This window comes from Mercenaria mercenaria, chromosome 15 (assembly GCF_021730395.1).
Source record: "Mercenaria mercenaria strain notata chromosome 15, MADL_Memer_1, whole genome shotgun sequence".
Classification (NCBI taxonomy): Eukaryota; Metazoa; Mollusca; class Bivalvia; order Venerida; family Veneridae; genus Mercenaria; species Mercenaria mercenaria.
In genome coordinates, this window is record NC_069375.1 from 59,821,062 (window position 1) to 59,882,009 (window position 60,948).

The window sequence follows — 60,948 nt, forward strand, 5'->3', positions numbered from 1 at the left end:
GTAAAAATATACATATATCTTAAAGAGATTATCCGTTTTTGGGGAATATCACTATATACTTTTTATTCATTCGTTCTTTCTAACAGTACTACAGCGCTCTGAAGTCGCATAATATATCCGCTCTTCTATGAATATTGATAATAATGAAAAAATAGCGTTTATCGTATATTTGTTTATAAAAATATGAACAAAAAATGAAAGCAAAGCACTTTCCTTAATAGATATAATTGTATTTGATAAATGATGTTTGCTTTAGCTGTTTCTATTCCTTAGATTTCCTGAAGAGTGGGCGAGAACTTCAGCAAACAGATTTCGTGATCCGCACAGCTTCCAGCACGCCTTTGCCTTTTATCATTTTTTGTTGAGACCTCGACGAAATGAGTGTGGCGGAGAAAGGACACACCCAATGTAAACAATAAGTTATCAAGTATACTGAATATGAGCTCCTGTTTGTAAGCTCTGAAGACTTGTATAAAATTATCTTTATCCATATTGATGTGTGCAATGGGTTGATTAAGATGAGAATTTGGAAATTATTGCTCGTCAGTGTCACTGAAATAATCTGCTTTGTCATACGTTTACTAGCTTAAGGTATGATATTAAAAATCCTAAAAGAATATTCTTAAGATGCCTAGGGTCCAACCAAGTAACATGTCAGCGAGTTGGATGTAACTGAGCCTGTCTATGAAAGGAATGAAATGTGCAACACACTCCACGACAAATAGCACCTACGTAAGCAGGAATCATACATCATTATATTATTTAGATACTAAGATACTATGAATTTATTTAAGAACGCCATGAAAACATATATACAAAATTTGTATCCTGTTAAACTACGTAATATCTATTTCTTTGTCGCAGTGCCACGACATACAAGGGATATGAGGATTACACATATAGTGCCACTGGGAATTCAACAAAATTGGAAAAGGCTTTAACAAGTCTTTTACGTAAAAGGCACAAGTAAGTAAATATGTAGTTATCCGAGCCTCATAGAAAATGTTACATCAATTTACGTACTAAATGAAATATGCAGAGGATGAAAGTGTCTCTGACAGTTCTTTATCAACATTTGAAAGTTTGTAAAGTTACACATAGTTTTCGAAAATACATGTTTTTGGTATCATTTTAAAGCGTGATGAATGCACAACAACAGAGTAAGGCAAATACTGTATATTGATTTGCCCATTGTCCGTCTGTCTATCGGTCGGTCTGAAGTCAGTCGGGTACTAGTTAATGCTTTGGCCTAAAGTTGTTAAACTTTATTGGATGATTTCCTGCGGTTAGCAATAACAACTTACTTTGAGGGGTTAGTTGGTAAAATGTAGGCACTTTGAACTGCTTTTGTCTACCATTGTCAAACTGCATAGGATAATTACAACAGTGTTTGTGTTTATAAACGGTCATATCAGAATGTTACTGATCTATTATGTGACATTCACAATTTTGTATTTCTTACAGGAAGTTTGCATGTATAAATGATCACATGGGTTTCCAAAATGACGATGAGGTGGCTCGCAATAGGAAAGTCATATTTGAATTCTTTGAGGACTATTTTCCAGAGCCTTCAAGTTTTGAGGTTTTATGAAATTCATACCAGTGTGTACTATGATGTATATACAAATGTTTTATTAATAAGTGTCTCGTCAATTAGTTATATTTTTGTTGTTTTGTTTTGTTGTTGTTTTTGTATCTGTTGGGTTTAACGTCGCAAAGACACAGTTATAGGTCATATGGCGACTTTCAACCTTTGATGTTGGAGGAAGATTTAAGGTGCCCCTCGATGTATTATTTCATCATGGTTGGGCATCTGGGTAGAACCACCGACCTTCCGTAAGCCAGCTGGATGGCTTCATCATAGGAAACCTTCAACGCTCTGAGTGAGGCTCGAATCTGCATCGGCTCGGGGCAAGTGATTTAAAGCCAGAGACCTTAACCGTTCGGCCACGGAGGCCCTCAAATGAGTTATATGGTATTTTAAGTGTTATCTGTTATTTAATGATAATTCGCTTGTTGTAATAGTTTTGAATTATTACTGCGCGCCCTTTTATAGATATGTATGTAAATCACCAGAATGTAAGTGAATGGACAGGTCCTGTACTTTAGTTACTGCAACAACTGATCTATGTGAGGACAAAGAAGACAAAGAGAAAGACGGGAGTTTTGGAAATGGACTACTAAGCATTATATATGTTTTCAGAATAAACGTCAGTCCCTTAAAACACGAACTTATCTATTACAGATCTCCTAAATACCTTTATTTTGCATTCCATTCCAATATACTTCATTACACAAATGTGTCATGAATTATCACGGATTTATTACTGTAGCTATCTGCCCTTTTATGCAACATAAGAATGAGGTTTTTCAATTTGTTTAAAAATAGGAATATAGTTCTTTTTTTTTTCGAGGGTAATCTTTGAAAAAGAAGGAAAGTGGGTAAATAAATCTAACATGTTCTTTGCAAATAATTATAGATTATTCTGCAACATATAGACCTAAATTAGATATAGTGTAATTAGAATATGAACTTTATATGTTTTTATATTAATTCTAATTAATATAAATATTCCAGGATAAAAAATATGTCTAATTATATATTCATATTAATATTCAAAGAAAATATGTTGATTGCCAAAAGCCTTCTTGGATAACTGCGCGTGTAAGTGAATTATACCATCAGAGCACTTAGCCCGGAGGTCCTTATTCAGTTTGAGATAGGTACAGAACAGTGTTTTAAATGATTGAAAGTCTTAAGGAAATTATCTACTCCAACAAAACAAAAGGTCTGAATGCAACATGCTAATTTGTACTAGAATAGCATGTTTTAATACCAAATATTTTAGTATTTTCAAATATATAAACATGCTCGACGACAGTAACAGTCATACAAAGTATTGGTTGTTTGTCTGACTAGTTACACAACTCGTATGTAACGTGTGAAGTTATGTTTTAGTTTGATTCTAATATGTTTTTTATAGAAAAAAAGTAGATGAGATAGGGAAGAGCTGTTTTTGCGCATAAATGACACATTTTTTATACACGTAGTCAAACAGTTAACTAAACCCCTAAGAAACGTTTTAACTACTCAAAAAGTACTTACAATAGAAAGTTGAAATAAATGACAGAATTTATTATATGTAGAAAAACCTTAGGGGCAACTAGAAATTACTGACATGGCCCATCAGTTCGAAATTCCTAAAGTACGGATTTATCAACTCAACCCTGCTTAAAAGCAAGTTCTTAGAACTATAAATTTACATATCAGATAGTTTCAATAGTTTTCATGTGGATGCGATAATATTTCAATTATCGCATTTTTCACTTGTAATTTGATTACTTGTTGTTCTTTGGTTTTGTATTCATGCTGATTTGGCCCGTGGTAACCGTTAAGTGATATTTTCATTTGCTACATAAATACTTGTTTGAGAAGAATTATTATGATTCGAATTAGCATTACAGAGTCGGTCCGAGCCATTTGCTTGTTCCAAGCAGGATTTTCAATTCGCAGGGTATGACATAGCCGCTAACTTATTGTTATTGAAGACAACGACGGGCACACCTAGTATCAATTTATATACCCAGTGAGACGCTAACTATTGGAAAAGTACGGGTACATAACTCAGTATATTTTATGTTTACCTAGTATGTTATGTATTTTGTATGTTAAATGAAAATTTTGCAATTTGTTAATAATAAGAATGGAGTACCCTCAGTGAAATATTCAACTTTTTATCATACATGACTTTTTCAGATATTAAAAATCTCCTAGGGGTCTAGTTAGGTGGGTAACAAAGTAAAGCAGATTGACGTGACGTCGTAATAACCGTGTTTAAATCATGTTAAGCACGAGAGGCAACACGTCCCGCAGAATATTTTTTAGGTTGATGCATCCGTATAAATTAATAATTCAGATTATTGTCCCGCCTTTTTAACATGAAGCATGGTTACTTACAGAGGTTTTATTCTAGAGGCGAGTTGTGAAGGATTTCTAGTTGCTTAATGAATATTTGTGTGTAATTATGTTAAAAAAGTTTTTCAAACTTATTCACTTAATCAAAGTCTAATGCTATCGTATTGAGTATTCAATAACGCATCTTTCGCAAAAAATGTTATTTATATGATTATTGTAAATGCATGAACTGATTATTTACTATAATTCATACACATTAAGTCCTATTAATCCTATAGGTTAATGCTTTTTGACACAATTTCTTTTTATTTCAAGACACCAATGGTTGACATAGGCTTTAATATCTCATATATTTTGAAAGAAAGACAAAATCAAAAGGTCTCCACCTCTACTGTGTTAGCAATTGTAAAGGTGTTTGGAACAAAGGCTTACCTTGCATTTTCCTAGTCAATTTCATCTGAAAATAACAGAGAAGATATTGTTGTAACAGGATGGTATGTTCCTGTAAACATGCCTGTAAACAGTAAACCTAGGTACGGGTCACTTTCTTCTTCTTTTTATCACGAGAATGGTGGCATTTCGTCACGTCCAGCAGCACGTCGGAGAAGATTTAAAGGAGCCACAGGTTATTTGTTCGGTGTTTTACAGTGCGTGTGTCCCATTCAGGCCTCCAATAAGGACTCTGTGTCAAAATTTTTGATTTTTGAGGTCGATGACGAGTGTACTTACAATGCTAGTTACTACATAGATGTGGAAGGTGTTCAAAAACATAAAATATATGGGATAGCTATTATATGCGAAAATCATGTATGGAACAGTAGATGTTGGTTATTAAATAGAATGGTTTGAAGCTCAGCGGCTGCTAGGTATAAATAAGATTTTCTGTTATATGCATCTTGACTTGAACAAAGAAGCTAAGAAAGTCGTGAAGTATTACCAGAAACAGAAATTTGCGATTTTCCGGAAAACGGTAAGTAAAAATGCATTGTTTTTTGTCATGATTATTATTATTATTATTATCATTATTATTCCTACTATTATTTTTTTTAAACAATAAGAGCACTGAAATCAAGATAAGATTTGTTCCAATCTATTTCTATTTGGAAGACATGACAGGCTACAATCTTGCTGTTATCTTCTTTAAAAATGACAACCAGTACTACAAACAAAAGGATAAAAAAATGTGTCAATGCGAGTTATTAGCAGTTAGTCTAATTGTAATGTACGGACTCAATTTATTAATTAGAAAACTACTATCAAATTCTTCATTACATAATCCAGACTGGCATTAATCTGCTTTATACAGATACGTACCCTTTTAATCTTTGGATTGGATATCTGTAAGCATAATTGTTCTTTCGAAAATATATCTGGTGTAATTTGATTAAAACCGTTTAAAAGTCATGAACTGAAAAGCAGATTTTAGATTTCCACTCGTGACTCTATCATTTTTTTACTGAATATATTGCATGTTCAGTCGTTGAAAGATATAACGATCACACTGAAACAAACAAATACTTTTACATCTCGTACTGGTAATTTTAGATTGGAAACAGACAGAATTATTTAAGAACGTCCTTTTACTTTTATTGCATTATTTACTATGTCAGAATGTTTAACAGGACTATAGCCAAACAATAAATTCCCTTACCGGGAGAGTAAATTGTCATATTTGACGCCATTGGAGCCACAGTTTATTTTTACATTGAAACTTGCATAATCTCCAAACCACCTACAAGTCAGATTCCATGAGAACATTTCTTGTATGATACATGTATAGAATGTTAACAAAGAATCTACCTTGCGAATGACGGATAAACAGAATGAAAGACAGATACGTATTATTTTCTATCAATGTCTAAGGGTTAAAAGAAATACCCTCATGTACTTTCAAGCTTTTAACAGAATCAACCGTTTTTGACTTCAGAAAGACAGACAAGTTGACGAGCAGACGGACGAACTGAGAAAATGAGATGATAATGTTCTGCACATTTACTTTTATGTATTTAACCAACGTTATCGTTGAGTCAGCTATTTTGTCATATGTTTGGTTTATTTGTTGTCAACCCAATCACATTTCTTTCTTTGACTTGCATATTCCCCATATTGCCGATCTGTCCATGTAGCACCTTTCATGCAAACAAATCACTTGAATTTTAAGTTAACGTATGTTCCCACTATACCACTTTCTGTCATATTTTTGATATTGTTACCAAAATAACTGTACGTTTAGGCAGATTATCAAAAATAAAGCATATTCATCATATTGCCATCTGTTCCAGGTTTCATGAAAAAAAATCTTGCACTTCAGAACTTATCACATGCTCCCACTCTGTTTAACTGACAGACTAACAGAAGGGCGGACAGACGGAGAACGGGGTAAACTATTATTTTCGCTCTTGTGAAACAATAATAGGGGACAAATAAAATAGTTCTAGTGTACACAGTATCAGGCAACAGCAGATTTTCAAAACATCAATCAGGTTGAGATACACAATTTAAGACGTCACTATTATGATGTATTTGACAAATGTTTTACCAGAGTGAAAGATGAAATGGTAAAAATTGGTCAGAAAGTAATTCTAAAACACCAGCTTAGTTTTTCTTGCAATATTGCAATCTCATCCTCGGTTTGAAATGTGGTGAGCAAACATAGAAACTCAACTCCGGATAAGGCTTCTGTATCCACGATTCAATAGCGCGATAGCTTCATCTTGTCTGCATATTTATATGAATGATAAATTAGTAATACTATATGAGCCGCGCCATGAGAAAACCAACATAGTGCGTTAGCAAACAGCATGGATCCTGACCATACTGGGCGGATGCACAGGCTGGTCTGGATCCATGCTGGTCGCAAATGACTTTTCTCATGGATCTATCTAGAGTCGTGGTAAGTGCACAAGGCTAATTATTAAGTCGATTAATAACTATCAAGTTACGATTTGACTTTTCAAAAAGAATTGTTAGTCGCTCTTAGTCTTTTTTAGTAACATTTTCATATTTCCAGAAGACTTGCCAAAGACTTCTCCGATCCGATTCAATGCTAAAAACTGAATAATTACATTTATGTGGAAACAGCCTTATAGCAGACTCATTTTACTGAGTATTGGGGTTATTGAATAGAGAAACAATTTGTAATCAGTTTATAACAACAGTATATCAGATTGTCATGAAATATCTACAGAATTTGGTGTTTTCGTGTATATTAAAAAATCATTCTTGAAGATATATGGGAAAACGTTTTTTGATATAAATCATTATAAATTTGATAGGTGAGTTATCTTTGACCATGTAAGGCAATTAATATTCAATCAGTTTAGTATATCAATTAAACATATGATACTGAAGTCCTGATCAAAATGATATCATTCAAAACAGACATGATCAATTTCATAGGAAAGATTTTTACGTGAAAATTGTTTTGGTTAATACTTACATTAATCTTGCACGGTCAAGAACCATGCTGAATCCGTGAATACCCATGTAGCTGAGAGAAAAATATAGTAAACTGATTTAATTTAAATGACCACATGGGTTTCTTCAAACGACGACGAGGAGGCTCACTATAGGAAGGTCATGTTTAAGTTCTTTGAAGAAAACTTCCTCAAGTTCCGAAGTGTGATGAAATTGACATAAATATCAACTGTGATTAACTTTGTTTACTGTATACAAAGAAGATGAATACCTTTGTACATACCGTTGACTTCGGCTACCTAACATTTTTACAGGCAAAACATGCAGCTTCAATATGGGAGCTATCATATTTTAGAATTGATATTTTTTCTTCATAATATATATACTATATTGTCTCATCTGTCTAAACAACCAATTAAAAAAGAAAGAAAGAAATGCGTAACTTCATATCTGCACAGTTTACAAGCTCTCAAACTTTAAAAACTTACAATGTTAAACAAAATCTTAACTGCATGTCTGAAAATGTTATCTATTTAATCACATGCAAAAAGTGTAAGTTACAATATGTGGGCCAAACACATCAGAAATGTTCACAAAGTATGAACAGCCATAAATTTGTTATCAGACATTTTCCTGATACTCCTACAAATGTATCTGAACATTTCAATTCTGAAAATCACTCTTTTAGTGATTTTTCTTTCATGCCAATCGACATGATAAAAAATGACTGGTTTAGACTCTTGAAAGAGACTCGTTGGATTCATACATTGAATACAGCCTGGCCTTATTTCATGAATGCTAAAATATTATTTTAGTCTTTCATTTTTTTCACACAGATTCTTCCTAATGTATTTTTGCATATTAGTTAGTTTTCCTTGCCTGTATTAATATTATTTTTGACCATGTAAGGCAATTAATATTCAATCAGTTTAGTATATCAATTAAACATATGATACTGAAGTCCTGATCAAAATGATATCATTCAAAACAGACATGATCAATTTCATAGGAAAGATTTTTACGTGAAAATTGTTTTGGTTAATACTTACATTAATCTTGCACGGTCAAGAACCATGCTGAATCCGTGAATACCCATGTAGCTGAGAGAAAAATATAGTAAACTGATTTAATTTAAATGACCACATGGGTTTCTTCAAACGACGACGAGGAGGCTCACTATAGGAAGGTCATGTTTAAGTTCTTTGAAGAAAACTTCCTCAAGTTCCGAAGTGTGATGAAATTGACATTGTACATACCGTTGACTTCGGCTACCTAACATTTTTACAGGCAAAACATGCAGCTTCAATATGGGAGCTATCATATTTTAGAATTGATATTTTTTCTTCATAATATATATACTATATTGTCTCATCTGTCTAAACAACCAATTAAAAAAGAAAGAAAGAAATGCGTAACTTCATATCTGCACAGTTTACAAGCTCTCAAACTTTAAAAACTTACAATGTTAAACAAAATCTTAACTGCATGTCTGAAAATGTTATCTATTTAATCACATGCAAAAAGTGTAAGTTACAATATGTGGGCCAAACACATCAGAAATGTTCACAAAGTATGAACAGCCATAAATTTGTTATCAGACATTTTCCTGATACTCCTACAAATGTATCTGAACATTTCAATTCTGAAAATCACTCTGTTAGTGATTTTTCTTTCATGCCAATCGACATGATAAAAAATGACTGGTTTAGACTCTTGAAAGAGACTCGTTGGATTCATACATTGAATACAGCCTGGCCTTATTTCATGAATGCTAAAATATTATTTTAGTCTTTCATTTTTTTCACACAGATTCTTCCTAATGTATTTTTGCATATTAGTTAGTTTTCCTTGCCTGTATTAATATTATTTTTGACCATGTAAGGCAATTAATATTCAATCAGTTTAGTATATCAATTAAACATATGATACTGAAGTCCTGATCAAAATGATATCATTCAAAACAGACATGATCAATTTCATAGGAAAGATTTTTACGTGAAAATTGTTTTGGTTAATACTTATATTTTAGTTAGTTTTCCTTGCCTGTATTAATATTATTTTTGCTTTCCAATTTTTGCAGGGAATAAGTATCTATTTTTGATCCTATACTATATGTGAATATTACGCCAAAATGGGTAACGTCTTTTGAAGTCGTCATTGACGTCGTACTTTCCTGTGACGTCATATTGTTTTGTTATTATACTCTGATGAAGTCCAATGGACGAAACATGTTAGTTTTGAAGTAAAAAGTATATTTCTGGAGTTAGTTCTTCGCTTTATCTATTTCTAACTTCATATATGCAATTTATTATTCATCTATCTAATTTAACGGAAAAAATATTATAAAGAATGTGTCTAAAAATATCGTAATAAAAAGAAGCATATTAAGTTCTTTTCGCAAAATTTTGCACACACTTTCATAGTTACTATGTAAATGCATATTCACACATGTGCAAAATACCACTCGCGCCTAAACAATTAATGGAAACTGGATGACATGATTGCCCATCCTGTCAGTCAGAGGATCAAAGTGCGATACCGCCTTTGGCGGAACGTTACGCGTTGTTTTTCATCGTACTATAATCAGAATGAGAGTCTCATAATTAGTACATTATTGACTCAAATAGCTTCGGGCAATATCTCTATATTGCAAATATCGGGGTAAAAATTTGAAATTGTAGAAAAACATTTAGATACGTTCAGGGCCGTTAAAATTAAATTATTCTAATGAGATGACCGCGCTATGTATCAATTATTTTAACTATTTTTGTAATTAAACTCGTAGTGTGAGTGCTCTCTTAACATGTATTTGTGAAAAACAATGTAATATCTGAAAGAAAGAAAAAGAATGCGATGAGTCATGTCAAACGGACCAATTATATTTTGACTGTTCATATTATCATATTATTGGGACCCTCGTTCTCGTGTAAGGATATCTTTTATAACATATCACCTGTTTTAAGTTGTCGCTTCAGAGTTTATGCTATTGACTGGTCTTAAGTCCAACAGTATATTTTCCTGAAGTCGTAACTTAAATACTGTTTGCATTTTAAGCATTTTTATGTTTATTAAATAAATCAAAGGCAAAAATATGATAATGTGTGAGCAAAAGTCATGTGCTTATCAACAATTAGGTTAAGTTTGGCGATTATAGATGAAATACATTCCGCATTATAAGCAGTTTAAATTTCGAACGGACGCACTCACAGACAAACAGCCGGACGGGCAACGAAAAAAGAATAGGCTTCCGCTTTTGGCAGAGGATAAAAAGAAAATGATTTGAGAACGTCCTAAACTGAGTAAAGATTCTTGTGCAATTTACTTCCCTCCTTCATAATTTCAACTTCCATTGAAATGTATAGAGAAAAACTAAGTACAAAAGGGAGATAATTTTAAATGCATTCAACCTAGTTACTGGTTACACCGTCAGAGATGTTCTAAGTACTATGGACAAGAAAACACTTGCTACATAAATGGAAATAATCTGAAAAGCATTCAACATAGATTTCAGCTTCATGTACGATGCATTCCATCTCAGCAATATCTATGTACATTTGAGGTTTCAATGAAATGTCGGCTATACCACTACGATTTCACCTTAGACATGGAAACTCATATGTGCCGGACGGTAAAATAGACAGACAGACAAAGTGATAAAAATCTTTAAAATCCCAACATGAGATATCAAAATCATCTTTATTGGTACAATAAACTATAATAATTGAGCCGTGCCATGGGAAAACCAACATAGTGGCTTTGTGACCAGCATGGATCCAGACCAGCCTGCGCTTTCGCGCAGTCTGGTCAGGATCCATGCTGTTCGCTAACAGTTTCTCTGATTGCAATAGGCTTTGAAAGGGAACAGCATGGATCCTGACCAGACTGCGCGGATGCGCAGGCTGGTCTGGTTCCATGCTGGTCGCAAACCCACTATGTTGGTTTTCTCATGGTGCAGCTCATATCATATCAGAACAGAACATGTAAAATAAAACAAGATCAACTATACTTATACCGTTTAAATACGTCATGTGATAAAAATCGATGTATTATCTATCCTAAAAACACAAAACATTCAAATGTGAACTCATTAATTAGTTTTAAAACAATAATATCATTTTCGTAATATCTGTCATTCGGTGTATTTTGCTGCAACAATGAAACCATTTGTAGAATCCATTCGATAGCTATTTATTTGTTTTAGTTCCGACTTCTTAGCTCAGTAGCGTGAGCGAGGCGTATGTTCTCCGTGACGACTTGATCATTGTCCTCCATCTCTGATTCATGTAGAGAAGTTGGCAGTTATTTATGGAGAACCAGTTAAGTTGATTGCCCGTCGTTGCAGAACTGAAACACTGTTGAACAAGAAATATCATTAAAAATGATGGTCGGCGAATTGTAATAAGGAAAGAAGTTTATAAATTGTTTATCTAACATTCATCTTTCATCTAACATTTTTCAGATTGCAAAACTAAACACCGCACTTTAACAATTTAAATGGTTCTCTTTTAATTTTTCGCAAAGGTTTCGTAGTGTTGCAATTTTGTTTCGTTTATCCTTAGACGAATAATTACAGCAGTAGTTTGATGAAGATTCATGAAGCGGTTCATGAGAAGAGGTCATTAAACGTGTCTATATTTTTAGCTAAATTGGTCTCTATCCCCTTTATAACAAAATAGCAGGAGACTTTACGATATTGTTACACATCGAGTTTGATAAAAATCCATTACATTTTCGTGGTTAATGCGAAGAAAGGCATATCTACTTTTAGCTATAGTGGTCCCTAATAGGGCCCAAGTCCCTATATAAATAAATTTGGAAGAGGACCTTATAATGATGCTCCAGACCAAGTATGACAAAGATCCACCAAGCTGTTCATGAGACGCTGTATAAAGGCATTTCTAGAGCTAAAACAAATTTGTCCCAGCTGAACAAAGTTGGCTGCGGGCCTAATAAAGATGCTACAAATCAAGTTTGATTAGAATACATGAGAAGAAATCAATTAAAGGATTTTTTTATTTATTATTTTTATTTATTTCTAAAATAGGCCAACTGATCCCGCTTTAACAAATGCATATTCGCTATTCATGAATCTTTGGACAATGACGTCACACCTATAAAAAAGTGAAGGTCAAGCAAAACATACAATTGTAATTATTTCAATATTTCTGTTTCATAAGCAAAGTTTGACCGTAATCATATCACATAGATAAACTGTATGCAGCGTACCTTCATTTCAGTGTAATGAGATTCAGTCATTATATAGCATACAATGTATATATAATGAAACAGATTTCAACTGAGTTCAATATTTGCATACCATACTAAAGAAAAATATTCATATATAATAAATCAGTTAAATAATTTATAACAAATATATCAAAGCAAACAAGTACTCATTTTAATATGCAATCTGAATAAGTCACAAAAGCAAGAAACCTTTTCATATACAGACGACAATTGTAACAAGGAAAATCTTTTAAAAAGCACTTCTCTACATAAAAGACTCTTATCACACCCTTATTCATGTGATACGCAGACCGTATTCAGCTCTTTCTTTAATTTGATATATGTTGGTATTTGAACAGGTTTTTATCATATTTAACTTACTTATCATTTTGAGATATATCAATATTCTTGCTAAATATACTGAGCCAAAGTTAGCTTTAAAACTGTGAACAGCGTCGTTTAGGATGAACGCTTTGTCTACATTTCACTCAGCGTAGCACAATCAACAGAGTGAAAGAAATTGACACTCTCGTCCAATCAGGCAGAGTGTTGCATAAATCTTCCATTTTGATAAATTATCTATAATTCGTTATCAAGTAGTTTGATTTGCAGTTTGAAGTCACGTGGCATAGGTAACGAAAACGAATTTAGACGGCGTCACCGAAAAAAGCGTTAAGCCCAAAAGAAACCAACAAACAAACATGTTTTAAGTGAAAACTGACAATATACTGATTAATATACCATCTCCAATTTTCGATTTTTTATGTGTCAATCTGAAAAAAAAATTAAGGTCAAATCGGTCTATCAATAAAGCATACGATCTTTTCTTTTTATAAATGAATTTCCTTCGGTTTCAAAACACATTGTAAAAGCATGGTTCAATAGAATTTTGCATTGTAAAAAAAAAGATTTGTTTCAAGCGTGCAGAATTGCAATGACATATCAGTACTTAGTATGTATACAGACAATAAATAGGTAATGACGCGGGAAAATGGTAGAAAATAATGGTTTCAAATATATAGTTCGCACTGTTTGTTTGGCTGATTTTTTTTTTTTTTTTTTTGCATTTAACATTTACCCTAATTTTCTTTCGATTTGTATACTGCATTGACAATATTCCTCAAGATAACGTAAGTCACAAACATTCAAAATGGGTACTGGATTGTGTTTTGCTCAGTGTGCGCTGAAACCACTGGAAGTTCCTCTATTTCATAAAGAGCAAAATTCAGAGCTATTTATTGTGCTGTTACCTCAGTAAACTTGGTATCAGTTCGACGTCATATATAACATGTATTCGCCTCGTCTGTAGTAGTAGCTTCGTACATTAATTGTAAACAAATTTTAATGTAAACAAGATTACCTTTGTAAAATAGCTAATATGTGGACCGTTGTTGACTCAACTTCATGAAAATACCTACTTTAACCTGTTTTTAACTTTAAGGGAGTTCCTTCAAATGTAATTTTATGATATGAAGATATGCTTGATTTTACCAGATATATCTATTTTTAAAAAGTGAATACATCAGTATTTACATTTCATTCATGCAAGATTACAAGTTTGACAGAAGAGCCTGGTCTATCTGCATAATGCTAATCATATTAAGGGAGAAACAGGTACAAGATTTCATATCGTTGGTAAGCGGCCGGAGATCGAATCCGAGACCTTTCACACCGAAGGCGGATGCTCTACTGTTATACAAAATTACTTCACTGAGAGTGGAACCGTGTGTTATAATAGCTCTGTGGTAGAGCGTACGCCTCCGGATCGAGAGCTCCGGAGTTTGAGCCCCACCGGAAAGAGAGACAGAGAGACTGGGACAGAGTGGTCACAGTTAGGCAGAGTAGCTGGTTCAGCTATACTTGTCTGTTTTCACATCATACGCTTAAGTAAACACTCCATTTTTGCCATTCAATGACGGTATAGTGTTTAACTATGACGTCAATCCCGAATGCATAATGTGTCATACCAGATTAAAGGGCAGAAAGATTGCTTTTACAACGTTATCTACATAAAAAGCTTTCCTTTCTTTGTAATTAATAATCGCCGGAGTTAGGGAACAGCACATGCTAATTAACCTACCGCATACAATAACCAATAGCAATAATGAAGCATTACCTACGTTATGGTGACTTTACGTTTTGCTTTACAGTCCATGTTATCCTGGTCCCCAGGTCGAGATTACATTTATGCTATCAAAATTCAAAAGTTATTGAAATTTTGCTCATTTTAAGACGAGACCTTTTATTTGCATATTAGGCTGAAGAATTGATAATTTACTGTTGAAAACTGTATCTTACTTGTCACAGTTAACTTTCCACGATATTTCAGTGGCATATCACGATTACTGACCTACATGTTTATTGTTAGATGCCAACGTATGAATTATGCAAAGTAGTTAACGAGAGATAACGAGAGATAACGATAACCGTTCGCAATGCAATAGAACATTATCACGGCACTACTGCAATGTTACAACACATTATTTATTCGCATCATATTTATTTCAAAGATCCAATTGTCCAACGATCAAAATGTATTATATTTCAAATATCTGTGATGCTAAAGGTACAATGAACCTTTGGAAAATAGCAAAGGTGTTTAAATTGTGTTGTAACTTAAAAATAAAGGTGATATATTTTAAAGATTACCCTTTAACTCTTGCTGCAGGTCTTTTTTTAGTTATCACTTATGTTCTTTGGAAGTATCTTTGAAATCAACGTAAGCATCTGAAAATTTGATGTGGTTTGCTGCAGTTAAATGGACTTATTTTTATTCGCTTAATCTATGTACTCATCCCGGGAAGTAATTACAAAGTTATTTTTATCAGAATGATAGTATTCATCATGTTCTTAGAAGGGCGGTTTGTATGTTGTCAGCTGACTGAAGAATGTTTAATTATAATTACTTAAATAATTGTTTGTCTGCCTGAGGCGTTACATAAAAAATAGGTTTTGGGATGTATGTAACATTTTTAAAAGACTGAAATGTCGCATTAGTCAGGAGTCTTTTCAAAAGTCAAGGCACTTTAACTGACAAACATATTTTACATTTCAATTTTACATTTAAAACAATTAATATCAGTAACGGTTAAAACATAAAATATGTATAAATAACTCGAGTGCATTGATGTATGCATTGTTACTGAAACAAACAGGCGCTTCTTATTTTAGATATATGTGTGGTTTACTGCGTTACACAAACTGAAAAAAAAATGAGAAAGGGTCATTTGCTCAAGAAGAGATCATCTTAGCCAAAATATTTCTGGGTAAAATATTAGGATACATTTGATTTATAAAATCAATTATTACTGAACTTTTAAGGCTCTGCTAAAATTCTGTGCATATCTTTATTTCCATGCCTACACACAAAAAGTGCATTGTTTTCAGGAGTTGAAAAATACCTACCAGTAGTCACCTGAGTTTACAATAATGTTTTTTCGAGGCTGCATTTTACGAAATTTCATTGGTTGGAAATGTATTATTAGTCTTTTCCCTTGACGTTGAAATAAAATGATATTTCACCGCAATAAAGACCATTATGATTATTTAAACTGTGAAAGGTTTCATTAAAATTTACATATTAGAACACATTTTATTCGCGAAAATCCTATGAAAGTTTTTTCTCATAGACTCCCATCATGAAAAATGCGTGAGGTCCAAAATTTTCGAAGCGGTCAAGCAAAAAATCAAGCACACGACCCTATCTTTTTATTTTCTGAATTTTCTAAGAATATTCTGAAAAGTTTTGAAAAATCAGATTTTAATCAAATTCTACATTGTAGTAAAGTTTTCGATCTAAACGTGCAGAAGCACCTAAAGAGCGTTTTACAATACAACGTCCATGGGAAAAGACTAATAATACATTTCCAACCAATGAAACTTCGTAAATTGCAAGGTGCATAGCATTTTTATTATGGTATTGATATTTCTCCAAAAGTTGACAGTTGTTGCTGACCAGGTGTAGTCCACTTTATAGCTCATTATAAAATGTATGGTATATACAAGAGATATATTTTTAAGAAATTTGGCATACTTGCATTTATCTTCATATTAAGTTGTCTGATTCACTACGTTCAATATGTTGGAAAGTATACCAGTGTAAAGGTTTGTAAAAAAGAAGTATTCTGATATCTCTGTTTAAGGCTCAGATTTTTTTAGATCTTACTTTAGGCAAATAAGATCCAACAAATTATATACAAATAACTTAAAAATTACTTTCAGCACATTACGGCAGTTTGTTATGTAATCTTTGCTAATCCAATACAACAAGCAAAATCTAATAAACTATTTTAGTTACTTAAAACTGTTAAAATTAAATATGTTTATTATACTATGACTTTTGTATGGAGCGATATACGGTAAGTAATATATTTCAGTAAAATGTTGAAGTAGCTAATAAAAATTGCACTGTTTTTGCACATTGATTTGAACTTATTTTTTCCAATCAAAGCAACCGTCGTATTTGCGAAATTATTGCATACATTTCACGGGTATTATTTTACTTCATTACGGGCAGCTATTACATGTAACATCACAATTCACTTACCGCCATGTTACGTTCGTATATGAATAATAGAGAGTTTGAGATTTCAAACTTCGCCTTCCCCTTCAACGTCTTTCATATACATTTTGGGTAAAGCGTAACCGATATGCGTGTATTTTATTTATATCACACGTTGCTACTAAAGTTTTCCATGTAAAATCACGTAAGCCTAAGACTTCTCTTTATTACTATGCGAAATAAAAAGCTTAGTTTCAGGATTTCTGCTTATTAAGTTATTTGATTATCCATATATATAATTAGACTAAATTTGATGCGAAACACTATCAATAGATATAAGAATAATGAAGTTTTGTATGGCTAATGATTTTAACTAAATACATTGAATTGAACCAGGAAGTATGAAGTTATCAACTGATTTTGAGAAACTTTGAGATTTTGTTCAAACTTTAACTTCTACGGCATATTTGTGTCCCCAGGCGGTATCGATTTTACCAGATGGGCCGTTTTGTCGTATGAAGTGAAGTTTTGAACGTCCGAAGATGTGATATCACGAAAGTCGAAACTTCATTCTTTTTACATCTACTCTGTCCACTTACTCGGCATCAAGGGCTGAAATCTGGATGGAGGCATATGGCATGACAGTCACTTAACTTGAAAAATAAATAATTACGCGCGATTATCATTTGGTGGAACATTTTATTTTCACATCCAAATAAAATCAATCTGTTTCTGTCGGACAGTTGATACGACAGTTGCGTTTTAATTATAAACATAAAATGGTACTAGGAAGACGGAATATTCTTCTGAAGTATCAGACAACTTCAGATCTATGATATCATGATGAGAGACGTTTCCTGTTAGCCGTATGAGATAACTCCATTCTTTAAATGCACGGAACCAGAGCCTGGCAGAGGGACATTCTGGGTTAATTCCCCCTTTGATTCTTACATTTTACAAAGTCGGTCTTGAAACTCGGTAAGAACGAGTGCACATATCCACATACAAAGTTGATAACCTTTATATTACATATCCACTATCAAATGATTAATTTATATCTAAATTATAGTTCTGTCACGAAAGACAGGAAAAAAATACGGAAAAAAATTCTCCGAAAACGCAATAAACAAATCAAATTGATGCGCATTAATATTTTCCGCGAAAATGACGTCAACTTGTTGTTGCAACGTGCGCTGGACGTCACGCGATTCTTTCTATTACAAAGTTAAGAAAACATTCCACATCCTATATAAGTCCAACCCATGACGTAATTATAACTCATTTCATTTCAGTCTGATAAATTACTACGTGCCAGTATCTAATAGGTCAGATTAATCAAAGCGTAAAAGTAAACAAAATGTTGCATAAATTACAAATTAAACAAACACACAATAGCAACAAAAATCTACAGAAACGAATCCGCAATGGACGGACCGTCAGGGGAGGTAACTAGATTCACGGATTGGGACTAGTCCGATATGAAAGTGTTCAACGTCATGATATGGAAAAATATTGCACGATCGCGGTCCATTGAAATCCAGTAGAAAATAAGTTTTGGTAATATGTAATAATCATTTTGATTTCCTCTCATATATGATTTACAGTCGTGCATTGTATGTATGCTGACTATACTGACGTAATTTTATATAAAATCTAAATGTTTGGAGCTCAGCTGCAAGACTAACGAGTTTTTACATTGTTCACATTGTTTTATCGGTTTTTTTTTTTTTTTGTAATCGCTTTAAAGTCCATGCTGTGATTATATTAATTGAAATGCTTTTTTTTTTATTTAATTTTCATTTTTTCATTTTTAAAACCTCTTGTAAAATTCCTGCCCTTTCGGACAACTGGTATCAACTTGCACGAAAAAAACGATCATAATTACGGATAAATTGAATGGGCGGATTAAAAGAAGTAAGGTTCATTCTAATGTTTGAAATCTCAAGGAATTTTAATCGAACTTCAACTTCATACGTTAACTTCGCAAGAGACGTTGAAGGGGAAGGCGAAGGTTGAAATCTCAAACTCTCTATTGTGTAACATTGTGAAACTTGTGTGTAAATGTGAATAACATATTTCAATAGCGATAAGGACATAAATTTAGCTCACACCGCAGTAAAGTTAATTAAGTACATAAAGTAAAATGTAGAAATGTTGCTCTAGTTGCGTATTTGAGATTTGTATGGTCAAAGAAAAGTAGATTATTTCTAACTCGCTGCTTAAGTTAGATTTCCACAGTCAGCAAAATCTTTATGATCAATGTAAAACGTTGCTTGTTAAATATTTCTAGTATCCGTGTTAACAGGATTTTGTTCCAGCTCGCAGCTTGTGTTAGATTTTCATGACAGTATAGCTCGTTACTTGTATAAGGTTTGTACGACTGTTTTTTTTAAGGTACAGAGTGCAGAACATCACGTGTATAAAGTAACGTTTTTCACGGAATTTAAAGTAAATCTGAATTAAAATTCCATTTCCATTCCATATTAAATTGGTGATACAAATGTATTATTCCTGTTAATGATTTTCATTATAAAATTGTGTCTATTGCAATTATTTTATTCTGAATCGCATTGCATGAAGATGCATTTTTGTTTGGAGAAAAAAATTATATCAAAAGTTTTGGTTTATTTTTACGAAGAGGTTTGCTCTATAGCTGTGTTTGTGGGTGCTCTGTGCTTCCGGAAAATCTACCCATACCTTTTATCTTTTAAATCATCACAATGTGATTAAAGAAATGACACGGTATAAGCTTGTTCATGATATAGATTTATTATTAAATAACATATTTACTGTCAAATGGGGGAGATAATCAAGAATAAACAAGTACCCGGTAAGTGATACGAATCGTGATACTGCAATATTTAGTTGCTCACCAATAGGATGTGCTTGCACAGATTTAAGTAGAATCTACACTCTAGATGATGGTTTGAACCCATGCGAAAAGAATAAGTGTTGTTTTTTTTTTGTTTTGTTTGTTTTGTTTTTTTTTCCATTTAAAATCAACACGAAATTAAGAAAGAAGTTAAGTTAATATGTTTTTCGATTAAAAGTTTGGTTCACAAGGATAAGATAACAAATATTAGAAATATTTAAAATTTTAGTCTGAAAATACGATAAAGTCTCGCTCAGACAATATGTTCAATTAATTACATACTGTATCAGATTTATCAGATGTCAGAAAAGTCAATCATTGTTGGAAGAGACCCTATTGTAGATGAAAGCAGATGTTATGAGTCTCATAAGTAAGATCATTTCTATTAGATATTATGTACAATTGAGACCTCTCATACAGCTACGTTCATGCTGGAGATAACAATCACAATCAGGGAAATACTTCAGTCAATGGCGGCCAGCTGGATACGCCAATTGTCCGCTTGGTCTCTGGCGCGAAATCTATTGATCTATTTAGCCCGGTTTTGTAAGATGAATATGTTAATGTATATTGAAAGAGTTTCAAGTTATAACTAATAGCGACAACGCAAAGTTACTTCCTTAAAAAAATTGTAACAAACATTTCATATTGTTCTGAAACATATAGTATAGCACACATTTATATTTTCAAATACTGATTTTTTTTTTCAGTTTTTCGAAAACGGTTGATCTGGTATTAACGTGGGTTAATGGCAGCGACCAATCATTTATCCAGGAAATGTTAAAGTTTAAGCCACAGTATGTCAATTTTATTTATTTTGTCAGATATATGTAATTTAGAACAGTATCATTTTTTTCATCACAATTTAACAATACAAACATGTTTCTAGTGTGTTTGTTTTTTCTGAAAAGTTTAACACAACTATGTAAAAGATTGTACAAACAATAACAGCCATAGTTTGTATATTTCATATCTAACTGATAAAACTTCGAATTATTGTAATAATTGTGTAGAAAATTAATATTCGCAAATAAATAAATAATAATGATAATAATGGTAATAATAATAATAATAATAATGATGATAATGGTTTGATTGTTTTTATTATGTCTTTACTGCAGGAATATGAAAGTTGAATCGAAGAGATATAGGGACTGGGGAACTCTAAGATATGCTTTACGATCTGTGGAGAAGTATGCCAACTGGTTTCGACACGTATACATTGTAACAAATGGTCAGGTTCCGAGCTGGCTAAATGTTAGCTATCAAAGAGTCTCGATAGTGAAACACTCGGTAAGAAGTTTTCTTGACATTTTAGTCACACTAAACATTAATCATGACACAAAACATGGACGTATTTCGGGCAAAGACGGTCGCAAAAATAGAACAATTGCTCCTTTGTCATCTATCTGAATGACTAAATGGTTTTCAACTGATGAAAATATTACCAAATATTAATAAAAAATATTTATAAAAGTTTAGTCATTCTGAGAAGTAATTAACTATATATTTATTTCAGGAAATATTCAAAAATTCAAGCCATCTTCCAACTTTTAATGCACAAGCAATTGCTTGCCACATTCACCGTATCCCAGGCTTAGCCCAGCACTTCCTATATATGAATGATGACTTTTTCGTTGCTAACACAGTTGAACTTGCAGACTTTTATACAAAAGAAACTGGTTACAAAGTAAGTATTTTTTTAAGTAATAAGTCCTCTAATAAAGTTTTCTTTCTTGGTCTTTTCTTTGCTAAAAACAACTGAATACTGATTATCTAAATTTACTTACTCTAATTTATATAATTTGTCGATACGTATTTACTCTAAATTGTACAAGAATTATTCAATCTAAACTTCTACAAAACGTCTTGCAACCTCTTCTGAAATATAGACAATATCAATACATTTGTATTCTACATTCTTTATAGTTTTTTTTTATTTTATGCTAACTGATGAAATACTGTGTTTTATCATTGAGATATAATCCATATCACTCACTGCATATCACTCATTGTAAATGCCGATCTACTTGACAATGTATATTGTGTATAAATTTTGAATTATTTGCTTACAACACGATGAAAATTGTTGTCGCACTTTTTTCTTAATAGTATATTTCTCGATTCAGAATATTTTGCTTAATGAGAATTTTGTAATGTTATGTAGCAAAAAAATATACTAAAATGGATATTTATGTTGTATGCGTCTTTCTAACGCCACAACACGTCTGACGTCATGTCTGTTTGCGCGCGTCTGTTTCCCGCGCTAAGATTAAATCTTGTTGCAAACTGCAAATCTCAACATAATTAAGCAAAATGTGTTTGTTTTTGAATATTTAATATATCTCACCTCGAAGTGAGAAAAGTTTCACATTTTCTCACTTTTCTGTGAGATATATTCCATATTCACTCAAAACAAACAAATATCCTCTATATATTACGTTGCTCATTTACATATCGGTGCAGTGTCTCATTATTGTGATGCCATTACTTTAAAATGTTTAATGAGTCTAAAATGCCAGTGTTTTATAGCATGGCAACTTATCTAGAACATACTCTAAATCGCGAAAGGGTTCTCCAATGCCCGAATTTTTCTATCGCTACAGTTACTGTTTATCGCGAAAGGGTTCTGCAATGCCTGTAGCAACACTTCTTTATAGAAAGTCAAACTAGCAAATGAGTTTATCAATGCATTTGCATTTGGATATAGTCCGAGAGCTCACGGACTTTTATTGCAACAATTGAGGCCAAAAGAAGTTTATACATTTTTGGAAACAATATTTCATTTCCTCCATGAAAACCCATTTCTTAAGTGTCAAAGCCGTGCCTATCTATATTTTGTTCACTTATGTTTGTGATAGGGGAGGTAAAACTCACTTGTAAAAATATTAGGGGGTAGGGTAAAGTTTACGTCTACAAGTTTTTTCACTGATAAATTACAGTAATTATCTGATTGTCAGTAAATGTATATATGTCCAACAATGACAGCAATAAGAAATTCACCAAAAAGGACTGAAGGGCAAACTGGATATTCAAGGTCAAAGGTCAGATTTATGTTAAAATCACAAAATTGGGCACATTTGAAATTTATTTTTATTCTTAAAAAATAGTTTGTTATCATAAGTCACTCATCTTTATTTATGTAACGTGTATATATCAGCCAAAATCAGAAATGCATATTTTATTGCAAAAAGTCAAGGTCAACCCTGATAATTGAAGGTCAAAGTTCATTTTCATGCAAAAATGTGAAAATTATTGCCTTAACTTTTTCTAATCAGTTTAATATGTTTTCACATTATTAGTCAATGAAGTTAATTCGTTTTAATGTTTGTATGTCAGGCAAAGCCACCAGTGCAGATGTAACCCCCAAAATGCCAAGAATAAAGCTTATATCAAGGGTCAAAGGTCACATTTGTGTGAAAAATGGCATGAATAGCTTCCTGTTTGAAATATAACAGATATGTTTTAATCATTATAAGTAACTGCTCGTGATTTACTTTAATGTATATATGTCTCACAATGCCAGTAATAAAGATATCGTCTAAAATCAGACAAGTTCAAATGTAATATTAAGGGTCAAAGGTCATTTTCAAGTAAAAGAATGAAAAAAAAGCTCTTTAACTTTTCTCTTTGTTAACAATATCTTGTCGATATTAGTCCATGATATCAGTTCATTTTAATATGTAAATGTTAGGCGATGTCTGGTATGCACAAATAATTTCCAAACATTCAAGTTTAACCATAATATGAAAGGTCAAAGGTCAAAAAGTGAGTAAAATGTTGCAAAAATATCACCTATTTGTAATAATTTTTATTGTTTAAAAGTATTTGTTTTGTCATTTCAGTAACTGATCGTTGTTCATTTTACTGTATATATGTCAGACGATGTCATGGAAGAGAAAGTATGTCAAGGTCAAACCTGGTATTAAAGGTCAGGTGTCATTTTTGTGTAAAAGATCAAAATGTAGCATACTTACTCATTTCTTTGTTTAAAAATAGCTTCTTGTTATAATTCACTTTTAGCAATTTATTTTAATGTATACATTTCAAGCAAGGACAGCTATGTAGGTTTTCCCTAATAAGTCAAAGCCAACTCTTTTATCAAAGGTTAAAGGTCAAATTTGTGTGAAAATTCGCAAAAACAGCATGTTTGTAATGATTTTTCTTTATTGTTTTAGGGTATTTTTGTCAACACTAGTAACTGATCATTATTCATTTTAAAGTATATATAACAGATGATATCATTCTTCCTTGATTATGAAAAATTAGTCAAGGTCAAAGTTGACATTAAAGGTCAAGGGAGAGGGTCTTCAAGAAACTCGCCATTATGAAAAAAGGCTTGAACAAGTTGGGGAGCAAATGAAAAGATCCTACGGTAAGTCTACACAGGCATCGTACGGCCCATAGCATAGCACGCATCCACCTCATGGGTAACTGCTTCCAAAACCCGTAAAGATAAACTGGACAAGGTTCAAAATTCAGGCCTGAGGATAAACAACTCCAATAAAAGAAATGGAAAGACAGCCAACCTTGAGCCATTAGAGATCAGACGAAAGTACAAAGCCCTTATGCAGGCAGAGAAGGCAGAGAGACTACCATCACACCCACTCCACTCAAAACTCGAGAGAAGAACCAAGAACAGACTGAAACAACATAGTCTCAATCATATTGTCCAAGGACTGCAGAAAGGAAAAGCAGCAGCACTAGATGCAGAGGCAGAGCCGCTTGTGCCCGATGAATGGGTTCCTAGACAATCTGCTCCAAAGATCAAATTGGTGGTGCCAGGAGTAGAAGAAAAGGGAAAACAACACCAGGCTCACCAACAATCTCTTACGCTAGAAATGATCAATCACCGCTATCCAGCACACTCTTGGATCCAAGCATATACAGATGGATCAGTGGAAAAATCAGTTCAGAATGCTGGGAGTGGTGCCTACATCAAATTTCCAGAACAAAATATAGATAGGCATGGCTTTGACACTAGATGCGGCAGTGAACTGCACCGTTTCTGCAGGTTGCTGGCATTTCCCCACAGCTTGGTCTCATATGGGATGTCTGTGGGCAAAACTTTCTGGCGTACTTCTTCCAGATAGAAACCGCTCTGCAGGATGTGGAATGGTATTTGTTCCTCTGATACGCACTGGCGTTTTGGTGTCTTTGCAAAACCCCGCTTCTTCATATGTTTTCTCAGGCCAGAGTGTCCAGTGCCCTTACGGAGGATAGTTGTTTGGCTTTCTCTGATTAGCTTGTGTAGACCGTTATTATTGGGCAGGTAGCCTCCATCACTTATGTTCTTCTAGTCTGACGCAAATCTATTCTGAGATTCTCTGTATGAAGCTTCCTTTGCAAAGTTCGTCCGCAGCTTCATTTTCGGCTATGCCCACATTTCCAGCAGCTTCCTCGTTAAGATGTCTGATGGACCTGCTGAGAGAGCCTGAAGAGCTCACTTGGAGTCTGTTAGGAAAACAATATTTTGTCCCTTTTCTCCTCGCTCATACAGTTGGGGTGTGGCCGAAATGGGGGCTTGCGTCTCGGCTCTAAAGTTGGAGAATCTCTTGCCGACTGGATGACAGAGTGTGAGAGAATTTGATGTAAGCACCACTCCCAGCATTCTGAACTGCTTTTTCCACTGATCTATCGGTATATGCTTGGATCCAAGAGTATGCTGGATAGGGTCATTGATCATTTCTAGCGTAAAAGATTGTTAATGAACCTGATGTTGTTTTCCCTTTTCTTCTACTCATGGCACCTCCAATCTGATCTTTGGAGCACATTGTCTAGGAACCCATTCACCGGGCACAAGCGGCTCTGCCTCTATGTCCAGTGCTTCTGTTTTTCCTTTCTGCAGTCCTTTGACGATATGGTTGAGACTCTGTCGTTTCAATCTGTTCTTTGTTCTGCTCTCGAGTTTTGAATAGAGTGGGTGTGATGGTAGTCTCTTTGCCTTCTCTGCCTGCCCAAGGGCTTTGTACTCTCGTCTTGTCTCTAATGGCTCAAGGTTGGATGTCTTTTTCATTTCTTTTATTGGAGTTGTTTACATTGCTCAAAGACTTATCCTCAGGCCTGAATTTTGAACGTTGTCCAGTTTATCTTTACTGGTTATTGAAGCAGTTACCCATGAGGTGGATGCTTACTTTGCTATGGGCCATTCGGTGCCTGTGTAGACTTGCCGTAGGATCTTTTCATTTGCTCCCCAACTTGTTCAAGCCATTTTTCATAATGGCAAGTTTCTTGAAGACGCTCTCCTTTGACCTTTAATGTCAGGTGTGACAATGACTAATTTTTTTTTTAATTAAGGAAGATTGTTATCACCTGTTATATATACTTTAAAATGAATAAAGATCATGTACTAGTGTTGACAAAAATACCCTAAAACAATAAAGAAAAATCCTTGCAAAAGTGCTGTTTTTCTGAATTTTCACACAAATTTGACCTTTGACCTTTGATAATAAGGACTGGCTTCGACTTATTAGGACAAAACCTACATAGCTGACCTTGCTTGACATGTATACATTAAAATAAATTTCTAATAGTGAATTATAACAAAAAGCTATTTTTGAACAAAGTAATGAGTAAGTATGCTACATTTTGATCTTTTACACAAAAATGACACCTGACCTTTAATACCAGGTTTGACCTTGACTTATTTTCTCTTCCATGTCATCGTCTAACATATATACAGTAAAATGAACAACGATCAGTTACTGAAATGACAAAACAAATACATTTAAACAATAAAAATTATTACAAATAGGTGATATTAGTGCAACATTTTACTCACTTTTTGACCTTTGACCTTTCATATTATGGTTGAACTTGAATGTTTGGAATTATATGTGCATACCAGAGATCGCCTAACATTTATACATTAAAACGAACAGATATCATTGACTAGATCAACAGGATATTGTCAACAAAGAGAAAAGTAAAAGAGCTATTTTTTCATTCTCTTACTTGAAAATGACCTTTGACCCTTAATATAACATTTGAACTTGTCTGACTTTAGACGATATCTTCTTTATTGACATTGTGAGACATATATACATTAAAATAAATCACGAGCAATTACTTATAATGATGAAAACATATCTGTTATATTTCAAACAGGAAGCTATTCGTGCATTTTTTCACACAAATTTGACCTTTGGCCTTTGATAATAGCTTAACTCTTGGCAGTTTTGGGGTTACATCTGCACTGGTGGCTTTGCCTGACATACAAACATTAAAACGAATTAACTTCAGTGACTAATAATGTGAAGACATATTAAACAGATTAAAAAAAGTTAAGGCAATAATGTTCACATTTTTGCATGAAAATGAACTTTGACCTTCAATTATCAGGGTTGACCTTGACATTTTGCAATAAAATTTGCATTTCTGGTTTTGGCTGATAAATACACGTTACATAAATAAAGATGAGTGACTTATGATAACAAACTATTTTTTAAGAATAAAAATAAATTTCAAATGTGCCAATTTTTGTGATTTTAACATAAATCTGACCTTTGATCTTGAATATCCAGTTTGCCCTTCAGTCCTTTTTGATGAATTTCTTATTGCTGTCATTGTTTGACAATTATACATTTACTGACAATAAGATAGTTACTGTAATTAAACAGTGAAGCAACTTGTAGACGTAAACTTTACCCTACCCCCTAATATTTTTACAAGTGAGTTTTACCTCCCCTATCACAAACATAAGTGAACAAAATATAGATAGGCACGGCTTTGACACTTAAGAAACGGGTTTTCATGGAGGATGTGAAATACTGTTTCCAAAAAAGTATAAACTTCTTTTGGCCTCAGTTGTTGCAATAAAAGTCCGTGAGCTCTCGGACCAATATTGTTACAGCGACTCTAAATCTTGAATGGATTTTCGAATGCCCAAATTTCTATATCGCTACAATTACTTTTAATTGCGAATGGGATCTTCGGTGCCTGTATTTGCTTAGCTTTATAGTAACCCTAAATCGTGCATTGGTTCTCTAGCGCCCGTATTGTTAATTTGACCTTAATCCCGAATTGGTTTTTCAATGCACATTATTTGGATATCATACAAGTTCCGACAGGCTTTTCTGAGCATGTAACTACATATTGTTACCGTGACTTCCTGAATGCGTTCTGCAATGCAAATTTATGTATATCTTAGAAAGCTTCCAAATGAATCAATGCCGACTTTTGTATCATTGCAGTGGCTGTAAGTTGTTAATTAATGTTAAAAATGCCTGTATTTGCATATAATTTCAGCATATCTAAAATAATTTTGAAAGACTATCTCAATGATTGTATGTTTCTTGTTGCATCGAACTTAATATTGTATCTTATATATGATTGAATATTCTCGATGCATGTATTTGTGTTTCGCGGAATCAAGCCTGAAGTATGAATGGACATTTTCGAATGGTTTTCTATCATACGGGCGGTTTGAAAATTCTACAATATATTAAATATATTCTTTAATATCTGAGGATCTAGTGGTTACACGTTTGCCTGTCAATCCAGTGGTCCATGGTGGGAACCCGGTCCAGGCACTGGAAATTTCTGATATGCTCGTGAGTGTCTCATAACTAAAGAAAGGTATAGTACTCATAACTAACGAAAGGTCTAGTACTGGTCCCTCCCAAGAAAGACGGTTTCGTGTGTATGGGTGCTATACGCCGGGCACAGTTAAAGAACCGGACTGTCAGTTCGCAAAGATCTAGGCTAAGTTAGCCGGGTAGATCCGTGTCCAATGTATTTCTCTCCATCTCTCTCTTTTCTGGGAGTTTTCTCTCGCTCTGTCTCTCTGGTCAGATCACGCTGTGAATGCGCTAGTAGAGGGTTAATTTGTTGCCTTCAGAGGCTGACTCTTTTGTTTGGTAAAGCACAATTAAACGTGTTTATGATTAAAGCGGTATATAGATATGCTATGATATATATCTGAAATTGCATAACTGTCGTCTTTTAGTGTATAAATCTGTACATTGATGCGAAAGTGTAACGATTTATTATAGTCATAAACCACCGTTACAGCATTTAGACTTTAAATTACATAGAAGATATGATCTAGTTACTGTTGGAATGTTTCCTTAGATGTATACCTCTTGATATTTTGTGATTTGATTTCAGCCAGATAGTAAATATTCACGCCTTCAAGTTAAAAACAAAGCAAAATATCCCCTTATTAAGTGATCAGGATTATCAACTTTTATAGAAGTATTCAACTTCTGTTTTTTGCATCCAATTAAAATGACTTTAAATCTTTAATGATTAATCTAATAATGCCAGGAACCAGTTTCATTCTTGCCAAGCCTGGTTTTGCACAACTGTTTTGCATCAATTATAAATGTAAAGTTTGATCTATTTGAAATGTTCTGCCTACTCTAAAGAAATATGGCTGTGACTAAATACAGGGTTGGTGCACCTGTGATATATTACAGACTCCGGTATATACCAGATTAACTAAATTTGAAAGAAAATATCTTAAATGTACATATTTTGTAACCATGGTGATACTAACCCTAACCTCTAGTCAGTATATTATGCATTTGATACTCTAAATGCGTACGGACATGAAAAAAAAATTGAGTAATTTTGCCGTGCGCTCCAATGGATAATAATTCCGCGCAGGCGCAGAACGGCTGCACCAACTCTGCAATGAGAAACATTCAAAGAAATATAAGCATGCTATCTTGTTCACTATTTTGAAAGGAAAGTTTTTGCATTATACAGATTAGATATGGTGCCGAACAGGTCCCAGACTGTTCTGACAAATGTAGACTCTCCGACATGAACAATGGTATTTGTGACACGGCTTGCAATATCAGTTTCTGTGAGTGGGATGGCGGAGACTGCAATGTTGTTGCCGCAGATACAAATCAAAAATCAGTTATCAAGCAACACGGACCATTCTACGGAAGCCTTGTGTATACGTCACTTGCGTATAATAAAGCATTTGGATATGTGCATAGAAATGTTCCGGCGCATGTACCGTACATTACAGACATAGCGGTAATGAATGAACTTCAGGACAAGTAAGTTTGCTTGCAGTATTCATGGGAGTCTCCAAAGCATAGATGATCATGACAAATGTGATAAGTATATGCAAGACGATTCGAGTACAGTACGATAAAGACAGGTCAAATGAGGTTAAATACTAGGCGAGTTCATATCTACTGTGTTAATCTTTGATATCTAAGAAGCCGATAAATCTTAATTTTAATCTTTGCTGTCTAATTCGAAGAAATAAATACGAAGTATTACGTATATGTTGATTACGTGACGTAATTTCTGACGTAATTCTAGTGTTGCAATGGCTTCAATATCATAAACATTGATGATTTCAGTTTTGATTAAAGTTTTACTGAAGACATGAAACAAAAACAAATAAGTGAAATTGAGATATTTCATAAAGATATTATTAGCTTTTGGGGAATATTATTGCACTAAGAAATATATACACTCGTTCTCTGTCTCACAATACTTTTGCGATCAAACGTGGTACGAGCCGCGCAATGAGAAAACAAACATCGTGGTTTCGCGGCCAGTATGGCTTTAGATCAGCCTGCGCATCCGCGCAGTCTTGTCAGGATCCATGGTGTTCGATAACTGTATCTGTAAGTGCAATAGGCTTTAAAAGGTCTTTCATAAAGAAACTATCAGTTTTGGGGGAATATTACTGCACTGGGGAATGTATTCACTCGTTCTCTGTCTCACAGTACTTCTGCAATCAAACGTTGTATGAGCCGTGCCATGAGAAAACCAACATAATGTCTTCGCGACCAGCATGGCTCCAGATCGCGGGGTCGTGAAGTCGATCCTCGGGCGGGGCGTATGTTCTCCGTGACTATTTGATAATCAACATTATGTCTGAAATCATTAGTCCTCCACCACTGATTCATGTGGGGGAGTTGGCAGTTACTTGCGGAGAACAGGTTTGTACTGGTACAGAATCGAGGAACACTGGTTAGGTTAACTGTCCGCCGTTACATGACAGAAATACTGCTGAAAAGCGGCGTTAAACCCAAAACGAACAAAAATCTTTGTAGTGTATATCGTTTAATAATTCGTCAAATGTTGAAAATTCAAAGCACTTTCCTTATAATATACGGTTTTATATGATATGCAATGGCAGTATAAGCTGTTTCTATTCCTTAGATTTCCAGAAGAGTGGGCGAGAACTTCAGCAAACAGATTTCGTGATCCGCACAGCTTCCAACACGCCTTTGCATTTTACCACTTTTTGTTGAGGCCTCGACGAAATGTGTGTGGCAGAGAAAGGACACCCCCAATGTAAACAATAAGTTCAAGCATAATACTGAATATGAACTCCTGTTTGTGAGCTGTTTTGACTTGGAGAGAATTATCTTTCAGTCATATTTATGTGTGCAGCAAAGGGTCGATTCAGATGAGAATTTAGAAATTATTACTCGTCAAAATCACTGTAATACACTGTATTGTCAATAGTTTTCTATTGTAATGTATAATCTAAAAATAAAAAAAATAAACCTAAATGATGCCTAGGGTCCAACCAAGTAACAAAACAGCCAGTTCGATGTAACTGAACCTGTGTATAAAAGGAATGAAATTTCTTCCAAACCAGACGAGGATTTCTGATATCGTTACCGGTGCTGGAAAAATCCATCTTACACCCCCGGGCTGTAAGATGACTCTCGTGCTGTAAATGACGTATAACGAACTACATATATGTAGCAGATTTATGTAATAATTTATATTTTATTTTAAAAACGGAATAAAAATTCAATACGTTGACTGTTCCCATTGGTTCCTGATAGTATATTTCTCGATTCAAATCACGTTATTTTATCAAAAATTCGTAACGTTACGCTGTAACTGATGAAACAAAACCGGAACTAAACATTGTTGTTTGTTTTGAAGCATCATGACGTCTTTCCTGTTTACGGACGTTGGTTTCCCGTGCTTTGTTTAAATACACTGCCATAAGAAGTAGTTCTAAAAAAGAAAGCCGTTCAATTGATTTTATTTTTATTAATATTTCTTGAAATCGTTATGCAAGAAAAGGATTCTGTGACTTGTTATAGGTGCAGATGGAAATATCCGGCTCCCGGGTAACTGTTTAGGCGGTAACTCAGCTGAGATTCTCGTTACCGCCTAAACAGTTACCCACGAGGCCGGATATTCCCATCTGCACCTACAACTAGTGAAATAATCTTATAGTACAACACCCTTCACGACTTCACGAGAAATAGCACCGACTTAAGCGGGACTCGAACATCACGTATTTTTAGATACTACGATATTACCAGTGTATTAAAGAACGTCGATAAAACATATATACCAAAGATGTGTCTTGTTAAACTATGTAATATCTATTTCTTTGTCGCAGTGCAACGACATACAAGGGATATGAAGATTACACATATACTGCCACTGGGAATTCAGCAAAATTAGAAAAGGCTTTAACATACATTTTACGTAAAAAACACAAGTAAGTAAAGAAGATTCTGTAGGTATCCAAACCTCATAGAAAATATGACATTAATTGACGTGCTAAATGGAATTTTCAAAGAATGTAAATTTCTCTGTAGTTCTTTATCAATATTTGGAAGTATGTAAAGTTACACATAGTCATCGAAAATACATGTCTTCTGTATCATTTTAAAGAGGAGAGAGATAAATGCAAAACAGCTGAGAAAAGCTAAAAGAAAAAAAAACTATATGCTTTTGGTGGTTACTACCTTTTGCATACATTCGGGGTCACTGTGTTTCGCAGTATTAAAATGTAATATAATTTGCAATTTTATCTTTCTTTCGGATTTCCATGTTTGTACATCACATAAAATCATTATAATTAAATAATGCAATTAATAAACTTTAAAACAAAAAATTAAACATATATCATAATGATATAATAGAGCAAATTGATTTGCCCCTTGTCCGTTTGTCTATCAATCGGTATGAAGTCCGTCGGGTACTAGTTAATACTTTGGCCTAAAGTTTTTTAAACTTTATTGGGTGATTGCCTGTGGTTAACAATAACATTTTTTTGAGAGGGATTAGTTGGAAGAAAAGGTAGGCATCTTGAACTAATGGCCTTAACAATCACTTGAGGACGCTCTGTTCTACCATTGTCAAACTGTATATTAGGGTAATTAAAACTGTTACAGTGTTTGAGTTTATAAACGGTCATTTCAGAACGTTACTGATCTATTATGTGATATATACAATTTTGTATTTCTTACAGGAAGTTTGCATGTATAAATGATCACATGGGATTCCAAAATGACGATGAGGAGGCTCGCAATAGGAAAGTCATATTTGAATTCTTTGAGGAGTACTTTCCACAGCCTTCAAGTTTTGAAGTTTTATGAAATTGATGCAAATGTGTACTATGAGGTACATACAAATGTATTATTAATAAGTATCTTGTCGATTAACTATATTTTTGATGTTTTGTTTCGTTGATGTTTTTGTTTTTGTTAAGTATAACGTCGTACCGACAAAGTTACATGTATATGTCATATGGCGACTTTCCACCTTTGATGGTTGAGGAAGGCTCGAGGTGCCGTCTATGTATTATTTTATCATCGTTGCGTAGTTGGGTAAAACCACCGACCTTACGTAAGCCAACTGGATAGCTTTCTCAGGGGTAAACTTCAACGCCCTGAATGAAGCTTGAACATGCATCGGTGAGAGGCAAGTTATGTCAAGTCAGAGACCTTAACCATTCGGCCACGGAGGCCCTCAAAGGAGTTACATGGTATTTTAAGCGTTATTTGTTACTTCAAGATAAATCAATTTTTAATCCACCGCCACAAGTGGTGTGGGTTATAGGAATGGTCTTCGTCCGTCCTTCCGTCCGTCTGTCCGTAATACTTTCGTGTCCGCTCCATATCTCCTAAAGCCCTAGCAGGATTTTCATGAAACTTGTAGAGATAGACCCTAAACATTTTCATTGATAGAATTACATTAAATAAAGTCTAGACAAAAGCAATTTTTGTCGGATGTCACGCGAAAAATTCCTTTCATTTACAATCTGATGAATGCGCCAAAAAGAAATAGCATTGATTAACGTAGTATGGTCATAAACTTTTAAAACATGCATTTCTCAAGCACTTATTGATGTCTTACTAATTTTGTTTTAAATATAAGCATAATTTTATTATGTAAATATTGTCCGTTACGTTTATTTTCCTTGCGGATATCACGTTTGCTCGTGCTACAAAGCGCTTTGCCAGTATTGGTCTGGAATATTGAAGTGGACCTACAATTTCTGTAAACTTATAATGATTTATAAATCAAATCTGCTTCTCGTGGATTTTACTTATGGAAAACATTAATTGTATTTTCCTTCTTTCACATTAACTGTGTAACATTCGTTGCATCCACGAGATTCAGTTATGTTTAAAGAGAAATACATGTAGTTCCCTGGTCTAAATATGTTTTAAGACGGAAATGTAATTGTAAGACAAGATAACAGAGACTTGAGCATGTTGAGTATACATGCAAACAATGAACCAGTGAAAGAATAAATTAAAAATCATTTTGAAATCATTCAAGTATTCAGTTACACCAGATTTAACGATTTTATTATGATTTCGCAGTAACAAAAAGTCCGCCCACTAAGTATCTGAATGTCTCTTTAAGCGGCTTTTGATTGAAAAAAAAAAACATGATGTTAATAGTCATCAACCATTTTAGTTCATTCTACTCAATGGCAGATGTATTGAAGAATGAAGATTTCGGTGATTTTTATTTTTAAAAATCTGGTTACTTTCCAGATTACGAGAGAGTATTAAAACCAAAAGTATTTTACAGCAACAGAGGATTTTTCGTTTTTGTTTTTGCCATTATTACCCAAAACAAGAAAAAAAACAGGAAAAGTGATATTTTCATCTTTCATATCATTTGACAAACATGTTTACAGTGTCAAGCAATATGAAAGATAAACGAATTTGGTTACAATTTGACACAATACAAACAATCATTGTTATTTTGCATTGACAACACAGGAGCAACAAACATGTATAAAGAAGGGACCTGGTGCTTACAAACGGAGTTAAATGTCTTTGTTCCTAAAAAGTAAAAGTTAAGTTTGCGTACTTGTTCTAGCGGCAATGAATTATATCGCTTTGTTGCCGATCAGGCGTAAACAAGTTCAAATATATACGTGCATACCGACCATGATAAGTTATACCTATTTTACATTCATTCAAGGCCGCAATTTAGAATAGAAGCAAACTGGCTGATATGCACTTCAAATCAGTAACACATGTAGAGGCTTGGGATGACACCGATCAAACTCACCCTTTATTCATTGGAAAGCATTCAAACAGTACCATCAAAGTGTGGGACAGATCAAAATTTGCCTTCAGGCAACACAGAACTATTCCTACTTCGTGTAATGCACATATTACCAAGACAAAGCCTGGATATATGCAAGTTTCTATGCTATTGAAAAATGTCATTGCATGATGCATGGTCCTTAATTGATTTGAAATTGATGTGAGCATGCCGAATACAAGTGAAAAGACCCTAGAATTGCATTTTTTCTTAGATAAGCAGATATTCTTTGTTCAAGGCAACAAAACTTTTGCAACCCGCCCGCTTAGCTCAGTAGGTAAGAGCGTTGGTCTACGGATCGCGGGGTCGTGAGTTCGATCCTCGGGCGGGGCGTATGTTCTCCGTGACTATTGATAAACGAACATTGTGTTGAAATCATAGTCCCCACCTCTGATTCATGTGGGGAAGTTGGCAGTTATTGCGGAGACAGGTTTGTACTGGTACAGAATCCAGGAACACTGGTTAGGTTAACTGCCCGCCGTTACATGACTGAAATTACTGTTGAAAAACGGCGTTAAACCCAAAACAAACAAACAAACAAACCAACAAAACTTTTGCAAAATCAGACTATATTTTAGGAACAAGTGCAGGACAATTGTTCCTCACATAAAGTTCCTGAACTGTTCTGTTTTGGTTCATAAAGTACATTCAAGCTTGTTATATCATAATTCCGCTTAAGCCGATGCAACAACCTTTAAAGTTTGTAAATAACATTTTTTACTGGTGCTTTTGTTTAATGAACTGACATTCCTACAAAATTCATATTTGAATATTCATTATCAAAGTTAAAATACCACACCTAGCGTGTTCTGATGAATAAAATAATGACACTTTTCGACTGGTTACTTTTCTTTACCATTCAAAGTCATTCCTTATGTATAAAAGTGTGTTATTAGCCCATATCATATTAACTCAATACTGTGTTAAGCTGTACTTTTTAACTATTATGCAAGAAATACTACGCCCTTCGGCTTTTCATATTGCTTGTTTTAACACAAAATATAATGTATTGCAATGTCCATATACTTGTTCAACTGTTCTAGCAGTTAATCATACTGTGTTTGCAACTAATGTATTGTATGTTTCTATAAGTAGACATCTTCTTTACGTCTCACAATCAACGCACCGTCTCTGATAGGGACAAGAACCTGTAGAAAAATATGGAAAACAGTGCGTTTATTTTAGACTAAAAATAGTTTATCATGAACCTACACGCAAAATAAAGATTGTTAGTTAAAGAAGGCTTGCATATTGCAAATTGATCAGCCGCTCGAAAACTTTTTTTTTCACAGGTATTTTGACATTAAGTACGATGGTAAGCACACGTAAGATTTCTACGCCAAATTTATATTACAAAAAAAATAGCTTAAATCATTTTACCTTTATCTCACTTACCTGAAACATATCCTCTCTTGACTTCACATATTCATTACATTTTCTTATTGCAAGTGCAAGTTCACTAGTTGATTTCATATCATAGGCGCCGCCATGCATCAGTGCATTATCAAAAATCACTGTTCCTCCCTTGGCGAGAAGATCTTTCTCAATCACTGTCTGTTCTCATTGTAAATGTATAAATCAATTTTTTTAATCTGTTCAGTTGAAGATAAAGTTAGGTGTGAAATGTTACAAAAATAAGTAGATATATTGCCGATTACTGAATATCATTATGAAAACTTTGTTATTTCAAAACAAGTTTCGCACGCCAATGAATATCAGAAAACACATTATTGGCATCAAATCAGTGTATGAACACACTGAACCATTTCAATAAATACATGTTTAAAGTGGTTTAACTGTGCGGATCAGTTATAAATCATACTTGAATTACCTTGAAATAGTTAAGATAGCCAGTCTTATTAGCGTCAATAAAGACAACATCATACTGAGCCTTTTCCTCCGCTAGCTTTAGTAAGGTATCTTTAGCGTCACCTAAAATAAATTATTCCAGCGTAATCCAGTACTGTCTTAAAGTTGTACAATGGTCTTGAAACATTTAAAGCTTACCATTTTCGACAAGCATTCTTACTGCCGCCAGGTACCATAGAAAGGGTGTATATTTACGGTGTTTAAACTAAACCCGATATAAGCATTCCATTGTTAAAGTTTAATTAGTTTTAGCAACCCAATATTTTTTTCTGCGCATTAAACAAACTGAACACATTTTCCTGTACTGGTTAAATGACACTTAAATATTAAGCACAGGTTTTCTGCCAAAACTCAAATGGGATCTTTTCTGTCCTTGAGCATAAATGGCCAGCATATTACTTTCGAAATAGCATGGAATTTGCGTTGTCGGTATAGAATATGACGCACCACTCTGTATTGAAAATGTCGTTGTCAGTGACATAGTGTCACCATTGCCCTTCGTTTCAGTTCCGCCAATCGAAAAAGTTGAAGGCCTTTCCATCAAATAAAGTAATATATGAAACATATGAAACGTCACTTCAAATTTCAAAGTAAGTTTTAGGTAAAAGTCTGTCTCATCATTGTTCGTCTTAAAATGTATATATCGTTATGAAAGTAACTAGTCTGACAACTGTTTGTAAAAATAAAAAAAACAATCTTTTATTTAATTAAGTTTACCTATTCGAATAGAAATTTTCTTTCCGCACGGGGATTTGGCAAATAATCCTTTAGCCACCTCCTCTAGGAATGGATCAAATTCCAGAGCAGTCACAGTGCCGTCTTCGGGAAGGGCCTCCGCGCATGCCAGAGCAGAATATCCAGTAAACATACCGATTTCCAAAACTCGTTTTGCTTTTGACATACTTACTATGCATTGCAAGAATTTGCCTGCGGAAAGAAATTTATTATAGTATTGTTATTAACTAACGTGTGCCAGTCTTACGTATCTTTTATATAAGCAACGTCACTAAGCAAATGTAGTTTTAGCAGGCCTAATTTTTGAAAGAAGCCCAAGAGGCTTCGTCGTCTCTTCATCGTCAGCTTCAGAATCGATTAAGCTTTTTGTTTTGTTTAGATTTACTTATTCTCCAAAACTATGAGAACTATAGCTTGAAACTACACAACCTATTTATCGTTATTAGGTGAGTTAATATGCCAACAGCTGTAACTTATGAATTTCGGCAGAAGTATGGCACTTTTTAAATTTCAAATTGGAAAAATTGTTGAATGTCTGGGTTAATGTTCTGTTGAGGTCCACTTTCCTTAAATATTACTTTAAATTTGAATCGTTTCGCACTTGTTCATTGTCATTGGACGAGTATGTTGGACGAGAGCTATACCTCTTGCATGCATTTTGTTAGACTTATGGAAATGTATAGAAAATTGATATTTCTTGGTTATGCTTTATGTCTATTTTTCTTGAAAGTAGCATTGAGCTTTCATTTATTTTTCATCATCATCAGATAAAAAGGGGTAACTCCCGTAAATCTTCTTTTACGTAGAGGCGAACGTTTGCATCCTCGGGCGGCGGTTCTCTTGTTATAGTTAGTAAAACCATAAAATACAAACGTAACTTTGTACTTTTATTTGACAGTGGTTCTCAACTAACTCCCGTCAATGTTTATACACACCTTCAAAGTGCCCAGACATCATCCTCGGATTTAGTTTCCACTTTGTCTTCCCGTCTTTATATGCTTGATCGAATGGGTAATCTAGAGTCTCTCTCTGTAGTGTTGCTAAAGCTTCGCTTGGTTCTGAACTTACATTTTCACAGTAAGCATCCCGCGCCTGAAACATTTTTTATTAACTAGAATGTGATATGCAATATAAAAAGTATCCATATGAAGCATTTCGGTATCTGTGCAGGAACAAAATGCCTTACTATTCACAGAAATTTCTTCGTCAAGTCTGGGTAAGTACCGGTCTCTCTAGTCGTTCCAAAGCTACTATTAAGACTGTAAGATATTTTGTTTAAAAGGTGATGTAAATTAAATTCCTATTCCATTGATTTCTTTTCCCACCTAAGACATAAAACTAAAATGACATTATTTATCCTTTGTGACTACCACTTTGATTTACTGTCTTTTACCTTTGCGTGTTCAAATGTACACTGAGTATGGAATATAATCGATCGACACTAGATAGTCAACAGTAATCATATTGTGCATAACTTTTAATACTTCGAAAACAGGTTGTTCTTTTTTGTACAATTTAAAAAGGAAATAAATTTTGTCAGTCTCGATTAATATTGTTCTGCCAATTCAGAGTTTGAAGTCAAAATGTTCAATGTCGTGTCCCTTGGAATTTGGATCATATAATTTGTCTCATGTGCCACCAAAGGCAATGAATAATTTTTAACAGTTTTATATATAACAACGCATCATTTGAACTCTAAACAAACGAATCCACAACAAAATCACTAGATATCTTTGTCATGTAATATTACTACGTCATTCCCTCAAGGATATCTCCTATCTTTTGCAGTAAAAAAGACTTTATATGTTCGATTTACATCGTCCTATCATGCAAAATAAATAAATAAGACAACCTTTTTTTCAAGGTTATAAAACAAATGAGATGCAAATTATTAAAATTCAATCCTACCTCCGCTAGAGTTATAGCATCACTCAATCTCTTCTGTATGTCAGCATCAACTCCCTTTTCGGCGCACATTTCTTTTATTTTGTACAGCTCACCAATGGCAGGATCAAATATCGCTTTAGCCATTTTCCTTCTAAAAAACCAACAATATATTATGCACCTATCATCCCATGAATTAAATCAGATTTTTTACAAATATTCACGTTGCTTAGTATTACAATTTTTTTTAATAAATGAACTGTATGTTGGTAAGTTTTTAACTGATGGTTGTGTAATCCGCAGGGACTTAGGAAAATTCCCCTATCAAGATAAAACTACATGTACATCACTATGGCATCTGTACATAAACTAACTACAAATACATCTATCATCAAGTGTCAGTACAAAAACTAAATACAGATACATCTATCATCAAGTGTCCGTACAAAAACTAACTACAAATACATCTATCATCAAATGTCTGTACATAAACCAACAACAAATACATCTATCATCAAGTGTCAGTACAAAAACTAAATACAGATACATCTAGCATCAAGTGTCTGTGCATAAACTTACTACAAATACATCTATCATCAAGTATCTGTACATAAACTAGCTACAAATACATCTAGCATCAAGCGTCTGTAAATAAACTAACTAAAAGTACATCTAGCATCAAGTGTCTGTACATAAACTAACTAAAAATACATCTAGCATCAAGCGTCTATACATAAACCAACTTAAATACATCTAGCATCTTCAAATGTTCTTATTCTTTTTAATGATGAGCGCCAAGCAAGGGAGCTACTGGTACCATATTATTTCACGCCTTTGGTATGACGCAGCATGGGATCTAACCCACGGACGCTCTACCTCTAGGCTATCGAGGCAATTAACGTTGTTTTAACACCAGAGGGCTTCATTTTTGTATTTGTTTATATGAAATCTAGACAAAGTGTGCCTTGATATGACAATGTTGGAGTTTGATCAGCAGTATTCACTTACTATCATGTCACTGTGTCAAATTGTAGTTATCATATGAGAAGTTTCATTTCTATTTGATTTACATGAGACATGGGCTTTATGTAAGTCTTACATGTAATCAATTCTCAGACAATTTTTCAATAATGGGCCATACCTAGTCAAAACTTAGGTCATTTGGTTAAATCATTAACATTTCGTAAAACACTCTACATGCCACATTTTCTACATGTAATTAAATTATGTTTGTATAAGTTTTAGTTCAAACATAAAAATAATAACGGATCATCTGAAATAAGATTCGTAGTCAAAGTCCGGAAAACTGTTAGGACTGAGAAATTATTTTGCCATGGTAATGCTAGTATAACGGTATTTTAAACGTTTTGTTTGTTGGTTCTATGCTAACTGACTTGAATACTAGCGAATTTATAGCGAGCTTGAAGAGCAAGCCCGAAGAATCGAGCTTTACGGTAACGCAAGTATACTTTCACACTTGGTGATGGATTTGAAAAGTTTCGTCGGAAGGTCTTACAAAGCGCACTCTAGAGGACAGGTGCTCACAGGAAATACTTCTTTCCGCAGTGAATACAGAACTTCATTCAATTGCTAAAAATTATTCATCACTTAACAATAATGCAAGAAAGATTTCCAGTTGTTTGAAAAAAAAATATTATTTTCATTTAGAAGATCAAGCATCGGCCAGAAAATGGGAAAAACAAGTCATTAATAAGCAGAAAGCCACAGGGACGCGGTAATGACGTCACCGTGACACCGGCTTCCCATAAATTTTGCAACGTATGATATTCACTGTAACAGGAATGGAGACACTAAATGTAGACTTTTTTCAAGTGAATAGGTTCTCGCGAATTCTTTTGAGTAGTGAATAGTTTCTTTGTGACAAATAAATGATGCATATATTTTTAGCTAAATCCGATTTCTTTGAGCTCGCTTTGAGGCTTTGGCTTATTTCATATTATGTCTATTTTATTTTCTTTCATTTTCAAGCATGTCTGAAAGTCTTTATCTAAGTAAAATTAATATTGGTTTAAGGCTTAACGTCGTTCCTGAAATACTGCTCTCTGGACAGCTGAAAACTGTCTTGTGAAGGTACACTTAAAGAAAATTGTTTCAGGGTTTAATATTAAGAATCTATGACGTCACCGAAAAAGCCGAGGATCTGTGACTTCACCGATAAGGTGAGGATCTGTGACGTCACTGATATTGTCAGGATATTCTCAATGTGCTGACAAATCATCAGTACATTCACTGTGCAGGATCAAAAGTAAGAAAAAAATAGAATTTGCATTTATTTCGTTATTTTTATTTATGTTTATAGCCTGCACATTGTAAACAAATGTTTTATCTTCTTTTTACGTTTCTATAAACTGGACTGAGAAACTTTTTTCTTTATTTTGAACAAATCCTTAAAAATGCAGACAGTTTCGAAATTCTATATCCGATTTTTGTCAATATATGTATAAATAATGTTTTTCTATTATTCTGTTCATTTTGTGACATATCTCTGTTTCAGAAAAGATTAAGAAAAAAAAGATATCACTCGGGAAAATTTAAATTTATTGAAATTTTAAAAAATCTTGACTAACATGTATATTTCAAAATACACTGTCATACATATTTACTTTTGATAACAGTTTTTCGTTGTTATATACATATGTTGTGTTTACTGTTACAAAGGACTCCTAAGATATATGACTTTCGGTAATAATTTTTGGATACTACCGGTTGAAAACGTTGGTATGTTTAGGACATGCAATTTTTTTTTAAATAAAAGATGTCGCGTGCAAGACATCTTATCTCGAGCACACAACATCTTATCTCAAGGTTCGACATCTTATCTCTTGCGCACGCCATCTGATCTCGAGCGCTCGCCATCTTTTCTCTATCGCTAGACATCTTTTCTCGATTGTTCGACATCTTTTCTCGTGCGCATGAGAAAAACAACATTGCGCATATTGTATTGTATTACAGGTATAGGCGCATCCTCCGATGATGTATATTTATGAACTGTGCTCACTTGGTACTTTTATTTTCAATTGCACACTACGTGTATAATTATGTACCATATATCCATATTTGTTTTGATGTGCAAGACGTTGCCGTTGGGACAAGTTATGTAGACGCTTAATTGGAACAAGGAGAAAGCGTATTCTTAAAAAGAAATCCGAGGTCAGACGCTCAGTGCACGTGCTGGAAGTACACATCTTTTAATTTGATAGTATTTATCTCATTTTGGTATATCGCATGTTACCATTGAGGGGTCGATCCCAATTTTTGTCGCTTTGCGACGAATATCGGTAGAATCGATTTCCTAATGAAAAAAAGAGAGTGCTATAATCTGATTCCAGTTTGGTTTTCCTACCTCGCATTGGTGATCTTTTCTCGGCTAAATGGATTACCCATGCACGTTAAGGAGGCAGTAAACAGTTTTCAGCAGTTAATTTTAAATTGGACAGGGCAGGGTCAATTTTACAAATAAGAGGCAATTCACGGTTTAAAGTACATCTATACTTAAAAATAATAATGATTGCTAGAACTGAAGTTTCATTGGCGAGAATTAAGTTTCAGTCATTGACAGAAAATTACTTGATCTTGAAATGATGTCGTAGTGACTTGCAGATGCAAATACATGCCTTCGTTGAGCTAGCTCAAAGTAGCAGGGACCTCAGAAAAAGTGGAATAGTGGAAAAACGGTACGTATGGCACATATGTTTGAGCTTATTTTCAGATTTTACAGTGTTACCGGAGCATGAAATAGTGTGGCAGTTAATGAGAACATTTGCAGGAAATGTTCTGCAACGGTTTGAGAATTGGCAAATTAAACTTTTCTCGTCGTCATATTTCGCGACCGGAAGAACACAAAATTCACCAGTCTTGTCAACAGAAAGCTAGATGTTAGACATGTATAGCAGACGATTTGTAATATCAAATATACAGTTATTTTAGTATTGCAATATACATATATTTCAGGTGTGTGGTTACACACTTGTTGTGGTGTTTTCAAAGTCAGGTACGCGAGTACAGTCCGAGATGCTCTGAAAACTGTTTACTGCCTTCTGATGATACCTAGTGTCAACGGATAATGGTACAGAAATTCGGTCACAAAGAATAAGAGTAGTTTCACTTTAATTGCAAGCCTTCTGTTGGGATTTGTTATTTTTAGCCCATAGGTTTAATTAGGCACACTGCCATGTTTAATTAATATTTCCAATTATACTGTCCTTAAGTATTGACCTGGCACTCATTAATCTTCGCCAATATCTTCTGGTGTTTCCGTTGATCTATGCAATATTTGTATCCTGGAAATATCTGTATTAGTAAGGTAACATAACCAATTACACAGTGGCGTAGTGGCGTAGTGGTAATGGTTTAGAAAAATACCTTATATCGTTATTGTTAATGTAATGCATTGTTATCGATACATGTTTTTTACATTATTTTAATTATCATATTTCATGAATTTTGATTGTTTTATCTTGTAGTATTTAATGCCTGAAACGCTGGTGTCAAGTAGTTTGTCTTTTTATCCACGATACTTTTAATTCCACTTTTTACAACTTTACAGCAGGTAAATTAAAATTATGATTTTTAATGTATGAACCATAAATATCACGATGCGTTTGATCAAATAATGGTAAGTTTGCATATAAGATTGGGAAAACAAGATATGGTCAAACGTAGGACTCGAACCCACAGCCTTGGTATTGGGAGCTAAACGCTTTGTGCACATAGCTACCTGTACATGCGAGAGTATATCAATGAAGACTAGTTATATCACTCTAAAAAGAACTATTTAGTAAATTATTTACGGAAATATACGGAATATTCCGTAGTGCCGGATCAATACTTAGGAAAAAAACGCGTCGATTTATATATGATGTAAACTTTGCTAGATATATGTCTGCTGGGTTAAGTATAAAAGTAATTAAGCAAAATGCAAAAAGAGTTGATTGGTGAAGGAGATAGAAGTACTTTTAAGGACTCATTTTATCAGGCTTTTTGCAGAAAGGAATGACTTGAAATTTGAAAGTCTGTATAAGATTATGTTAGCATTGAAGAGGATACTCTGCCAAAAAAATACAGCTTATAATAAGAAAACATTATGAACATGAATAATGACAGTATTGTCTTTCTCACCTAAATTTATAGAAACCTAATCAAACTATTTGTTATTGCGAAATGTAAGTTCATCCGGGGTTAAAAACAAGCCCATTTTGTTTTATCATTTTGAACAGATTAGACTAGTTTTCTTCTCTAATATACCTATTAATCTAATTTGACTCATCAAAGATAATCCAGTTTTTGACCTTAAGCGCGAGTTGATAAGAACAGAAATTGTGACTAATCTTCATATAGTGCATGTCAAAAATATAATTATAGCATCTAGAGTGTATACAAGGTTTTATATAATTTTGATCAAGTGACAGGCTTAGTTTTTACCCTAATGGACGACTCATGAAAATCCAGGACTCAAGTAAATCAATCAGATAATGTTGCACTCGTGGTGTCTACGTGTCTTTACCTAGTGACCAAGGTTATGCCCTAGGATGGTCCGGTTTCTAAATTATGTTAACTTGTATAAAGACTCTGATCAGGTTTCTTGTAGATTTGATATAGGGTATTTATCATATTAATAAGTACTTTTCTATATTTTTACCATGTTTACCTAATACATGTGAAACTAGAGATCCAGATTTTATCGAGACGATAAAACAGGCATGGTAACATTTCGATATAGTAAAAAAGCATCAAGGATATAATAATATTTCCGTAGGAGTTGACTCAGTACCCTATTTTTATCACGCAAGAAAATTTAATGTCTTGTTTCGTTTGTTTTGGGTTTTACGCCATTTTTCAGCAATATTTCAACTGTCTAGCGTCGAGCAATTAACGTAACAAGTGTTTCTAGATTCTCTACCAGCACAAGCAACTTTCCCTATGGATCAGAGGTGGAAGACGAATGATTTCAGACTGAATATATTTTAACAAATCGTCGCAGAGATATTACGCTCCATCAAGAGATCGAACACAAGACCCTGCATTCCGTAGATTAACGCCCTTCATAATGAGCTAAGCTGGTGCACTTGATTTAGTATCAAATTCGTCCGAAATTTTATTTCGGCAATTATTCATACAGTATTACTCTGACACTGGGGCGAAAATATGAGCAATTCAGTTCAGACAGAGCAATTATTGACGATTGTAGGCGACCACAACCGATATAAGGCGACGGTGATTTTCAAGAACAATGGATGAAAAATGCGCTCAATGCAAAAAAAAAAAAGTGTAAAAAATCGTTCAAGTATAATTGTTAAAAAACAGCTTTGAGAATTCCTCATTTTTGTCACATCGATCAGTCATCATTCATGACATTAATATAAAATAGAAAATAAGGGCGTTACTCTTTATTAATTCAGAAATGTTTACTATTCTGATTCTACCAGCCTGATTCGATCGGTCTACATACATAAATGACCTCATTTCAAACATTCTTTGTATTATTTGCTGATACACCATTTATTGTTAAAGAATGGTGTGAATTTCAAGTAAGATATCCTTGTATACATATCAGCTAAATTTAACAATTATTTATCCAAGTACGGTATAAAAAATAAACAGAATTTAAACATACCAGTTTAAGGTAGTCCAATAATGTGCTCGTGTTATATACGTGTGTCGGATGAACTCGTCAACATCACAATGTTTAAGAATATGTCGGTATTATCTTATGTATTAAGTGTTATCATTTTTATATCTTTATCGCGATATAACCATGTTAATACCTTTTAACTACTTAAGCTTATACGCTATGGATTTTGCATTCAAGTTTCTATTTCATCATATTCATATAAAACTGATTATCAGACAGCAGTAGTTGTTACAAGAATCAACCAAGTTTAGATTGAACTTCACACTTTATGCCGTCTTTTTTTCTATGACGTCACTGTAATTGGTTTCTGACAGATAATTAGGGTTGAATAGAAATTAACAAAATGGTAGGGACAGTGGGAAAATAACTTTACCACACCATTTGAGTTTTATGTTAAAGTTAAATCGTTTATTCAGATCTAAGCGTTTATCAGATGGGACGGCTATTATTCATTTTTTAAGGTCTTAAGAATGGTGTGAATTTCAAGTAAGATATCCTTGTATACATATCAGTTAAATTTAACAATTATTTATCCAAGTACGGTATAAAAAAATAAACAGAATTTAAACATACCAGTTAAAGGTAGTCCAATAATGTGCTCGTGTTATATACGTGTGTCGGATGAACTCGTCAACATCACAGTGTTTAAGAATATGTCGGTATTATCTTATGTATAAAGTGTTATCATTATTATATCTTTATCGCAGCAGTAGTTGTTACAAGAATCAACCAAGTTTAGATTGAACTTCACACTTTATGCCGTCTTTTTTTCTATGACGTCACTGTAATTGGTTTCTGACAGATAATTAGGGTTGAATAGAAATTAACAAAATGGTAGGGACAGTGAGAAAATAACTTTACCACACTAATTGAGTTTTATGTCAAAGTTAAATCGTTTATTGTTAACTTCAGATCTAAGCGTTTATCAGATGGGACGGCTGTTATTCATTTTTAAGGTCTTGTCGATCCGAGTTTCGGCAACAAAGACAATCAAAGGTAAAGAAAAGACGTTATATGTTAGCCGTTCAAATGAAACATTATGTGTTTGTCTAAAAATGGCAAAGATCGCAAGTAATATCAGATCTAGCTAAGAGATAAAGTATAATGTAGTGAAGGTCCGTTCTTATTTGAACATCAGTTAGTGGAGGGGCTAGATAATTACAAAGACATGCATTTTAAGCATTTCTTGAAGGCATTTTACAGGTTCATCAGTAGGACAGGCTGGTTATTAGAATATATACTTCACGCATATCGCAGTTGAAACTTATTCTGTAAAACCAAAGGCATTGAAAGAGTATTCGTACATGTAGGTCACCACGGGTTCTTCGCCTTAGTGACATAGGACAGAGTAAAGAGAAAGGCGAATATAAACATATATAACGCAGAATAGTGCGGAGAAACTTAAAAAGATAAATGAGGAGAGATGTTAAGGAAACGTACCCAAACAGCTATACCAAGTTCAGGTATGTTATAATTAATAAACGAAACTTTTGTTTTTCTTAATAATCATACGCCAAAGTAGGATATCGTATCAAATTGCATCGAAATGCTGACATTGATGGACAATGACATGATGGTATTCATGGCCAAGTTGATACGAGCCAAATATAGGACATTATGTGCGTAAATCAGTGTATCAAAAGGACATATATGATGTAATACGTCTTGTGAACAAATGTATTTGTATATTTTTAAATGCTCACAGGTTTGGAGAATTTAAACGAATCTGTCAATCCCACAATATAACAGACCTATACCGGCAAGGAATCAACCGTGCGCATTCATCTCCACTTACCAAATAAGATTAGTTCCGAGACAGCTTTATTTGCGCACCCGAATGGTATTATTTACGCTATCGAATTATACTTCACCTACGCAATAGTTCATTGTTTGCATATATACTCAGTCTTTGCTATCTTGTCTAACGAATCAGCAGTGGCCTTTCCGTCTTAAAACTAATTTGGACCAGGGAACTATATGTGTCACTCTAAAGTTAACTGAATCTCGTGAATGCAACGAACGTTAGACCGATTGTGTGAATGAAGGAATATACAGTTAGTATCTTCCATACCTAAAATGCGCGAGAAGCAAGTTTACATTATAAATTATTATAAGTATACAGAAGTTATAGGATTTTATGTCCACTTCAGTACTCCAGACCAATAATGGCAAAGCTCACAGTAGCACGAACGAGCATACGTGATATCTAAACGTAAAAAAGACAATGTTAGTTTTATCTAATTTTTTAAAGATGTTTCCGTTTCAATGGATACAGAATGGATAACATTTGTTTGTACTACAAGTGTATAGATTGTAGTGTTTGTGATGTTCTTCAAATTGTTTCTTTATCATCGATATGGAAAAATGTAAACGAATCGTGCTGATTATTATGTCAGAATTTCGGATCGAATTTAATTCTCTGACAGGTATTACATGTTTTCTAAGGATTATAACACGTAAAAGGGAGCGTGTATATTTCACAAAGGCATTCTAGGGACTTTTTCATTCTTGTTTTTATTCAATCAGCATATTCATTGCTTAGCGTGCTTTTACAATGACAATCTACAATTACGGTATATAAAACGAGATACAATGATAAACCGCTGTTGCAATAATCTTTAACCATTTTCACTGATTTAAAGTATACTTTAAAACAGAGAATTAATTCAGTTTTACCATCAAGCTACATGTTTAATCATTTTATCTTAGTAGTTTAAATATAATTTCAATTCAAGCTGTTGTGATCGTATTTCAAAAAATTGCGTGAAATGAATGATTTAATTTATCTGTTCCTTTTCCTTTCGTTGAAGGGGATTGTATTTTCTATCACAACAGCATCCTTCAAGTGGTGTGTGGTATCTGTAAAATGTATTTTACTTGATTCCACTGTTGTCATATTTTCCGTTCCTTTGGGATCATGGATTCCATTTAATGCAGGGGCAATGTAATTCCACGTACATATTTTATAAACGGTCCAAACAAAGTCTTAAAGTGTAGTCTGGTCTCTATATACAGCATCCACGTCCTTGGAAAAGATGCAGTTATATCATCTGGTCCTTCAATTTTATGGAGTCCATTAAATGTTTATGGGTTATAAAATTCTGCTTAAGCCAGTGCTAGTGGACATGAGAGGTGTTACAGGTGTCATTGCCTCTCATGAACAGACTCAAACCGAGTCTGCTATAATTTTGCTTGATCGTTTTCAATGTTTCGAAATTTTTCCAACATATTTTATTAACTGTCATAACTGCTGTATTAAAGTGCAATGTGACTGCCTATGCGAAAACGATAAGAACCCTTTTAGAAATGTTCTAACATTCTTCTTGAATACTGTACAAGAGCTGTACTAGAACCAGTCTTGATGTATGCGAGAACAATTCAATTACATTTTGAGAAATTTCAAAGAATGTCTTCAACAATCTTACAGTTTCTATTCAAGAACCTTTCAAGAGCTAAATGTTAGGGACAAGTCTAGGACAATTGTTCCTTAAACAAAGTGCTTGTCAATGAACTGTTCTGTTTTGGAATATGAAGTACATTCAAGTTTGGTATATCATAATTCCGCTTAAGCCGATGCGACAAAGTGTAGAGTGGTTGCATTACATTTCATGAACAGAATCAATCAAATGCAATACTATATTAAGCTATACGTTTTTAATCTATTGTGCAAGAAATGCAACGTACTTTCGGCTTTGTAACAGGCACTTTTAAATATTAAAAGCAATAGATGAGATTGTAACTGTAACAGAAGTTATAAAAAGAATCTATTAACAATGATACGAACTTTCTATGAGCCGCATTTATCTATGGATACACATCTCGCTAAAATCTTACTATGTATATTTATTGTACGAATTTAGGAATCTGTGAAATGGATTAGAATAATAATTTCACCATAATGCTAGCCTTGTTTTTCGTTGAAAAGAAAATTGTATATCAGAAGCCAAGTTATCTAAATTATGTCAAAATTATGTTGGCAAAACAATTTAACTTTTACCCGTATCCTGCAGATACACCATACAGCGCTATATTGTCAAGAAAAGGCAATGGCAATGCTATAAATTTTTGTAGTTGCAAAATTTCCAGTGTTGAATGGAATGCAAAGTAAAACCAAAATGAAAGGGTATTTCGGCGTAATTGACACAAACAGGTCTATTTGTAGTACATTTTGGGGATATATCACTCTCAGCCTTCAATAACGGATATCAAGAGTTTGTGACACTTCTTTCATAGTGATGAAACGAATCCACAGATTCTACTAACTATAAAGAAAAAACTATCTATAACTTTGTTAAATTATAATTTATTTTCTTTTTGCAGAGCAATATATCAATAAATGCTTATCAAAACACAAAATATAAATTATTGCCAGTCCCATCAATTTGTTCAACTGTTCTTACAGTTAACCACGCTACGTTTACAGCTAATACCTTGTCTGTTTCTATATGTAGACATCTTCTTTACGTCTCACAATCAATGCGCCGTCTCTGATAGGTACAAGAACCTGTAGTAAAATATGGAAAATATTGCGTTTATTTAAGACTGAAAATAGTACATTATGAATCTACACGCAAAATATCCATTGTTAGTTAAAGAAAACATGCACGTTGATCAGCCACTCGAAAACTATTTCTTGTACATGTATTTGATATTGAGTCGCACATTGTAAATTTCTATATCAAATCTTTATTACAAAAGTATAGCTTTAATCATTTTACCTAGATCTCACTTACCTGAAACATATCATCTCTTGACTTCACATATTCATTACATTTTCTGATTGCAAGTGCATTTTCATTGGTTGATTTCGTATTATAGGCGCCGCCATACATCAGTGCATTGTCTAAAATCACTGTTCCTCCTTTGGCGAGAAGATCTTTCTCAATCACTGTCTGTTCTCATTGTAAAAGTATAAATCAATTTTTTTTTCTATCTGTTTTAGTTAATAAACTTATGTATGAAATGTTAAGAAAATACGTTGAAATAATGACGAATACTGAATACCATTATGAAAATGTTATTCTTTAAAAACATGCTTCGAACGTCAATGTATATCAAAAACACATTATTGGCTTCAAATCAGTGAAAGAACATACTGAACCACTTTGATGTATAAACATGTTTAAAGTATTTTAAATGTGTGAATAAGTTATAAATCATACTTGAATTACCTTGAAATAGTTTACGTAACCATCCTTATTAGCGTCAATAAAGACGATATCATACTGAGCCTTCTCCTCTGCTAGCTTTAGCAAGGTCTCCTTTGCGTCACCTAAAATAAGAAAATATTCCAGCGCCATCAAATATTGTTTTAAAGTTATGAAATGGTCGTGAAACAATAAATGTTTAACATTTCCTACAAGCATTTTTACTGCTGCAGTGTACCATGGAAAGGATGTATGTTTATGGTGTTTACACCAAACTCGATATAAGCAATCCATTGTTGAAGTTTATTAAGTTTTTACATCACATTTTTCTCGGCATTTAACATATTGAAGACATTTTGTTGTACCGGTTGAATGAAGACTAAAAGATTAATCACAGGTTTACCGAAAATAAAACTCATACGGGATATTTCTGTCTTTTAAGCACAAATGACTCGCTTATTACTTACGAAATAGGGTGGTAGTTTACGTTGTTGGTATAGAATATGAAAGATAATAATAGTCTTTGAAAATGGCACTGTCTATGACATGATATCACCATTGGCCTACTTTTCAATTCCGTCAAGCGTATAAGTTCAACGCCTTTCCAAGAGACGAAGTAATATACGAACTTATGAAACGTTACATGACACGATTAACTCTTATAAATATCAAAGTAAGTTTTAGGTAGAAATCTGTTTAATCATGGTCTGGAAATGTAAATATCCTTTTGAATATAACTAGTCTGAAGAGTGTTTGTCAAAAATATTTCTTTTATTTAATGAAATTTACCTATTCGAATAGAAATTTTCTTTCCGCACGGGGAATTGGCAAAAAATCCTTTAGCCACCTCCTCTAGGAATGGATCAAATTCCAGTGCAGTCACAGTACCGTCTTCGGGAAGGACCTCCGCACATGCCAGAGCGGAATACCCAGTAAACATACCGATTTCCAAAACTCGTTTTGCTTTTGACATACTAACTATGCTTTGCAAGAATTTGCCTGCGAAAAGAAATATCTTATAATATTGCATTCAGTAACGTGTGTCAGTCTTGCGTATCTTTTATATAAGCAACACTGATCACCAAGCAAATGTAGTTTTAGCCGGCCTGATTTTTGAAAGAAGCCTAAGAGGCATTGACAGATGTGTCTTGACCGTCTGCATCGGTGTCAGCCAAAGAATCGATTAAGATTTTTGTTTTGTTTAAATTCACATATTCTCCAAAACTATGTTAACTATAGCTTGAAACTAACATTGTTATTAGGTGTGTTGATAGAACAAGAGCTATAGCATATGATTTGTAGCAGAAGTATGGCATTTTTTTTTTTAATTTGAATTGGAAAAATAGTTGAATGTCTTGGTATTGTTTTGTTGGGGTCCACTTTCCTTAACTATTACCTTTGAAACGTTCCGCTCTTTGTCATCGTCATTGGATGAGTATGTTGGACAAGAGCTATATCTCTTGCATGTTGGTATTTCTTGGTTATGCTATGAGTCTATTTTTCTTAAAACAGCTTTGAGTTTTCATTTATTCTACATCATCATAAGATAAAAAGTATGATTACACCCGAACATTTTTCTATTTTCTATAACGCACAGGCGAACGTTCGCATCCTCGGTCAGTTGTCTTGTTTTAGTTAGTAAAACCATAAAATATTATTATTCTTTTGAATTTAACGAGGTCTGGTTTAAATTAAAATGATTATATAACTTTGTATTTTTATCTGTCAGTGGTTCTCAACTAACTCCCGTCAATGTTAATACTAACCTTCAAAGTGCCCAGACATCATCCTCGGAGATAGTTTCCATTTTGTCTTACCGTCTTGATACGCTTGATCGAAAGGGTACTCTAGAGTCTCTCTCTGTAGTGTTGCTAAAGCTTCGCTTGGTTCTGAACTTACACTTGCACAGTAAGTATCCCGCGCCTGAAACATTTTTATTAATTAAAACGTGATACGCAAGATAGAAATATCCATATGTAGCATTTTGGTATCTATGCAGGAAAATATTTCCTTACTATTCATTATCATTTTTTTCTCCACGTCTGTGTTAGTACCGGTCTCTCTAGTCGTTCCAAAGCTTCTATTTAGACTCTATGATATATTGTTTAAAAGGTGATTTAAATTGAATTTTCATCCCACTGATTTCTTTCCCCACCTAAAACATAAAACTATAATGACCTTATCTATTCTTTGTGGCTAAGAGGCTTATACCGATATTTTTTACCTTTGCTGGTTCAAGTGTTAACTGCAAAAATTATGGAATTAAATCGAGCGATACAAGATAGTTAACAGGAACTAAATTGTACATAACTTTAACTATTTAGGAAACAGTTTTTTTGTACAATTCAAATGAAAATAAATTTTGTCAGTCATGGTTGATATTATTCTGCCATTTCGGTTTTAAAGTAACATTGATCAATGTCGTGTCCCTCGGACATTGGATCATATCAATGGTCTCATGTGCCATCAATGACAATGAATATTTTGTAACAGTTTTAATTTATAACAAGGTATCATTTGAACTCTAAACAAACGAAGCCTCAATACTCACAATACTGACTAGATATATTGTCACTTAAATATTACTAGTTCTTGTTTTCAATGATACCTCCTATCATTTGTAGTAAAAAGCTTTTTATATGTTAATGAGATGCAAATGATTAAAACTCAAGCCTACCTCCGCTAGACTTATAGCATCACTCAGTCTCTTCTGTACGTCAGCATCAACTCCCTTTTCGGCGCACAGTTCTTTTATTTTGTACAGCTCACCAATGGCAGGATCGAATATCGTCTTCGCCATTTTCTTAACAGAACAAAAACAATTTACAATATATTATGCACCTGTGATCTTATGAATTTAATCATCTATTCACAAATATCCACGTTGTTTAGTATCACAATTATTTTTACTAAATGCAATGTATGTTGGTTATTGTTTAAACCTCAGGGTCTTGACAAAGGTCCCCTATCAAGATAAAAAAAAAACTACATGTACATCACTATGTCATTTATCAAATTCATCAAATAAAATGATGAACACATTTGACTGATACGACTGTATTGAAAGGCTACATAAGATAACACTCCTAGCAAGCTCCTTAGACATAAAAGTGGTATGGCCGGAAGTTGCCACGAGAGCTTTAACGTAAATATTAAATCACCGATGGATACATTTATTTTTTTTCGTGTTACTGTTAATGAATGAATACTCTGTCTGCTACCGCTTTATGTAACATTCTTAAATGAGGACAGTCATTAATTCCATATACATCAATATAATTATTTATATCTCATTTTATGCCATAGGAACATTTAACATCCATCGATGAGAACTGGCAAATACATTTTTGTCAAAATCTGTACATAAACTAATTACAAATACACATAAGAGATGTACTTGTACAAGCGTTACCAGATGTAATGGGTTAACGACAAAAAATATGGATCTTATGACAGAGTATTGTATACAGTTTTAGCTCGCCCAGGATCCCCCTATGTCCGTCTGCTTGTTGGCACTACAGGATACAATTTTGGCCCATTCTTAAGGAGATCTAATCAGAATTTTTTTTTCAAGAAAATCTCAGTAGAAATCGATACCAGATCATTTGGCATCAAACGTGATGCAACAAGGGTAAAGTAAATTGTAAAAATAGTTAAATGTTCTAAGTGAAAAATGTGAGAATGTATGTTTATGAAGTCAAGAACATGAAGTTTATAGCTTTGTCATCTGCATAAGAAAACCCGGCCTCTGCGTCAGTTCATAAAAACATTGAATAACGCAAGACTACGCATATTTTTCTTAATGAGATCTAAGTTCTAAACTATGCCATATAGAATCAAGAAATATTTTGCTGCAAAAATATATATATAATAAAAGACTTTTGAACTCATGAGAGGAAACGTTTTCTACAAGATTTACATTAATCTGATCAGATTATTTTGCTTTATACCATGTAGATCAAGTTTGAAACTCCGTCACCTGGGATCTTAAGCATCACTGAGGCTTAAAGATAAAAGACATCAACTTTTCACTTTGCTCTTCATGAAACTGTCTCAAAAGACTGTCGTTTTCAAATCTAGGTGAATTTCGAAAACATGTCGTGTAGGGTCATAAATGATTTCATAAATCATATTATAACGCTTTTTTAGTTTATACTTAATTTATTTTAGGTCGATTTAGAAGTATGTTCTACAACATATATGCATCACCCTCGACACCTCATTCTTGATGGAATCCTTTGCTACGAGCGTATTTGAGAAGAGAAGCTAGTTTCCTTTTTAATGTTGGGCACCAAACAAGGCAGCTACATGTACTATTATTCAAGTCTTTGGTATGACACTCGAAGCGGACGCTGCTCTAGCACTAGGCTATGGAAGGGCTAACTCTGTTTTAACACCGCGGGCTTCGTTTTCGTTTTTTACTTATATGAAATCCAGACAGAGTGTGCCTTGATATAAAAATTTGAAGTTGGATCAGCACAATTCTATTTAATTTACATGAGACCTGGGCCTTATGTAAGTCTTAACAAAACCTCAGACAATTTTTCAGTAATTGGTCATACCTAGTCAAAACTTAAGTCATTTGGTCTAATCGTAAACATTTCGTAATTACTCTAAATGCCACATTTTCTACAGGAAACTTAAAATATGTTTATGTAAGTTTTTAGCTCAAACAGGATAATAGATCATCTGAAATAAGATTTGAAGTCAAAGTTAATCAAAGCCCAGAAAACTGATAGGGCTGAGCAATAGTTTTGCTATGGTCATGCAAGTGAAACGATATCTTGAACGTCATATTCGCTGATTCTATGTAAACTGATTTGAACACTTCCGAATTTATATGTCTATTTTTATCTTTCAATATCAACTATTTCTAATAGGTTTTATCTAAAAACAAATATATTGTTGATTAAAGGCTTAACGTCGTTCCTGAAATACAGCTCTCTGGACGGCTGAAAATGTCTTGTGAAGGTACATGTAAAGAAAAACGTTTCAAGGGTTTACCAACATCGTTTAATAACGAGGATATGTGACGATATTTTAGCACACAAACATTGTATTATTGCACTGTTTAATAAACATGACCGATCTTAAGGTGTCCGATCTACAAGTAGGTAAAATTTCGATGCCTGGTGATCCAAAGTTTTTTTTTTTTTGTATCATTTGGAGTTGTGTCCGCTGAGCAAAAATTAATAAACAGGATCGCCTTAGATAAAACGTGTAAATTACTAGAATCATGTTTCCTGTTCAGAAATAATAATGCTTACACTGTAAAAACTGGATTTATGTTGAAATATTATTGAAAAGTATGAGGTAAATAAAAAATATACCACACCAGGTAATTTATATTTTTACACTTTCAAATGATATCAAAATTATGTGAGCTAACCAGGCATCTGATATATTTCAATAAGCATTGTTATACAGAAGTTACAACTTATTTGTAGATCGGATATCTCAAACGCATCGTTTTATTTATAATTATAATAATACAACCTTTGCTAGATATGCCTCCTGGGTTAAGTATGATAGGTTGTATCGTGAAGGCGATAGAGCTACTTTCAAGCACTCTTTTTATAAGGTTTTTTGCGCTATTTTGCAACCGCGGTGTTTACATGTCTCTTCTATGATTTAACTTAGTGACCAAGGTTATGTCCCTCAATGATCTGGTTTCTAAGTCATATTAAATTGTATAAAAACTCTGTTCAGGTGTCATGTAGATGTGACTTTGAGTAATAATAAGTGCTTTTTCTGGATTTTCACCTAATACATGACTATTTTGAGTAATAACAAGTGTTTTTTTCTGGATTTTCACCTAATACATGAACTACTAGGATCCAGATTTTGTAGAGACAATAATACCTGCTTACATTTAGATCTAGTAAAATGCATCAAGAATATATTATAGGTTATTAGCTTTGTATCGGGAAATATGCACGAGTTCTTCAGCGGAAATATTGCGCGACTTTAGGAACGCAATATTCTTCCGCTGAAGAACGAGTGCATATTTCCCCATGCAAAGATAATAACCTTTTTATTACATACGGATTTACACGTATAAATATAATGTTAGTAAATATCATGATTTTTTTCAAAAGCTTGAATAGGATTAACAATACTGAACTAAACAAGGCAGTCTGAAAGACAGCTAAATCCCCCGCCACTGCTATGGATAGTGAAAGGGTAAAACCTCTGATTTTAGCTGTGACCTTGACCTTGAACTGACATGGCTGACTCATGAATTCTGCACAACGTTTTGATGAGGTGATCATTTGACCAAAGTTTCATGAAAATCCTTCAAGGGGTTTAGGAGATACAGAGCTGAAACCTTTGACCTTCAGTTGTGACCTTGACCTTGAGTTGACATGGCTGACTCATGAGTTCTTGATGAGGTGATCATTTGACCCAAGTTTGATGAAAATCCTTCAAGGGGTTAAGGAGATACAGAGTGGACACCAAATGGAAGGCTCAAACCTTCGACCCTTAGTTGTGACCTTGACCTTGAGCTGGCATGGTTGACTCATAATTTCTGCACATCGTTCTGATGAGGTAATCATTTGACCCAAGTTTTATAAAATTCCTTCAAGGGGTTTAGGAGATTTAGAGCGGACACGAAATGGAAGGCTCAAACCTTTGACCTTCAGCTGTGACCTTGACCTTGAGCTGACATGGCTGACTCATAAGTTCTGCACATTGCCTTGATGGGGTGATCATTTGACCCAAGTTTGATGAAAATCCTTCGAGGGGTTTAGGAGATATAGAGCGGACACAAAATGGAAGGTTCAAACCTTTGACCCTAAATTGTGTCCTTGACCTTGAGCCGGCATGACTGACTCATGGGTTCTGCACATCGTCTTGATGAGGTGATCATTTGACCCAACTTTTATAAAATTCCTTCAAGGGGTTTAAGAGATATAGAGCGGACACAAAATGGAAGGCTCAAACCTTTGACCTTGAGTTGTGACCTTGACCTTGAGCCGGCATGGCTGACTCATAGGTTCTGCACATCGTCTTGATGAGGTGATCATTTGACCCAAGTTTTATAAAATTCCTTCAAGGGGTTTAGGAGATATAGAGCGGACACAAAATGGCAGGCTCAAACCTTTGACCTTGAGTTGTGACCTTGACCTTGAACCGACAAGGCTGACTCATGGGTTCTGCACATCGTCTTGATGAGGTGATCATTTGACCCAAGTTTCATGAAAATCCTTCAAGGGGTTTAGGAGATATGGACCGGACACGATTTTGTTACGGACGGAAGGACGGAAAGACGGAAGGGCGGAAGGACGGACGGAAGGACGGAAGGACGGACGGAAGGACGGACGCAGACCATTCCTATAATCCCTCCGCCACGGCGGGGGATTAATAAAAATATAGTGCAACAACACACACTGAATTACGTCACGCGCCCAATACGAAATTCAGGCGTCAGTGTATGGAAAAAATATTGACGTTTCCGGTATCAGGGTAACTTAACGGGGAATAGAAAAGAGTATGTAATAAGATATGAATATTTCCGTAGGAACTGAATTTGTGACATTTTTTAAACCAATTTAGTATCTTGTTTCGTTTGTTTTGGGTTTTACGCCGTTTTTCAACAATATTTCAACTATCTGGCGTCGAGCAGTTAACCAAACCAGTGTTCCTGGATGTTCTACCAGTTCAAACTAAATGTCTTTTATCAAATCGTCGCGGAGAAATTACGCTCCGGCCAGAGACCAAACTCACAACCCTGAAATCCGTAGATTTGCGCTTCCCATATTTAGCTAAGCGGGTGCGCTTGATTTAGTCCGAAAATTTATTTCGGCAAACATTTAGACAGTGTCTACTTTCAATGTTGCGACAATATGATCTCTTCAATGCAAACAGGACAATAAATGACGACTGTAGACGGCCACAATGGATACAAGGCGGTCACAATGCCACAGCTATTTACAAGGACAATGAAAGAACGGACTCAACAATGCGAAAACCATAATAAATCCGTTCAAGTATAATTGTTTAAGAACAACTTCCTCTTTTTCGTCACAATCCATTGTCCGTTTTCATACCGGTTTATCGTGTGTACATATATTTCTATTAGTCATCATTCGTGACATTTGTATAAATAGAAAATAGGGATGATACCTTATGTTTACATTCTGTTTCCACTACAGTCGATTGATCGGTATGTTTACATAAATGATTTTATTTTCAAACAGGCAAAATTTATAGGTATGGCACAGTAATAAGGAGCTTTGAAATGTAAACAAATAGAACAATAGCGTAAATTTAAGTTAATACATAACGTTAATACTACTAATAGTAATTCTTCGTTGGCCGAGCGGTATTGGTATCCGTCTTCGTCGGGAGTTTGATTCCCGGACCCGTAAGAAAGTATTCTGAAAACTGTATTCTATTCCTTTGTTTTCAGTACGATTCAACGAAAACAACACAAGTTTGTTCATCCAGTACTAACTTATTCACTAATTTATATATGTCACTGTTAACATGGAATCGTGTTTAAGTACGCTTCATCTTTAATATGATCTACTGTTTCTGAGACTTTCGTGAATATATTAGAAAACAAAGAAAAACAAAATTTCACAAAGAATTTAAATTAAATGCAAAATAAAAAAAAATGACGGATGCATGTTTCGAACCATCAAAGCTGTCATTACAAAATGTTTACATGTCTATCCACTCAACCTACTGCACTATCAAGCCAACAATACTGTACGGTACTTATACATGTTTTTACTGATAAAACTTTATTGTTATTGAATGCTATGAAGAAAAAAAACTATTATCCTTGTGTACGTATTAGCTAAATTTAACTATTGTTTATCACACACAGTATACAAAAGTTAAACAGAATTTAAACATACCAGTTTAAGGTAATCCAATAATGTGTTCGTCCTGTATAAGTGTATCGGGTGAACTCGTCAATTTTAAGACTGCGTGTAAAGTGTTACCATAAATACCAATTTTTGTCACGATATAACCACGTTTATACATTTAACTACTTAGGCGTAAAAAAAATGTTTGTTCAACATTTTGACAAACAGTTGCAAAACTGCACTTTTATGCTTTAAACATGGTCAGTGTTGTTAAAAATCAACTTACTGATACTCTAAAGGCATAACCCTCTTATTTGCATTCATTGTTTTGACACACAAATAATTTCCCAATAGCCTCACTTGAAAAATTGAAAGGTATCCAAAAAAAATAATTATACCTACCTTACCAATCCTTTTTTAGCATGTTACCGGGAACAAAGAATTTTAGGCCTAAAGCTTTTACGTTGTGGATTTTGCATTCAAGTGTCTATTTTGTATAATACTGAGCAAAACTTTCAACTAGAAACTTCATGAATGTAGATATTATTTCTTTTATTTTAAAAAAGATATAATGAATTTTAAACATCGTTTTATCGACCTGAATGCC

General features: G+C 33.9%; 5 protein-coding genes across 8 annotated transcripts in view; 3 read left to right on the plus strand and 2 right to left on the minus strand.

Annotated features, from left to right (window-relative positions):
* Window positions 1-1,660, plus strand: part of LOC123555906 (N-acetylglucosamine-1-phosphotransferase subunits alpha/beta-like) — a 14,645-nt gene extending 12,985 nt beyond the window's left edge. For both annotated transcript variants that reach the window (XM_045346496.2, XM_045346501.2), the window contains 3 exons: window positions 274-408; window positions 865-966; window positions 1,465-1,660. In XM_045346496.2, coding sequence (XP_045202431.2) covers window positions 274-408; window positions 865-966; window positions 1,465-1,591 — 364 coding nt within the window. In that variant the 3' untranslated portion in view covers window positions 1,592-1,660. The remainder of the gene's footprint in view (window positions 1-273; window positions 409-864; window positions 967-1,464) is intronic.
* An 18,571-nt stretch (window positions 1,661-20,231) lies between these two features.
* Window positions 20,232-25,066, plus strand: LOC123524436 (capsular polysaccharide phosphotransferase eps5J-like). Its single transcript, XM_053524272.1, has 4 exons — window positions 20,232-20,302; window positions 21,054-21,147; window positions 21,452-21,622; window positions 24,947-25,066. The coding sequence occupies exons 1-4, from the start codon at window positions 20,232-20,234 to the stop codon at window positions 25,064-25,066; spliced, it is 456 nt and encodes a 151-aa protein (XP_053380247.1).
* A 4,584-nt stretch (window positions 25,067-29,650) lies between these two features.
* LOC123562240 (N-acetylglucosamine-1-phosphotransferase subunits alpha/beta-like) lies at window positions 29,651-31,871 on the plus strand. Its single transcript, XM_045354890.2, has 2 exons — window positions 29,651-29,945; window positions 31,069-31,871. The coding sequence occupies exons 1-2, from the start codon at window positions 29,701-29,703 to the stop codon at window positions 31,205-31,207; spliced, it is 384 nt and encodes a 127-aa protein (XP_045210825.1). The 5' UTR covers window positions 29,651-29,700; the 3' UTR covers window positions 31,208-31,871.
* A 3,915-nt stretch (window positions 31,872-35,786) lies between these two features.
* LOC123555920 (O-methyltransferase MdmC-like) lies at window positions 35,787-47,035 on the minus strand. Of its 2 annotated transcripts, none has more exons than XM_053525354.1 (7): window positions 46,949-47,035; window positions 39,748-39,877; window positions 38,775-38,931; window positions 37,822-38,031; window positions 37,067-37,167; window positions 36,631-36,789; window positions 35,787-36,383 (listed from the first exon to the last, which is right to left on the minus strand). In XM_053525354.1, exons 2-7 carry the CDS (start codon window positions 39,868-39,870, stop codon window positions 36,321-36,323), a joined length of 813 nt encoding a protein of 270 aa, XP_053381329.1. In that variant the 5' UTR covers window positions 39,871-39,877; window positions 46,949-47,035; the 3' UTR covers window positions 35,787-36,320. The 2 variants fall into 2 exon arrangements, with proteins under 2 accessions (XP_053381329.1, XP_053381328.1); XM_053525353.1 differs by lacking the exon at window positions 46,949-47,035 and adding an exon at window positions 46,358-46,511.
* Window positions 47,036-50,658: 3,623 nt separating this feature from the next.
* LOC123524498 (O-methyltransferase MdmC-like) lies at window positions 50,659-60,524 on the minus strand. Of its 2 annotated transcripts, none has more exons than XM_053525356.1 (7): window positions 60,390-60,524; window positions 54,200-54,325; window positions 53,289-53,445; window positions 52,312-52,521; window positions 51,547-51,647; window positions 51,109-51,267; window positions 50,659-50,879 (listed from the first exon to the last, which is right to left on the minus strand). In XM_053525356.1, exons 2-7 carry the CDS (start codon window positions 54,320-54,322, stop codon window positions 50,817-50,819), a joined length of 813 nt encoding a protein of 270 aa, XP_053381331.1. In that variant the 5' UTR covers window positions 54,323-54,325; window positions 60,390-60,524; the 3' UTR covers window positions 50,659-50,816. The 2 variants fall into 2 exon arrangements, with proteins under 2 accessions (XP_053381331.1, XP_053381330.1); XM_053525355.1 differs by lacking the exon at window positions 60,390-60,524 and adding an exon at window positions 55,473-55,532.
* Window positions 60,525-60,948: the final 424 nt, after the last annotated feature.

Bases quoted from the DNA above. Each gene is read 5' to 3' on its own strand.
- LOC123524436 (XM_053524272.1), top strand. From the start codon at position 20,232: ATGTCAGAAAAGTCAATCATTGTTGGAAGAGACCCTATTGTAGATGAA. The intron at 20,303-21,053 runs GTAAGATCATTT...TCTTTACTGCAG, and splicing joins AGATGTTATGAGTCTCATAA to GAATATGAAAGTTGAATCGA. The intron at 21,148-21,451 runs GTATACATTGTA...TATTTATTTCAG, and splicing joins ATGCCAACTGGTTTCGACAC to GAAATATTCAAAAATTCAAG.
- LOC123555920 (XM_053525354.1), bottom strand. From the start codon at position 39,870: ATGGCTAAAGCGATATTTGATCCTGCCATTGGTGAGCTGTACAAAATA. The intron at 38,932-39,747 runs GTAGGATTGAAT...AAAATGTTTCAG, and splicing joins ATGCTATAACTCTAGCGGAG to GCGCGGGATGCTTACTGTGA. The intron at 36,384-36,630 runs GTAAGTGAGATA...ATTTTTCTACAG, and splicing joins CAAGAGAGGATATGTTTCAG to GTTCTTGTCCCTATCAGAGA.
- LOC123562240 (XM_045354890.2), top strand. From the start codon at position 29,701: ATGAACAATGGTATTTGTGACACGGCTTGCAATATCAGTTTCTGTGAG. The intron at 29,946-31,068 runs GTAAGTTTGCTT...TCTATTCCTTAG, and splicing joins ATGAATGAACTTCAGGACAA to ATTTCCAGAAGAGTGGGCGA.
- LOC123524498 (XM_053525355.1), bottom strand. From the start codon at position 55,517: ATGCTTAAGATCCCAGGTGACGGAGTTTCAAACTTGATCTACATG. The intron at 53,446-54,199 runs GTAGGCTTGAGT...AAAATGTTTCAG, and splicing joins ATGCTATAAGTCTAGCGGAG to GCGCGGGATACTTACTGTGC. The intron at 52,522-53,288 runs GTTAGTATTAAC...TTCTTTTCGCAG, and splicing joins GATGTCTGGGCACTTTGAAG to GCAAATTCTTGCAAAGCATA.